Source organism: Papaver somniferum, chromosome 7 (genome assembly GCF_003573695.1).
Source record: "Papaver somniferum cultivar HN1 chromosome 7, ASM357369v1, whole genome shotgun sequence".
NCBI lineage: Eukaryota > Viridiplantae > Streptophyta > Magnoliopsida > Ranunculales > Papaveraceae > Papaver > Papaver somniferum.
In genome coordinates this window covers 268,551,406-268,623,494 of record NC_039364.1, presented here as the reverse complement: position 1 = coordinate 268,623,494, position 72,089 = coordinate 268,551,406, and the positions used below count along the sequence as shown (strand labels likewise).

The 72,089-nt window shown below is 36.7% G+C and overlaps 2 protein-coding genes across 2 annotated transcripts; one reads left to right on the top strand and one right to left on the bottom strand.

Moving 5' to 3' along the window:
• Positions 1-17,337: 17,337 nt before the first annotated feature.
• On the top strand, positions 17,338-23,289 carry LOC113300389 (phosphate transporter PHO1 homolog 8-like). Its single transcript, XM_026549610.1, has 14 exons — positions 17,338-17,568; positions 18,116-18,778; positions 18,959-19,277; positions 19,368-19,416; positions 19,540-19,611; positions 19,870-19,999; positions 20,128-20,248; positions 20,445-20,703; positions 20,804-20,908; positions 20,996-21,040; positions 21,126-21,275; positions 21,690-21,968; positions 22,071-22,207; positions 22,491-23,289. The coding sequence occupies exons 2-14, from the start codon at positions 18,193-18,195 to the stop codon at positions 22,612-22,614; spliced, it is 2,376 nt and encodes a 791-aa protein (XP_026405395.1). The 5' UTR covers positions 17,338-17,568; positions 18,116-18,192; the 3' UTR covers positions 22,615-23,289.
• A 6,380-nt stretch (positions 23,290-29,669) lies between these two features.
• LOC113296590 (nucleoside diphosphate kinase-like) lies at positions 29,670-30,952 on the bottom strand. Its single transcript, XM_026544893.1, has 3 exons — positions 30,750-30,952; positions 29,816-29,912; positions 29,670-29,684 (listed from the first exon to the last, which is right to left on the bottom strand). The coding sequence occupies exons 1-3, from the start codon at positions 30,950-30,952 to the stop codon at positions 29,670-29,672; spliced, it is 315 nt and encodes a 104-aa protein (XP_026400678.1).
• Positions 30,953-72,089: the final 41,137 nt, after the last annotated feature.

The window sequence follows — 72,089 nt, the reverse complement described above, 5'->3', positions numbered from 1 at the left end:
AAAGCATAACATTTCACTTCAACATAAAAGCATAACATTGTAGTTAAACACTGAAACATTATACCGAAAACCAAACACATAACATTTTTTTCTTCAAGTAAAAAACATTGTGCTAAATTCAAACATTACTTAAAAACCAAACCATAAAAACCTAGTGTACTTCAATTTGAACATAATCATTTATTGAGCACGACCGCGTCTTCCACCACCACGACCTTTTTTACCACCACTTCCACTCGCACCTTCACCTTTGTTAATTACTCCATCCCAACAGTTGTACATATATTCTTGTGTTAGATCATAGCTCGGTCGACCTCGCATGCGTTGCTATCTCAAGCATGTTTTTCAGTGTTAGTGATCAAAACTATGAGTCTTGATTTCTAGCCTACATAGCTAAGTCTCGGACTAGGATAGAAAAGTGTAGTTGAGCTCAAGGACTTCATGGAGAATCATCATACAACGACGAAGATATATACAAGGAACCGTGGAACTTCATCAACAAAAAGGTATGTGGAGACTTGAACTTATCTATACTCAAAAGTCTATCTATTCTATCTCCTACTTCTTATGAGACAAAAAACATATGATATATAGACTAGATCATACACATTTGACATTTCGAGTTGAGCATTCATTGCTTATCTTTTATCTCGAAATCGTGTGTTGGTAAAGCGTTTTTCTTTGATCAAGTTTATCTTCACCTAGTGACGAAAGTCATGAAAAGTTTCAATCACTTTCAGAATTGCTCTGACGTGAATCGGTCTGTGAATAACGTCTATATAGTGTCCTCTGAGAATGTCTCAATGATTGAAATGAGAGTTTAGATTACAAAACCTTGTATTCCTTGAACCGAAGTTTGCGAACTATCAAAAGTTCTCGACCGAGAATTTCTATTGGATTTTACAAAACTCGTTTGTGTGCTAAGTCCGCGAACTCAGTCCGCGAACCCAGTCCGAGAACTGGCGGAAGTTCTCTTTCCGAGATTTTCTGCTGAGTTTGGAAAACTCAACCGATTAAATTAAGTCCGCGAACTTGTTTGTGAACTTAAGAGGTTATGATCTAAATATGTGCTCTGAACATGAAACATTAAATTACTAAGGAATGCTTTATGCAAACCGTGGCTATAATGTTCATGAGCCGATTCAATCGAATCGAATCATCTTTGTTTCAATTGTGTCTTGTGTAGTTACATAAGATCTCATAACAATTGAACAACTCTTTAACTAGTTCATTTGAGTCAATTACTAGTTATGGTGAAGAAGAACAAGGTTGATATGAAATGCTCATATGGTTAACCTTTTGGGTTACTATGTTGAACCAACATACACGTACACGTTTGGGCACGGTTTTCACAAACCCGGTAAACGTCTACCCAAGTGTGTGTGACGGGCTAAGTTTTCGATCTAAAGGTTGAGAAATATTAGCTTGAATCTAAATCAGGTTTTCATATAACGGTGAATAACGATTTCTTTGTAACTAAGGCAAAACCCTGATTTGAAGTCTATATAAAGGAGACGTCTAGCTTTGAGCAAAACTAATCCCCACACGTCTGTGTGATACTAGTGCGCTCGCTAGAGTCTATTCTCCTTTAACCTTTGGTTTTCTTCTCTAAAACCAGGTTAACGACTTAAAGACTTCATTGGGATTGTGAAGCCAGACCGATACTACTTTCGATTGATTGGCTTGAGATCGTGAGAGTTCTCCGATAGGAAAGATAAAGACGTCACAAACATCTTCGTCTCACTGTTTGTGATTCCTTGACAAACCGCCTGTGTAGTCAGGAAGGATTGTAGAGAGGTGATTGATTAATCTAGGCTGTTCTTCGGAAATATAAAACCAGATTATTAATTGGTTCATGTTCACCTTGATTTTATATCTTAAGACAGAACAGAACCTAGGGTTTATCTGTGGGAGACAGATTTATCCTTTGATAGAATTTTCTGTGTGAGACAGATCTGTTTATTATTAAGTTTGTGATTTTGGGTTGCAGCAACTCTTGGTTGTGGGTGAGATCATCTAAGGGAATCAAGTGCGTAGTATCCTGCTGGGATCAGAGGCGTAGGAGTACAACTGTACCTTGGATCGGTGGGTTGGGGTTAAACTATAGTCCAGTCCGAAGTTAGCTTGGAGTAGGCTAGTGTCTGTAGCGGCTTAATATAGTGTGTATTCAATCTGGACTAGGTCCCGGGGTTTTTCTGCATTTGTGGTTTCCTCGTTAACAAAATTTCTGGTGTCTGTGTTATTTCTGTTCCGCATTATATTTTATATAATTTAAATAATACAGGTTGTGCGTTTGTGATCATCAATTGGAAATCCAACCCTTGGTTGTTGATTGATATTGATTGATCCTTGGACATTGGTCTTTGGTACCGTACAAGTTATTCCTTGTATTTGATAAAGACTCGCTATTGTTTTTAGCTTGAGTAAAAATCAAATCAAGAGAGAGATATTAACTCCTTGAGATACTTTTATCTAGATTGAGTCTGACTGTCTAGTTGATTCTCTAGCAAAGTATTTTGGAGTTAGTCCATACAGATTGCTAAACGAAATATTGGGTGGTGTTGTTAGACCCCCTCTTTTTCATCTTGCTCTTCCACCGACATATCTGCATTGTAATCAATTTTCTTCTTCATAGTCTTCAACATGTCGTTACCCCCAGCCACCTAATAAAATTTAGTTACAACATATAAGCAACAATATACAAAAATATTGAAAACAACTTCAAAAGTATGCACTCAATATACCATAGTTCGGTAAGACTTCGAAACATCTTCAACCATGCCCTTTGTGTTCTTCCTCGTCTTCGGTTCCACTTTCTTTTGTGTTCGCTTTCCCCTCTTACCATATACCAAAGCTTGACTTTCCCTATTAATGATTAAGGGATGTGAAATTTGGTTATACCAATCTATATAAGCGGGGTCAACTTCACAAGGATATTCATGCAACTCTTCTAAGTCAACCCAACTTAATTTGTTCTCTACCAATTTATCTCAACAATCAGTGGTAGGATCGGGATCATATTCGGCATTCCATGAACTTTCTGTACTCTTTGTTCCCTTAGAACCCTTGGGCAACAACTTGAACTTTGATTCCTATAGCACCGGAATCGTTTGGATAAATCCATATTGACGGAGTACTCGACGGGGATCAAACACTGTAAAGCCTTCGGGATAAAACAACGGACCGTAGTACATCCCCAATGGCATATCTTCATCCTCAACAACTTCATCATCTTCTTCATCCTTTTTGTATGGTTGAAATACAACTTTTCAGCAGTCAAAGAGTCTGACTTTTCTCTCAAAGCTATCAAGATTTCCTTTTTATTCCTCTTCTTATTTTCCTTGAAACTCCATTTGGCCGAGGTAGGGAATGTATCTATCCACTTGTCATCTTCCTTGGCAAAACTCAATTCCGGGAAATGGTCATATATCCATACCTACATCAACAATATTAAAAAAAAATCCCAAAACTTATTTATTAGAATCAGTAGAACCGCACCCCACTAAGGAAACAGAAGCAAGTTCGGCTTATAATCAAAACACAGATAAAAGCCGAACCCACTAGGTTCGGCTTATTAAGTAAAAACCGGAATAGCCGAACCTCTTTAAAAGTAGGTTCGGCATAAAACAAAAGGATAATATTAAGCCGAGTTTTGTCATGAAAATGTGTAAACTTACCTGAAGCATTGTGAAATAACCTCCAATGTTTCTACTTGTTAACCTAGAGGCAGTTCCAAGTTGCTCCAATAGGAAAGAAAGGGTCGCGGTTCCCTAAGAGTACTTGTGGCATCTTTTCAAATCCCTTAAAAATTGAAGGTATTGAGCATTGACCTTGTTTCCACTGTTATCTGGAAATATAACACTTCCTAAAGTATACAACAAATAGGCGGTAGCAGTGCGCCTAGCTGTGACCTCGGCCATAACCAAGTCTCCCTTTGAAATTTTCTCTTTCGTGTCTCCAAAATACTTTTTCATAGAGGTGAACTTGATTTTCTTCAACTTCTTTGTGCTAGAATCCACAAACTTCACCTATTTAGCAACGCAGGCAAACTCCAATTCTGTCTTGTCTTTTAGCCAACCTAGAGTTTCCTCAGCCAGTACATACAACTCATCCCAAGTCATTTCATAAACCGACGAGTTCACATTTTTCCCCTTCATTCTAAGACCACTAATCTTCTGTGCATCATCAGGAGTAATTGACATCTCTCCAAAGGGGATATGAAATGTGTAAGTCTCCAGACAGAGTCTCTCACAAAAGGCTGAGTTTGTAACTGCATCAAATTCCTCTTGTGCATAGAAAATAACAGGCGATAAACTAGAGCCTTGTACTAAAGCCACCACCTCAAGAGCCTCTTTGAAAATATCCCAATGTGCGGCGCTTTGGTGTCTAAGTACGCGGACTGCATCCCTGTGATCCGAAGTCTCGTAAATTCTCTTCGCCCATGACTCCTTGTAGCCAATCAAAACTCTTCCACCATCTTCCGGAAGACCATGGGGCAAACCATCCCTGCGAGGACGTATCATATTATCTGGATGAGGAATGTGCTTACCTGTTTCCCTTGATGTAACAACTTTCTCTTGCTCTTCTTCTTCTTCTTCTTGTTCCTCTTGACCTTCCTAACCAACATCTTCATCATTGTCATCCTCTTGTTCTACAGGAAAAGAGCAAGTTGTTTCAGTTCCCCTTTTCCCTGCATGTCAGTTCTTTGTGCCACCACCTCGAGGTTTTGGAGTTTTTAAGTTTGAAGGAGTCACTTCCATTGTTCTCCTTTTAAGCTTGGCTTTGAATTTTCCCTGATGGGTGCTAATACAAATGATAAACCTTAATTAATTTTCCAAATTAAATAAATATGATTCTACTACACAATGTGATAAGTCACCTATAAGTGGACAAGTTTACAGGAAGCTATTGGCCATACACAGAGTAAAGTTCGGCACATTCGATATTTATCACTGTGATCCGAACAATGTGCCCAACAGTGTAAGATGGATTACTACACATACACAGAGTAAAGTTCGGCACATTCGATATTTATCAAAACGAGCCGAACAATGTAACCAACAATGTTAGATCGATTATTAAATAAAGGTATCCAAGTTCGGCTGATTATCATACAAAAAATTATAAGCCGAACACAAAGGTTCGGCGCATTCGATTTTGAAAACATTACTTTTTTTCAGCCGAACTGTTCTTCGTCTGTAGAAAAAAAATTAAGTTCGGCTGATAAATTTCAGCCAAACACTACTCTGGAACTTCCAAAACCTAAAGGAATCATCGATAACATGTCACAAATCAACGAAATAGGAAAAACCGAGCAATGGGTTTGTGGGAAATACCTTGCTATGTGCAATTTTATGGAATCAGGGTCTATTTCTCGCTCTCCAACACCAATCAATCCACTATCCTCTTCATCACCATCTTTTCCAAAAATCCTAGATTGAGATGCTACAGAAGCAACACTAGGATTCGACATCGTATTTCTATGGCATCGCTTTACAAGAGGTGTCATTAATGTGCTTAATCGAGAACTTAATCGAACAAAGAAATTTTCAGAATTTTATTTGTGTTTTTGGAGAAGAAGATGAGAAGAAGAGTGAGAGAGAAGGGTTTTTGATTTTAAAAAATTTTAAAGTTTTTTTTTTGTTTAAGTAAAGGTTGTTAGTGGGTTAATTAGTGGGTGGGTAGTTAATTAGGGGATGGGTTAATTAGTGGGAGAGTTTTAGGATTAGAATTTAATTTAGTGGAAGGGTATTAATATAATTTAAACTATGCAGGGGTATTATAGTAACTTAAGAATAATTAGGACACCCCTTATAATGAACGCGAAATTGGGGGATAAAAAAACTAATTGGGGGATAGAGGAAAAAGACAAAAACTGGATCCAAATAACAAATCAGGGTCACCCCTTATCTAAGTATTTTTTAAAATCCTAATCTACCCATCACTAATCAGGTTTAGTGGTTAATAATAATTAGTAAAAATCTTAAGTATTTGTTAAATGATTAGTGTGTATTTGTATTTGGGTGAATGAGATGAGAGTAGAAAGATGGAATTTTTTTTTGAGAGGGAACTTTTTTTGGTGAAAGTGGAGGACGATTGTGAAGAGAGAATTGCTGCTAAGAGGTTGAAAATTTAATTTTTTTTCTTTGAATCCACCATTGTTGCAGCTGAAATAGCTCGGTGCCGGCATTGTATTCAACCGAAAAAACCATGCTGGCATTTGTTGGATATTTTCATAAATATTTGCCACTACAAAATTTTCTGGTTTTGATTTTCAAAACCTAAATTTTTTGGTTTTAATCAGTCCACTTCCGGCACAGTCAGTTAATTCTCGAGCATGCCGGTATCTATACCGGCATAGTATGTTGCTTAAATTTCTATGCCGGCACAGGATGAAAAGTATCCAGGAAACTTCAAAAAAATTTCACTTGACTACCGGCATTGATAAATTTCTATCGAGCATGCTGGCACTCAATTCCGTCATTGAATGTTAGTTACCAAGTATGCCGACACCATTTTCCGGCGCGGTCTTCATCAATTCCGGCATAATATTCATCACTTCCGGCGATATAATTTTTTTTTATTTCCGACATGGTCTTCAATCACTACCGGCATGCTCTGCATCTATGCCGGCATGGTCTTCATCACTACCGGCATGGTCTTCATCTATGCCGGCATTGGTCTTCATCACTTCCATCATGTCTCCATCACTTCCGACATGGTCTTCATCACTTCCGACATGGTCTTCATCACTTCCGGCATGGTCTTTATCAATGCCGACATGGTATTCATCACTACCGGCATGGTCCTCATCGCTTCCGAATGATAAAAAAAAATCGTTTTCAAGGGAGTGGGTGTAGGATCAAAATCTCGCAACGACAATGTTTCAGCGAAATAATCAATGACACAGCATAACAGCATCGCAGAACAGTTTCAGAAATGATAGAATAAATGACCTCATTTAAGATCACGAGAAAGATGTGATAGTCTTGCGAAGATTAGAGAGTTTGCGAAATAAACAATTATAAGGTTGCGAGAATATCGCAGATCATATCCGAAAATAAAGGACAAATTAGCTGTCATCCACTATGTATTTTCTTATAAATAGTCGTTCGAATTGTAAAGAAAAAGGGAGATCTTTTTTGAGTAAGAAACAAGTAAATAGGAGAGAGAAAGTTCAAAGCAGAGATCATTCTTAATTTCTTTATCTTTTCTTGTAAGAACATTCGAAGATTAATCAATAAAATTAAGAGTGTAAACCTAAAAATGAGTTGATGAACAATGAAATCATATGAGGGGTGTAGTGTAGGATTTCCTGCAACTGCATAATGGCGCTAGAAACAGGGAGGAGTTGAAGATTATTCTAGAAAAAGCTAAAGATTGATATTGAGATTTGTGAAAATTTAAAGTGATTGATTAAGAATTTTTCATAATTTCTTGCAATACTGTTAACATTGAAGAAATGGCTAGAAGAAGAAATTCATCCGAACAACCGACTACTATTAGAAGAAGCAAAAGAATTGCTGGAAGAGAAAGAAGTGAAATGGGAGAATCTACTAGAATAAGAAATAATAGAGAAAATCAAATTCAACCGCCAATTCAACAAACACTAGTTCAAGAGAGGGTGAGCATACACACTTGGCGATCAAATTCATCAGAAGAAATAGAAGAAGAGCAACAAAACAAAAATTATAGACAGGAAGAGAGAAATCAAGAAGCAGATGAAGGAATAATTCATGGAGGTGAGAAAATTGGAGCGTTAGAAACATTGAGACGAAGAATACATGAAGAAAGAAGAGCTGAGGCAGAAGAACGTGCGAATTAACAAGGAAAAATCACGAATTAAGGATGGAGAATATAAGACTACAGAATAGAAGATCGAGAAGTATTACAAAATCATATTCAAGATCGACTAGAAGAGAAATGAGGCGAAATTCACCCACAATCAATGCTGGAAACACTATTCAAGAAGAAATATCAAATCCTAATGAAGAATATCGCGAAAATAGAGAAAGAAATGATGATCGTTACATTCCACAAAATGAAACTTTTGATGATGGGAAAATTGGAGGAAATCAAGAGAATGGACAAAATCAGGGACAAAATAACTAAGATGGCGAAGGAAATCAAGAGGAAGGAAGAAGAATTTTACATGTGAGAGAAACTCAAAGAAATCAACAGACAATTGAAGAAGAAATTGAAAGACATTATGCTGAACAAGCACGTTTAATCTGCCAACGTGAAAGATTGAGAGAGGAAATGGAAGAACAAGAGCTTCAGGAGACAATTCGCCAGAACAATCATGACAATCGAGAAAGAAGGCGTACACAAAAACGGAATAACGAAAATCTCAATGAGGAGTATGATAGAGTAAAGAGAATGGATGAAAGACAGCGAATTAAATTGATAAGAAATGAACAAAATTATGGAGGAGAAAATGAAAGACATCATCATTTGCGAATTCAAGATAGAAATGAGGAAGAGAATCGCAAAAGAAGACGAGATGAGGATAATGAAGAAGAGATGCAAAATTTCGCGAGAGAAGATAGACGTGAACGCAGAAGAAGAGAAGCAAAATTAAAGAGACCAATGGATCAAGATTCAGGTGTAAACAAACAAATCTTGAAAGAATTAGAAGAAATGAAAGGAATGCTAAATAACAGAGGAGAAGTAGGTAGAAGACAATTAGATGAAGCAATAGAAGAAGCTGCGAAAACTCCATTTACAAGGGAAGTACAATTAGGAGGAATACCACCGAAATGCAATTTGCCCTCATTAACCAGCATTTTTGATGGAACAACTTGTGCAATTCAGCACATTAAACCCTATGTGAGGTGCATGTTACAATGGGAAAATCATGATGCGGTATTGTGCAAATATTTCGCATCCAGCTTAACAGGAAAAGCGTTAAAATGGTTTGAAGGTTTACCAAAGAATACAATAAACTCCTTCAATCATTTGCATACTACATTCTTGGGGTCATATATAAGTAATAATTCCTCACGACCTGATATAGAAGATGTGTTTGGATTAAAACAAAGGGTTGGCGAAAGTTTGAAACACTTGACTAAAATATGGAGAACTATGTGTAGCGAAATGGCTGGCCGTGTAGATGAGAGATATCTCATATTATCATTTAACAATGATATGTTTGCAACAAACCTATTGTATGTCCAAATTTTCAGAGTCAAGAATACGACTACAATGACTGAATTGCGAGAACTTCAAGAAGAATACATTGCTCTAGAGGAAAGGCAAAATGAAATGGAATCATATCCATTTGCGAAAACCAGCTCACAAACAACGAATGCAAGCTTATTACCCAAGCTAATAAACACAGTGGCGAATACTTCGCAAGTACAACAAGAGAATGTGACAAGTAACAATCAACAAAAATTAGTAGTTATGGGAAGCCGAGATCAAAAAGAGTATGAAAGAGAAAGAAATTTCTACAATCGTGGAGGAAATAACAAGATTCAAAAGCTCGATCAACCGTAAGAAACTTATGGAGGTCAAAGGAAAAACTATAATAAAGGACAAGGAAGTCACAAGGTAATATGGGAAGAAATCAAGATGCCACCTCTAAATGCAAGTGTGGATAAGATATGAGAAGCTATAATTTTGATGGAAAATATACCAACACCGTGGAACATGGGAACGGAACCACCTCCAAACCACATAAGTCATGAATTTTGGTCTTATCATCATTTTCATGGACATACCACAAACGATTGCAGGAATGTCAAAATAATTATTTTGAGAATGATAGATCAAGGAAAACTAAACGACTTTCTGGTAGGGCATCCGCAATCTCAACCATTACCACCACCACCAGAACATCACAAAGTGAATACAATGAAAAAGAAAGAAACATTCTTCATAGAAGTTGGTGCAAAAGCAAAAAATCTATTATGTCACTCTATCGTACACTCATATAATACAATTGAAGATTTTCATGATAATGTTTTGAGTAGAGTGTTCGCAAGAGATAATGACGGAAGAGAAATTATGAATATTGCGAAAATCTCTCCACTAGAGGAATGGCAGAAACAGATCATTTCTTTTACTGCAGAAGAAATTCCCGAAGGAGAAGAGGTGCATGACAATCCATTGGTAATAAAATTAGAAATTAATCCAAAACCAAAAGAAGATGAGGATGATGAAGCTGAAGATTCATGGGCAATCAATAGAATTCTAGTCGATACTGGAAGCTCTGTGAACATCTTATTTTATCATACTTATAAAACCATGGGTGGAAGAGATGATGATCTTATACCATCAACATATAAGATATATGGTTTTTATGGTACTGCTAACAATCCTAAAGGGGAGGTTACTATGCAAATTCCATTGATGGGAATATCTTCTGAAATCTCATTCTGTGTCGTTGATGTAGAATCACCTTACAATGCGTTAATTGGTCGACCTTGGCTACATGGGATTCTAGGTGTAGCTTCAACTTTCCACCAATGCATCAAATTCCCTCACCCCAATGGTGTAGGAATCATAAAGGGAGATTGGGTCGAAGGAAAGATATGTTACGAAACTGAGATAGAATCTTGCGAAGGAATAGCAAACAAGAAGGAAAACTGGCGACACAAAATCAAAGATGTACAAAGAAGTGAGAGGTTGATGGTGGATACAATCGAAAGGAAAGGAGAAGAGATGTTGCGAAATTAATGCTAGCTCAGAATAAAAATGATGAACATACCACTACCAAGGAAGCAGTAGCAGAAAATAATAAAGAAGCAGAGGATGGCAAAGGTAATAAAAACAAGAAATGTATGAATGATTAAGTTGTTGCGATAATCTCGCAATAAGTAAAATTCTCAAAAATACATTTGATTGAACAACAAAATTGAGATTGCGAAATTCAGATACAATAATGATTTGCGAGACTCTCGCAGAGATAATGAATTTTACAGAAAATAATCAGAAGAATGACAAAAGAGAAAGAGGCGAACCTTTATGGCGTACACCCTAGTTCGCGAATACAATTTCGCAAGAGGAAATGTAAGACCTAAAGTACGTCATATAAGGGGGTACCTATTGCATGACTCAGGGAAAGGCTACACCGCCACGGAACCTGAGTCATGGAGATTTGGGGTCAATGAAGCCCATCCGGGAGAGGCACCTTGGATTCTCAACTTAAGCATATGACTTAGGTTGGGCGACTAAGGTAATAAGGACTCTCCCAAGGAGTGCAGATCTGATCAAGGAGCCGAGGTACACGGTTGTCAAGAGTGCCAGGGACGTTTGAAGCGTACCTTTCCATTCTTGAAAGTCTTGGCTTATACTGCACTCGGCCTGAAGAAAACCCCACTTAGGGTGCAGTCTCGTAACCATAAGCCTATAGGTAAAAGGGATAAGAGGCTGCGAAAACAACTGGTTGTTGTTAAGACTGGATGGGAGGAGCTAACCTTGTATGGTAGAAGTACGCCTCCTTGAAGGGGCAACCAGGGGGAGATAAGGGCGGCACCCTCCATTAGGGAGCTGATAAGTGTCTTAAGACGCAAATGTCATGAGGCTTTTTATTCGCAAGGATATTAAGGCTTGTCATATTTGTGCAACAATCCTGAAGAGGCAATAATACAAAAGAAAAGATAAGACGAGATCAATGGGTTTTCGCATGAAAGTGCGAAGACGTCCTGCGATTTCGTCGCAAGACGGCAATGTCATGGGGCTTTATTTTCGCAAGAATATTTAGGCCTGTCATATTGTCGCAACATTCCTGAAGAGGCCATAATACAAAAGAAAAAGTTAAGGCAAGATCAATGGGTTTTTGCATGAAAGTGCAAGGACGTCCTGCGATTTTGTCGCAATGACAAGAGGTGGCATAATAAGACCTTTAATTAGGAAGGCAAAATAAGACCACACAGGAATGAGATTTTGAAAAGAAACAAAATTCACTTCGCAAGTTGCGAAGTTATACAATAAGAATTTTTTATGAAATCTCTCATTTGGATTCAAATAACAGAGGCAAGTATGGGAATGTATGAAATTAGAAAATGTTATTTGCTCCATATGATAGATTTACTCAAAGATTCAAGAATTAATGATTATATTGATTAACTGTATTGCAAAGAAGAATTGTTTTAATGCAGGTCAAAATGAAAGAAACACAAATATACAGAAAGAAGAATAAATGTACAAGTATTACAAAGAATCAAAGAAAGAAAGAAATAAAGACTTTCTTGGTTAATCCTTCATTATCTTCATAGACTTATTCCTTCTTCGTCTGCGTCAGAATCTTCATCACCATCAGAACTTCCATCACTATCAGATTCTTCATCGTCAGCTTCGCTATCAGAGATAATCAAACTGGGAGTATTTGTGGGATTTCTTCAAAAGACAAGGATAATCAGAATGTGGGATATTATGATCACAAACCATTTGGATAGTTTGATTGCGAAAATGCATAGCATCTTAAAATTCGCAACAGTGATCTTGATTTGATTCTTTAATCTAGAATACTTGTCGTTGCGAGAAGAAAGATTCTTTGCGAGTTCCTCCTTTTCAGCTTCGAGTTCTTCAATCTTTTCACGATATCTATTTTCAGAATCTGCGAGCAAAAGACAATCAATTATTAACTTGATGAGAATTCATAAGAAGCAAAAATTAGTAAAGAAGAGCAGTTAGTAACCTTCTCTGTCAGAAATCATATCTCTAATCAAGGTGTATGCTCAACTTGGAGACTAACATTTACACCTAATCTTTTCTAGCATCATCTAAGATTTTCGCAGCCCAAACAAATTCATCCTCACTACTTATAAGAAGACGAGAACGAATTTGATTTTCCCTTTCGCAGAGTTCGATATTCTTGCGGTTAGCTTCATCTCGTTCAAGTTGAACTTCAAAGAGCCTCTTGGAATTTCGCCAAGCCTTGGCACCTTGATCAGAGATGCGATCCTTATCATCTATGAGACCACTAATTTTGGTTCTTAACTCATTGGTTTTCTCTTTAGAATCAAGAAGGAGACGCTTAAATGTTGGCTAAGCCTAAACTAGATCTATGATCAATTTCTAAGAGGCGAAATTTAGATCTAAGCTCATTTAGAGAAAGAGAAATTCTATCATTTGAGAAGCTATTTAAGGAATTGTTAAGACGCTCAAGAAGGGTATCATTATCCAAGGCATTAGGAAATGAACGAAGAAGGGTAGCTTCATCAGAAAGACCATAAATGTCTGCAAAAAGGATTTAAATAAGATAAAACAACAGGATGAATGAATAAAGAAAAGAGAAAAGTAACATACCGTAAAGCTGATTATTAGCTTGCTGAAGACTAGAAATTTTGTTCTTATACGAGGAAGAATCAATTTCTAATTGTCTATTTTTCTCGCGAAGACCTTTAACTTCAGCTTCCAATTCTTCATTCTTTTTGCGAAATTGAAGATTCTTCTTTTCAAGATTTTCACGTCTTCTCTCTAGATCTGAGGCAACACAAAAGAAGCTTTTCCAGCCTGCGAAAAAATATAAAAAATATTAATATAGAAAGAAATTTTGATTATAACAATGAAGAAGTAAAAGGATAAAAATATACCAGACTATTGAGAGAATGCAAAAAATCGGGAGTCACTGATCTAGAAACTCCACGAAGAGAGCTATCACCATCCAGTAAAGGAACATCGCAAAGGGTAGCGAGAGCTTTGCAGGTATTGCGAATTGGCTATCTCCCATTTTGTAGAGAATCAGAAAAGAGGCCAGATAACTTAGCCATAGAAGATTCAGGTGGAGAATCTTCACTTGCAGCATCATCGTTGTCCTCATCACCCTTATCACTTTCAGAATTTTCGTGAGGAGGAATATTTGAAGGGGAAGAAGAACGAACTTTCCTTTTCTTTGGAGGAGGACCAGTTGATTTTTCCTGCGAAGAGCACCTTTACCTTTATCACCAATCTTCGCAACATCAGATTCTTCTACTTCAGCAATAATCTTCACACACAGATAGAAATAAGAAATGGAAGCATGGAAGTAACAGTACTATTTAAAATCATAAGAGAAAATTTCTTACCTCATCTGTGTATGAGCGAAGAGCTAACAGAGTACTAGATTTCCCAGTCCTGTTATAACTATCTTCAGTTTTTGGATCTGCGGAATGTCGCAAGAGTTAGCGAACAGAATAGTAAAAAATCAATAAAGAAATATAAAATGAGTTAAAGGGGAGAAACATACCTCTTTCTCCTTCTCGGGCCAAGAGAAAACCCAAGGTTGATAAGCAGCGAGATTCGCAGGAAGAAGATTTGACCCAGCAATGTAGGGTCCTTTTAGCATTAAAGGAAAAACACACCATTTATCATCTTTGGATTGGCGAGGAGTTGTGTTTTTACCAGAATGCCAATCAATATCTTGGATAAGAATTTTGGCTTCATCAATATTATCTTTCCTTTTTAAGCGAATACCCCATCGAGTATTCTCTTTCTTCATGGAGATAAGTTCATAGTTCTCAAAGAAATTCGCCACTGTATATTTCTAAGCAACTATCTCTAGGTTTGCGAATTTAGGATCCATAAGTTCTTTGGAGTACAGAGATCCTCTACCAGCACCACGATTAGTGAACTCTAGCATCAGACGGATGCAGTCCCCACTCAGTTGGAAGATGGCTCGCGAAAATCCCGAATGAGCGAGAATTTCATAAAATAAAGGAAGATCTGGGTTATAAAGAGGAATGGGAGTACCTGCGAGAATCTGACCTAGCGAAATTATGATTGATTGATCATCACAATATTGATCAGAGAAAAGCTTGTAGAAAGAATTGATTTGGCATTCTCACCAGGAATGGTGGAGAGTATGAAACCTTTATCAGCAAGATCTTTTTGGACATCTTGCAAATTCCTCTCATATCTGTGACCACTTGGAGCCATGTTTGAATATAGAGTATGGGAACGTATAGAAAGTAAAAGGATTGAAGGAAGAAAAAATTACAGCAGCAGAATTTGCAGAAGAATAATAGAGTTGCAGAGATGAGAGAATAAAAATAAAAGAGAAAGTAAAAAGAAAAATAGAAAGAAGAGTAAGATGAATATATAAAGGAGATTTTTTTTTTACTCGAAGAAATAAACACCATTAAGACGAAGAGACGTGAGCGGTTGAAAAATTGCGGTTACAGAAGACGTGTCAAGAAACAAATGGACGAAAGAATACGTGTGATAAATGCAGAATATGAAAAGATGAGTAACCGCGGCATTTCTCACATCATTCTCTACTTTGCATAGAAGATATGAGAAGAGACAAGATGTAGGATCAGAATCTCGCAATGACAATGTTTCAGCGAAATTATCAATGACACAGCATAACAGCGTCGCAGAACAGTTTCAGAAATGATAGAATAAATGACGTCATTTAAGATCACGAGAAAGATGTGATAGTCTTGCGAAGATTAGAGAGTTTGCGAAATTAACAATTATAAGGTTGCGAGAATATCGCAGATCATATCCGAAAATAAAGGACAGATTAGCTGTCATCCACTATGTATTTTCTTATAAATAGTCGTTCGAATTGTAAAGAAAAAGGGAGATCTTTTTTGAGTAAGAAACAAGTAAATAGGAGAGAGAAATTTCAAAACAGAGATCATTCTTAATTTCTTTATCTTTTTTTGTAAGAACATTCGAAGATTAATCAATAAAATTAAGAGTGTAAACCTAAAAATGAGTTGATGAACAATGAAATCATATGAAGGGTGTAGTGTAAGATTTCCTGCAACTACAGTGGGGAAATGGGAAAAATTTAAAAGGGAAGAGAATTTGAAAGGGAGTGGGGAAAATTTAGAGTTTGAAAGGGAGTGGGATAAATGGGGGATATGATTTTGTTTTTTGATTTTTATTTTGAGCAAAGGGTATTTTAGTATTTTCATACCCAAAACTTACCCCTTAGCACATACCATGGGTATCCCCCAATTTCGCGTTCCTTATAATCTATCATTGGAGGGCATGGATGACATGATAAGTCTGTATGCCCCAAAACTATCGTGTGTGCCCCAAATGAATTGATTTTTTTTCTTAAAAATACTTCAATTAAAATAGTGTGTTGTGAATAAAAAAATATTAAAAAATTAAAATTTTAAAGACTAAATATTTTTAAAAAAGTACAAAAAGAATTATTTAAAAAATTACAAAAAATATTAAATTTAATATTTTTTAAAATAAAATATATAAATAAGGTTAATCTTTTTTAGGTATGCATAAAACATGGTTCCCAGCCAATCATTCAACTTGTACATGCTATTCTTGATTTGCATTCAAGAAAAATACGTGCATGGTACTAGGAATGTGAACAATTAATCATAGAGGATAGAGGGGTGAAATGGGGGTAAAATTTTGTGGTTTTTATAGTGCTGTAGTGAGATACTCCCACTTTCTGTTGCATCTTACAAGCTTAGTGAAGCATAAGAATCACATCGTGTTGTTTGGAAAATTCTCCTTTTGTTGGTGAACTACATATAGTGGTGTTTGGGTAATATAAGCAGTAGTCAATTCCAGAAATTAGATTGCAATTTTTTTTGTTTATTTCTCTACCAGATTGTAGAGAAATAAATGTAAATGCTGGGCTTGGGCCTGTGCTTTGCTATATGTTCTGGCAAAGAAATGACTTGTCATGCTAGTGTGGTGGAAACACGTCGGAGGGTAATACACACATACACCAAGATGGAAAATTCTAACCACCAATTCCCACCGAAATCGCGTGATTTGATTTCAGCAACAGAAAAAATAAATAAAAAAATAACGGGACACAGCTGACTAGGGACTAGGGTAAGCATCCATTAATGCTGTTTGGTCCACCACTTTCTGTTGGGATTCTCACTCAAGTCACTGTATGACCAACGACCATGGAGTTTGACTTTGAAGCCGATTTATTATTGTATCATTTCCCCCGGTCGTATGTCTTCTCATTACTCCAAGAAACCACTTGCCGGGTGGTAGTGCAGTGGATTAGAAAAAGAAATTGCAACAGGGCATGCGTTGATTATTGTAGAGGTGAGATTGGGGAAGGATAGACCTTAGTAAGTAAAGTGGCGTGTTCTCGCAGTAAGTAATCGTATCTATGATTCTATTCAAGTATCCCCTTTCTTAATTACCATCACTATAGTAGTATTCATTGTGTTGAATATTAGGTAAGCAAGCAAATGAAATAAACTAGCTATTTATAGTAATCCGGTAGTTTATAAATGGCAAAATGTGTGTTTCATCCATTTTTGTTGTTTTGTTTTGACTTTCTCGTGTAAATACAAAAGGCGGTGGTGGTGGGCAGGTAGAGAAGTATGTGTCTTTTGTTTGTTGTAATTATGAATAAATATAATATATCACGCGCCCCCTCCCTCCCTCGGGATGTAACAGCACAGCACTGATCAGAATGTTCTGATGATAACAAGGAGGACGTCGCAGCAGCAAAGAGTGTGATTTTTTAGAGTAGAGAGAAGGCTGAAAATAGTCTGCTTTTTTTTTTTCTTTTGTATACAAAAAAAAAAAAAAAAAAAAAGGAAGGAGCTTAAAGCTGTGATTTCAGTATACTCTCACTGCTGAGCTCAAACCAATTTTCCGGCGAAAGAAGAAACCGGAAGATGATGATATGAGGCATGTCTTTCTTTTTTTTTTCCTTTTTTTTGTGCATAATTTAAGTAGTAATGCTTAGTTTGATTTTAATGTGTTTGAGTGTTTCCATAAGAAGGATTTGTTGAAGTTTTCTTGTATTAATGATGTTGATTAAATTCCTACCTGCTACTGCTATTAGTGGAAGTTGATTTTTGGATTATGGTTTTTGTTTCCAATCTATTACAGTATATTTCTTGATTCTCTTGAATTCTGATTTTGTTTTAAGTGAGGATTATGATTTCGATTAAATTCCTGGTTCTATTAATGGAAGTAATAATGTAAGTGATTTTTTCGGATGTTTTTATTTTTACATAATTCTGTTAACTCTGTGTTGAGGATTATGATTAATTTTCCCTTTTTTCCAACCAGTTTAGTTCTTGATTATCTTGAAATATGATTAATTAATCTCTACTTAACCAGTTTTCAGTTCTCATTACTACCTCTAGCCGATTCCATTTCATTCTTATCTGGATTTTTTAGATTTTTACAAGCCTTTTTCCTTATTCTTTAATTTCTTGTTTTTTCTCAGTGCTTAAGTGGAAATTCCATTAAGAAACCACCATTTCATGAGCAATTGAAGCTGAATTGAACTCGTAATTAGTGAAGATGAAGTTTGGAAAGGAGTATTCGTCACAGATGTTGCCTGAGTGGAAGGAAGCATACCTAGACTATAGATATCTCAAGACATTGTTGAAAGACATACTCAGGTTCAAACGCAAGGAGGAGGAGGAGAAAGGACAAACGCAACAGAAAGCGTTGGTTCGGGATTTGACGTTGTACAGGTCTTTCAGTGGATTACACAAACGAAACAGCGATTTCAAAAATCCTAATGGAGTAGGAGATATTGAGGATCAATTTATAGTGGTCAAGGAAGTGAAGGGAGCAAACTCGAATGTGAAATACGAGACCAAGTTCGTTATACCGTCTGAAGATGCAAGTGAGCAAGAAGTAGTTTTCTTTGATAGACTTGATTATGAATTCAGCAAGGTTGATAAGTTCTACAAGGACAAGGTTGAGGAGGTTATGAACGAAGTCGCCGTGCTTAATAAACAAATGGATGCGCTAATTGCGCTACGGATCAAGGTCGAAAATCCAAGTCTTGATATGTCTGGCGCAGTAAGAGATCTCGTGGCTGATGTTGCTAGCTTGGCTACTTCAACTGTTTCTAACCCAAGCACCCCAAGAATGCCAAGTAAGTGTCATCGGAGCATCAATAGAATTGATGCGGCTGTTTTACTTTGCTATGTGCCACCTATAATGTCTCAGCGATTCTACATGGGTTAATCTGGAGATTTTTTCTTTAACTTTGTAATGTTCTTGCTACCTAGTTGCGAAGTTACACTTCCATATTTAAATGGTTCTAAAATTGCAGGAAAAGAGCAAATGTTGGTGATACAAGAAACGGGGACAGCAAATGAAAAAGATCTCGAGGACTCTAATAAAGGTGTCGATGTTGATAAAATTGATGGTGCCAATGACAACTTTAAACCAGCTCCCCTAGAAATTCTTGAACATGTTAAAATCAACAACGAACCAGAAACTCCAAAGTCAACTATAAAAGCCATGCTGCACAAGGATTCCAAAGATACGAAGTTGAAATTTAACAGGAAGCAGTTGAAAAATGCCGAAGAGCAACTCAAGCAGGTTTTTATTGAATTCCACTGGAAGCTTCGCCAACTAAAACATTATGGGTACGTAACAAGCAGTAGTTGGCTTTCAGAATTTTCCTATATATAACTTTGTGTTACTTAACATATCATTTTTACTGCTTCATGCACCAGCTTTATGAATTTGTTGGCGCTGTCGAAAGTGATGAAGAAATATGACAAGGTCAGTACCTTTCATCAGTATATCAACGCTTTCATTATTGAAGGAAAATTGTGGCAAGGATATGTACTGTCTGGATAAGGCCTGTGTTTTACTTCTAATCCAATATGCATCGTATTGATGTAGATTACATTGAGGGGTGCATCAAAATCGTACCTAAGAGCAGTGGACAACTCTTACATTGGCAGCTCTGATGAGGTTCGTTCAAATGTTTTCATTAATCATGGATAAGCAGCGCAATTTGGTCAGTCTTTATTATTTATCAATAGAATTAAATGCTTTATAAAGAAAATCCCTCTAAAAACATTGAAATTAATCATTCTAAATACAAAATTGAAGAACTCCATGGCTTGGCTGTTTGACAAATCTCTGTTCTGTATAGTTTGTAACTGTCACAGATTCAGTTTTTATAATGGCTTTAGGCGCAGTATCTTATGTGCTAGTGTCACTTCACAGATTACGACGATCTTGGAGAGAGTGGAGGCCACATTTGTTAAGCACTTTTGTAACTCAGACCGCAGAAAAGGCATGAAATCCTTAAGGCCAACAGCAAAAAAAGGAAAGCACAAAACCACGTTCTTACTAGGTAAATTGAACCTGTTCATCATGAATTAAACTTTCAAAAACAAGTTGATTTTAATTTAACATCTTAATGAGGCTAAAGTAAATAATATTGTTGTATTTCTCAGGCATTAACTAATATACTTTATTCAGGATATTTTGCTGGCGGTACGACAGCTCTTTTAGTGGCTCTTGTTTTGGTTATAAATGCGAGGAAGCTTGTGAATAAGGAAGGAAGAACTCAGTACATGGAAAACATATTTCCGCTTTATAGGCAAGTGAAGACATCAGTGACTTTTTTTCTTTCTCCTTCTCCTTCATTTCTTTTGAGTATTCAGTCTATTCTGTATTGTCGCTGACTGTATAAGCGCATTTCCTTGTTTAACTGAATTCTTTCTTTTGAGTATCTTTTCTTACGGTAGAAGCACATTTCCTTGTTTAACTGAGTTCTGCCTATCATTTTATTTCAGTTTATTTGCATATATCATCCTGCATATGCTCATGTATGCTGTGAACATATACTTCTGGAGATGTTACCGAGTCAACTATCCGTTTATATTCGGCTTCAAGCAAGGGACTGAATTGGGATATCGAGAAGTCTTTCTCCTCAGTGCTGGTCTGACATTACTTTCACTGGCTGGTGTCCTTGCAAACCTGGACATGGAGATGGAACCAGGCACTCAAAAATATCAGACAATCACCGAGTTAGTTCCTTTGGGATTAGTTACTGTAAGATTTTGAAAGCAGAAGACTCCTCTTGAAGTGAGAATTAGCTAGGAATTTGAAATACATGACTTAACCACACTTTTTCTTTGTGTTTTGTTTGCAGCTCGTACTTGCCATTGCATTTTGCCCCTTCAACATTGTATATCGTTCTGGTCGTTTTTTCTTCATCAAATCAATATGGCGCTGTATTTGTGCTCCTTTCTACAAGGTATGTCTGTATTCCATTAAAATAAAAAACTGCAGACTAAACCGATAGCTTAGATGATTTACAGTTTCTAAATCTTTGCATTCACAGGTTACGCTCATTGACTTTTTCTTGGCAGACCAACTTACTAGCCAGGTATTTATCATGCAAATCTTTGTTGCTTGATAACAAAAATAAGTATCTCTTATAAATTAACTGGTGTGCATCAATTACGTTTCAGGTCCAGGCCTTTAGGAGTCTTGAGTTCTATATTTGCTACTACGGTTGGGGAGAGTTCACCCAGAGACAGAACAGTTGCCGCCAGAGTGCCGTCTACAATTCTTTCTATTTCATTGTAGCAGTTCTCCCATACTGGTCTCGGTTGCTCCAGGTATTACCGTAATCTCATCTTGTTTTGTACTTTCTTTTGAACGATATACAAGTGTAAGACCATATGCAAGTCTGTTATAGTTATTAAAGGCACCGATTCTTAACTGTTAGCCTATAGGACCACCACATTGGCACCAAACTTTTTAAATGTCTTTTTCAGAAAAACAACTTTTTCGGGAGTTGTTGCGAATTGAACTGTGCATCAATCTTTAGTATGAAAACATAAAAAACTATGATACGGAGCGACAAAAACAATACTATACTATGGTGTGAACTCATTCAAGATGCAAAGCATACAAATCTATGGTGTGCTTAGCTTCACAGCATCAATCTTGTGTTCCTTTACGTGTGTTGTTTAGCTTCCCCAATGTGCCCATCAAACTATTAACCTTGTTAGTATGTGGTTTTATTATAGTGTCTCCGTCGGTGGGTGGAAGAGAAAGATGTGTCTCAGGCATTCAATGGTTTAAAATACCTCCTGACAATAATTGCAGTCCTAATGAGGACAGCGTTCGATTTAAAGAAGGGAACGAGTTGGAGAGTAGTGGCTGGAGTGAGCTCTGCCGTTGCAGCAATCATGAATACTTATTGGGACATTGTCAAGGATTGGGGGCTTCTTCAACGGCATTCAAAGAACCCTTGGCTGAGAGACAAACTTGTCATCTCACACAATAGCGTCTACTTCATAGCCATGGTATGTATGTATGCTATAGTCCTATCATCAGGCCATGACATTGCATCATGTTTTTAAGTTCGAAATTCTCAAATACTCAAAAATTTCTTTATTATGATGCAGGTGCTTGATGTCATTCTAAGACTTGCTTGGCTGCAATCCGTTTTGAACTTCCATGTGACATTCTTGCATCGAACAGCCTTAACCACCATAGTAGCATGTCTGGAGATTCTCCGTCGAGGGATGTGGAATTTTTTCAGGTATGTATGTTACTATTGTCTCATTGACCACGTAATGCTGAACCTCAGGATGAGAATATGGGTTGGTGTGGTCCATATATTTTTCATTTCTTAAATGAGACACAAATTACGAGATTATTTGACATGGCATGAGGACATCAGTTGCCACATCCATGCCATGTGACCTGATAAAATGTTGCATACAGACACTTACCCTGTCTGTTCTTATATTTTTTCTGATACAAGTTTTATTATTATTTTAAAGTTTTAACCAAACTGGAACTGGGTACTGTGAATGAATCAGGTTGGAGAACGAGCACTTGAACAATGTTGGAAAGTTCCGTGCATTCAAGTCAGTCCCACTCCCTTTCAGTTACTATGATGAAGAGAGTAGTGGCAAGGATGAAGATAGTAGCAAGGATGACTAGAAAACTAACAGTTGAAATGTTACACCACTTGAAAGCCTAAGAGACAACTGAATGACACACCCCCAGCTATTCAAATTTCTGGGGACTTGTAAATCTATCGAGCAAACTGTGTAGGCTTCCTGATGATTCGAGTAAGACGATCTAGTGTCAGTATTCAAAGTTCTTGCCAATTTCCATCAAGGTTGAAGAGGTAACTGGTAAAAGCTCTGTCAGATATCGTTACCAGAATGACTGCCCAGCTCTTGTTTTTACGTCTAACAACATCCAGAAATGATTTGCTAGTCTGGTTGTTCAGCTAAGCACAAAGCTAAAGATCACATGGATGGATATCATACTCTCATGCCATAGTTTCTGTTTCATTTTTTTCCTCCCTTCAAGCCAATCATTCAACTTGTAAATATATACATTACTTTAATTGTATCTAAAAAAAATGCGAACAATCAATCATCGGTTTGGAATTGATTAGAGATATAAACCAAAATTATCACTGTAAAAAATACTACTTTGATTATGCTCTTACTTCCTTAAAGTAAACAAAAACTCGAACATAGAGACCAGAACATTGCCAGCAGTTAAATGAAATCACCAAGGATCGTCGAGCCCTCTTTGAAACTCTGCTGGACGTGGCTTTCAGAGTTTCAATTTCTCTTTCAAATTACAAGGACTTTCTTTAGTTCAAGAAGTCGTTTTTCAAGAGCTAATTTCTTCCCTTCGAGACTCAGACCCATGGTTTCTCGCGCTGCTTGAAATTTTTTACCAACAGGAAGCTTGTTGAACTGACAGAGACCCATGGCAAGCACCAATGAAGACAACAAATAGTCACCTTCACTAATTGAAATGAAATAGCAACCTACGAGTCAGGTAGTTTATGATCCGCTCCTGTGCATCCGCATCCACCAAGGTAACTTTGGTTTCCTTTGCGGATAGAATTGACCAAAATTTAGAGGAAAGACCCTGAGAGTAAAAAGTAAAAACCAAAAAAATTCTGACAGATTGAGCGGTATTTCGATCTGCAGTGAAATCCAATCAAATTGTCTCTCTCATTTTGGATTTCAGTGCATCTTAGACAAAATCCCAAGTGTTAGTTACATAGAAGAAGGATTCTTTGGGTGCCTAGTGAACGAATCATTCTTTTAGAACCGCGGAAATGGAAGCTTACTTTGCTTGCAACTTCCAAACAGGAAAACACATAACCTGTAACTTATTCCTCCCAATCTAGACCAATTAAGGTCGGCTCGAACATCTTGCCAAAAATGTACTGGTTTTTACCATCGGTGTAAATGGTCATACCGTAAGGAAAAAATACTTCTATATCACGCCACATTTCATCCGGCTTGCTTTGGTACACGTAATTACTGTACAAACAAATAAACAATTTTTAAGTCTTGCAAGCAACACAGCAAACCCAAGTGATGCCATTGCAGTAATCTGTGAATAACCAGAGAATAAATGAAGCTTTGACATGATACACAAAAGAAACTATTTCAATGATGCAACAACTCATATTTACCTGCCAACTAGATATACTTCTGACTTTAAATCAATATACTTGAGATCTGGTGCTTTGTCACGTAATTCGAACTTTGGTTCAAGAAAAATAACAACCATAGCAATACCATACTCATCATCGCCATGAGTTTTACTCGATGCAGAAGAATCCCCCCATACAATGCTGTCAGGATACTCAGACTTTCTCACGAGCTTTAACCCTACAAGAAAAGTTCACCCGGAAAGTGTAACCAGACCGAAGGATAGGATATCAGCATTAAGCACATAAAAAATATGAAATCTAAGATGCAGGGGTACTCACCTCTCACTACGTAACTGCTATACTCAACAGCACTCAGAATTTCACCAACACAGCGCGTACTAAAAGCTTTAGGCTTGATCACCAGAAAGGTCATGCGCTCCTTCAAAAAACAGTCATGAAGATCCCTGTTGCCATTATTGCAAAGAGTGAATAACCAAAATAACAGGAGGCTGGTTATCAATACAATAGGTCTGATTCGAAATCCTACATGCTGGTATGGTACAAGCGGAAGCGATTAAGAGACAAGGAGAATCCACTCCTTAATAGCGAGCCGCAGCTGATTACAATGATAAACCAAATGGCTATTTATAGCCATGGATCCGACCTGAACTGAACTGTGTGGTCTATCCTAACAACCTAAACTCCTAGATATCCTGCCGATAACAATACCATCACTTATCCTATTTGACTCCTGCAACTAACTAGCACACTCAAAGTAAATCCTAACTGAACAGATTAAAAGACTAAAGACTAAGCAATGGACCTGTACTTGACTAACAAGACTCGCCTAATAAAAGGGCTTCAAATACGTCCTGTATCAGGCTCCCCTACTGCGACGAAACTCGTCTCGAGTTTATACTGGAAATGACAAATTGACGAAATAGTTTTGGTATTCCCACATCCTGTAAAGCAGCTTGACCTCGAGTTGTGCAGTGGAATCATCAAGTGTTCACAAAACAAACTAGGATTCAGGTAAGAACTTGACTTGTGTTTCCCGTATAGCTTTGTTTTTCGTCTGGGGTGTGTAAACTCCAATAACAACTTCTGAACACCAGCGTAAAAACACCCATAAGAGACTGGTTGCACTTCAAATGGACCCACATAATCATAGGGAACAAAATAACCAGCATCCACTCTACTGACTTTAACTATCATTAACTCATAAGCTTTAACTAACACGCCTCCCTTGTCTGCAACACCAATCTCTACTGACTTTGGGACCAACATACAACCAAATGAATTCCTTTGTAAATCCCTATTAACCATTGCCTCATTTTCGCTGTTTGTCTGCTCTTGCAAGCCCAATTTATCAACTGTTAGGCAGAAAGTCTTCAACTGTACATCTTCTTCTCCTTTACAAGGTCGAAGAGTTGGTATAAGAATCATCTTAATCTCCCCCCACATGAACTCATAAGCATTGTCTCGGCTTTTACGAACTGCGCCAACATCAAACAACCATGGTCTTCCCAACACGATGTCGCATACATCCATGTCAACGATTTCATGAAAATGTGAATTAGAATAATGCTTACCGAATGACAATGGAAATCTACAACCACCCATCCGCATGATTGCTCCTCCTGTATTAGACCACTCAATGCAATCTGGTCGAGCGTACCAATCTACTTCGAGACCCATCAACTGTACTGCTTTAATTGACACCAAGTTCTCTTCACAACTCTCATCGATTACAAAATGGTATTTTTTTTCCATTAACAATTCCAGAAAATTTAGATAACCTAATTTTCCGATCATGTGTAGCACAAATATTGTCCATAGAGCTGCTCTACGTTTTCCTTTGGGAACTTGGTCATACACGGAACCCAAACGTCCAGTGATTTGGAAATTGGCCGACTACTTAATAGAAAATGGGTTTCTGCTGGGCTTTATTGAAGGAAGTTATAATCATTAAAAAAGAGTGGCCGAGATGTAATTTTTTTTTACCTTAGCCAAACAAGACTTAGTTCGGAGTTCTGGCTCTTTCTTTCACCCTTCGTAAGCGACGTAAACCCTAGAGTTTCACAAACACAGCAAGGAGAAAAACAAGAAATAACACAGCAAACCAACAAATGATGAGCGAGATAGTTACCCAGCGCAGTGGTGCGGAATGATAAACAAGAAAGAGATCTTCAACTGCTCCTTTCTCTTTCTGAAAATTTTCTTTTGCAGTTGTTTTTTTTTTTTTGGGTAAAAACCTAGAGATCACAGGAATTTTCGACTGATTCTTCTAGGCGGCCTCGCAGACGAACAGCGCATGAAACACATGCTCTGATTACCATTTGGTATGGCACAAGCGGAAGCAATTAAGAGACAAGGAGAATCCACTCCTTAATGGTGATGGTAGAACACTCCAATCCAGGAGTAAAATACTCTAATCCAAGAGTTAAAGAGAACAACAATCAATGGTATTAACCAACAACTTCATAGTTTTCATTAAACGGTAATAGCGAGCCGCAGCTGATTACAATGATAAACCAAATGGCTATTTATAGCCATGTGTAGATGGTGGATTTTCGACAAAGGTCAAAATCGTAAACCCATAATTATACGAACTCCTGATCCAGCAATCAGATGTGAGTATTGAGACACAGGTCTCTCATCGAATCCTCTGACTGAGAATACTTTCTCTCGGAGTACATGCAGATATGTAGTCTCTCGTCTGGACAACAACATATCTCATGAATACTGAACATTTCAGTAATTATTTATATATAGAATCACGAGATTAACGGCTCCTCGACAGCTTGCTCTGCTAGTATAGAGCGATAACGTCTTCAGGATACAAACAACAGTTTTCCTTGACTATATAAAGGATATGAAGCTCCAGCAAGCTCATGTCAGAATAATTAATGCTCATAGACAGCTTGCTCTGCTAGTATAGAGCCATAAGTTAATTATTCCTAAATTCTTGGATTCATCCACTGAATTTCCGAAAATATTCAAATATTTTCGCAATATTTCGTTACTTCAATCTATGATTCTTCCCAGCAGAATTCCATGGGTTAGTAATTAATATTCAACGCACGGGCGTCTGATCTACCTCCGAGTAAGCCCCAACTCAAATGGTGTAAGTGTACTCAACGATGATGCATTAATAATCACCGCATGAACGAGTATTTCAAAATACGACGAAACGATGAACCTATGCAAAATAGGAAGGAAAATAATAAATAATTAAATATTGACCAAGGTGCTGAGAGATTGGGCTCACTGGCCGGCCGTGCCGTGGCCAATCCCACTCCAGTTTTATATTTTATCATATTTTTTGTTATTTTCCTTGATCTTATGAAAATCCTTTCATTCGAACAAGTATCCTTCGTTTTGAGGAAACTCCTCAGTTTCATGGTGTTTCCTTCGCACCAAGGAAATAATGTAAAATTGGGAAAAACATTGTGGGGCCGTGATTATTGGCCAACCGGCCATGCCTTGATCCCGGACGGCCCCGCACCTCATGGTTCCTCATTATTTTCCTAATTTCATGAAAACTCCTTAATCTCATGGTATTTTCATAAATCCATGAAAAATATAATATAAAATTACGGAAACCCGTGGGTCCGGACCCAAGCCGGCCGGCCATGCCCATGGAAACTCTTTCACTTCAAGGAAACTCCTTAATTTAAACAAATTCCTTAATTTCATGATATTTTCATAAATTCATGAAAAATAATATAAAATTAGGAAAAGCACCACGGGACGTGGTCACTGGCCGGCAGACCATGGATTGGCCTTAGGGGTCTCACGCTTCATCATTCCTTTATTTTATAATTATTTTCCTTCATCTCATGAAGTTTCATCAGTTTCAGCAAAACCCTGATTTTGTCATATTTTCTCGAATGGTTGCTCAAACGCACGCCAAAAAATATCAAAATTCTCAGGACTGAGACACGGACGTGTTGGCGACGTGAGCATGTTACCTTGACCGACCATGGTTGCCTCTTTGGCTTGTAAGAAGCCGGTCCCACGTATTTTCACGATTTGACCTAATTTGCGCAATTGCACGTATTAGGTCCAAAACTCTTCCAAATAATTTTGGAATTTCATGGAGTGATCGTCAGTCGATCCCGTGATGACCCAGGGCCGGTTTCATGACCCCTTGGTCGGTCCCTCACCTTTTCAGAATTAATTAGGTTTTATCACCTAAGGCTCAGAGGAGCATTTTTCGAATAAATGATTAAACCAGCATTTAATCATTCTTTCATCAACAAATCACCAACTCTTCAAGAGACCTTGGTATTTTCTCACATGAGCATATGGGCACTACATGGTCGATCCATGATCCCATGTAGCCGATCCCTCCTTCATTCCATGGTTGATTTTGAAATAAACCATCAATTGGTCATTAATTGATAAGATTAGGGTTTCTGAGTCCAAGGATCATAATTCCAGATTCGAACACTAATAACTTTGCGATGATCTCATGATCAATATTCTTATTAATTATGATCGGTTCAACTACCAGTATTCTAATTAATTATTTTGGTCACGCTACCAGTAATTCATCAGACGAGCAACACTTGCTCAGATAAGAAATATTTGCTCAAATCAAGGAATTCTGGTTCAACTATTAATATTCAACAATTCATCGAATGAGCAATACTTGATCGCCTCAACTATCAACGTGAGAATTATACCTCTGTCTCAACAGACACGTTCAATTCATGAGTTTCAGAACATTTTGCAAAATCGTGTTCAACTCAGAAAATACATGGACTCATCGTCCCATAAAGTCATGAAGTCAATAACTGACTAATTAACCACGAGATGTCAATCGTGTCACGTGGGGGCATATTAACTAGGGTTTTGGTATGGCGGTCTACGGCACGTGTGTTCATACACACGATGGAATGTGAGAAAGTCGTGCAATCAGTTGAAGGAGTTAACAAAGTAGTGGATGGAAAATTAACCAAGTCTCCGCACGATGAGGAACTGGTTTCAAACACGATTTTCATTTCCCCACTCTTTGATTCCATCAACTGTCACACTTCATGGGATCATGATGTCTACAATTCCAGCAATATAAATAAGTCTCTGAAATCATGATTGAAGATACAAGAATCTCACGTCTCACATACAACACGAGATCAACACCTCATCAATTGAGCAATTACTATCAACTGAGCAATTTCAATCATTCGGAACTTATCTTATTCAGAATACATAACACACCCATAATCTTTGATTACCATTGATTCCACACATTTCTCAGCTTCCCTCCTACAGATCAACCCATTCTCTCTTGTGACCGAATTTACACCATGGATCCGACCTGAACTGTGTATTATATCCTAACAACTTAAACTCCTAGATATCCTGCCGATAGCAATACCATCACTTATCTTATTTGACTCCTACAACTAACTAGCACACTCAAAGTAAATCCTAACTGAACATATTAAAAGACTAAAGACTAAGCAATGGACCTGTACTTGACTAACAAGACTCGCCTAATAAAAGGGCTTCAAATACGTCCCGTATCACATGCTGCAAATTATATACTGCCCAACATGATGACATGGTTACCGCTTCATTTTAGATTAATCTGATACATCATTTGGAATTCTGAATCAGAAACTTACAATTCATTCAATCTTCCATAGTATTGATCATTCTTCATTGTATCATAAAGTCTTTCCACGGGGCCACGTGTTTTCCCCCTGCAAGCAAGTATACCAGATGAGATCTCTCAGTGGCTTTGCTATCTTGGCCGAACCACATCTCAATATCTCGCTTCGCACTGTAAGCTGAGTTGCTGCTGTAAGATGTTTTCCTGTCGAACAAAAATAAAATAAAATGTACTTTACTTAAAGTTGGAATCCTAAAGCAATTCAAATTTAACGGGATATATGTTGGGAAAATTGGTACCCTAGCGCAGTGGAATCACAGGATCACAAAGGGCAATTGACGATTTAAACCAAACATGGGAGAAATAATAAGAAAGAGACAGAAGATAAGAAGCACACAACCACAACACAAGATATACGTGGTTCATCTTTACATGCTACATCCACGGCCAACACCACCAGAAAAACTTCCATTAAACAAAGAACACTACATGCTCTTTTCGCAAACCAAGACAAGGCCAAAGAGTTAACAAGACATACCCGAGAACGCCATTGAAGAAACCATAGAAACCAACTCTCTAACATTCGCCAAACCAGCCTCGTGTCTTCTCTTCTACACCGTATTCCCAGTTGCTAATAACAGAGGAGAAACATGGAAACACTAGAAACCTGGTTTAGGGAAAATCCCCAAACCCTAAACACTAGAACACCAAAATCCTCTCTCTACAAGTGTTTCCCTCACACCCATATTGACCTTCACGGTAGCACACGATCCTCCCTACCAAAGAGACCAAAAACCTAAGCACAAGGTTTTACCACTCTTCTAGGTTGGATTGATTACAACTCTAAAATTCTAACATTATATATAGAGATCACAAGCCTAGACCTCAAGAAAACTTATCTTTAGGAACAAGCTATTTTTCCTAACTTGGACCCTAAGTTCCTAAACTTTTGGAATAAGTTTTCTCAAGATAGAGTTTAACCAAAGTCAAACTCTTGACCGCCGGCAAAACCTACAATATATAGTGAAATGTTAGGCTTACCCGTTAGAACTCCAAAAGAAAGCTTGCTCCCGATCCGATGCAAGTTCATTAACTTTTTGGACAACTTCATGTCCCTCCAGTATCATAGCAACAACAGGACCAGAGGATAAGTAATCCACCCAATAAAGATAAGGACATTCACCATGAGGTTCCGCTCCAACATTTTTGAAGTGCTTTTCGATGAATTTCTTAGTCACATCCATAAGCATCATGCCTTGAGAAGGACAAACCAAATAAGATATATGTTGCCGATTAATTGTAGCATGGAATGAGTACTTTAAAAATAAATCAAATCAAATCGGGTTTACCTTCCAAGTGAAATTTATTTTCCTCAAGGAAGCTCACAAGAGCACTAATATAGGAAGCTTTGAAGAAAACGGAAAATGCCAAGACAAAAGTCTTTTCTCCGTGTTCTTCTATTTTGGTTTCGTCTCCTCCTCCATTCCTTGCCTTCCTAAACCAGGGACAATCACATGAAATTATATTTTCACAAAGAAAAACCCTAAAATCAGTTCGTAGAAAGTTAAATCTAGGAATTACTGGTTAATCCAGTATTAGGAGAACCGGTTACTCTATAGTCCAGCACCGGAAAACAGTTACCCGCTGGTCCAAAAACATGTTTTTGGACTAGAACTTATATTCTCTCATCCAGCACACGTGCGAGTCCTTAATATCATTTTTATTTTTTTCCTAAATTACCCTGCTGCAACGACAACTACTAAGAGAAAATCAAATCAAGTTATGCTTCTTTCTTTTTTGTTCTTCATCTCAGATCTGAATCTCTCTCTGCTCCTGATGTTTTATCTTAAATTTCTAGGGTTTAGCTCATATAGTTTGCTACAATCTCCAGGTATTTTGCTATAATCTCTTTTATTCTCTAATTATTATTTTTTGTTCATTATGATCAACTCGATTTCATAATTTTGACGAATTTTTTTCCGTTGTTCTCTTTCTCGATTAGTAAATAATCGATATTCTATGATGCACATGGTACAATTTCATGATTTAATTCCGTTTCTATTCGTGTTTTAAGCGATTTTGTTGATTTTTTAAAATCAGATTTTGTTATCGACCTATTTTTGTTCATTAAGTCGTCGTTTTGATTTGGTTTTGACAATTTGTTTTAATGGTGCTTCGTTGAGTTAATTTGAACATTATTATGTTTACTTCATAGATCGGTTAGCTAAATTTTTTTTTATATTCTTATTTTGATCAATAGAAGTAAGTTTGATTTTTAGACAGAATATTCGTTGACGCTACACATATTTCTGTAGCGATTTTGCGGTACATATTTGCATGTACTGTTTGTATAAACCTATTGAAGAACAAAATATAAGTGAGTTTGAGGCAGATGAAAAGAGATTTAGAGAAACTTGACTGGACAAGAACAAGTTGCTCGGATTTATGTAAGTAATCATTGATTTTTTTTATATAAATTTGGATATCAAACAAACACAGCTACGCAAGTGTTTTTTGCTTCATTTGGGTGGGAAACTATGCAAATTTTTCTTGCTTCAATTGGTAATTTTTTTATGCTTTTAGTCTTCTTGATGCTTTTCTTTCTTGTGGGGTTATATCTCTCTGATTAACGGATGTTGAAATGCACTGGTACCATTTTGCAGGCTAACTAGTAATAGACTATCTATCTATTTAGTAAGTTATTGATTTTTTATACAAATTTTTTTTTATATTGTCAATTGAGTACATATTTTAATGTATCGGAAAGGAAATGAACTATGCTTTTGATGTACTGTAGAGAAATGATCATCGATACATATACGGGTACATATTATTACTTTTCTTCGTACTGATTTTAGTCGTTTATGCATATCGTATGAGTTATGAAAATCATGTGATTGAGAACTTTATATGTCTATATTCTTACTTTTAAGCAATGTTATTCCTTGAAATTTGAGGAAATAGAGCTATGTGCTTGGTAGAGTGTGAAGTTCTACTGTCTTAGAGACACAATAATGCAGTGTTTCGACTAATTGTTAGAGTATCATAGGTGGGTGTCAATCTACTAGGTTTTCAGTCAGTACATATTGATATCTACTAGATTTTCTCATAGTACATATCAATATTTAATAGGGTTTTTTTTATAAAATTTCAGGTTAATTATTCTTTGGTATGTGGCTTTATACGATGTGGAATGTCCATTTTTGTTTACATGAATTCATGATTTCTATTCTTTTGTATTTTTTGTATGATCCTATATACAATACATATTAATATGTATTATAATATGTTTTTTGTGAGATCTATTTTGTGTACAGTATAACACTTGAATCGTACATATTTGTTAGTGTAGATGTAAAAAAGTCAGAACACTTGTATTGCATTTTGCAGATAATAAGATTTTATTTTCTTTTGGTGTATCCATAAGATGTGTGATACTCCTACAACAGTACATATTATGTTGCTGATATGGGTTGCTATTATTTGGTATATTTGGGATAGAAAGCAGACATTGCTTACATACTATGATGTGTTTTGCTTTTCTAAGAAGCATGATAGTTCAATAGTGTTCTGAATATACATATGAAAGAAGTGAGATGAGTCTGTTGCATTTTATCTGGTAAAATTGATATGTACTATTATTTTCATTTTTTGATTCGCTTTCTTTATTTTCTTTCTTATGTCAGGTCATCCTTGGGTTTTGTGAAAATGGGATTGCTCCATATTTTGCATTAGATCCAGCAGTTTGTTCTCGGCCTAAACATTTTTTTATAATGATTGGTACATATTCTGATTGTGTACCATTGGTTTACGGGGGTCGAGGGGGCAGCGCCCCCTCGTAATCATTTATTTCTCAGTAACTTTAAGATTATTTTGTTTAATAAGTTATCCTCATTTTTTTTTCCTGTTGAATCCTTCTCATATTCGTTGTTAGAATTATACAATAGTGGGTACATATCGATATCCACTATTGGAATCATATACAACAATGGGTACATATCAATTGGTACACATCAATATGTACTGGGTTTTCAGTTCTTGTTTTTTCAATACATATATATAGATGTATTGTTTTTTTCATTTTGAATCTCTTTAGAAATTTCTTGGTTTCCAATTTTTATAATCTGCTATATTGTATGAGATTCCTTCCCTTGTAAAACTTCCGGTCTGTACTTAATACCTTTTCTCATTCGCAAGTATGTAAATTAGTAGTCGCAACTGACTTGTTGTGTGATTCTAGGGACTATGTTACTTTGTCATTCCATTACACTAGAATTTAGAGCAACAATAGTCGTGATACTGAAATTAATTCTTATTTATCAATATGTACTAAGGTTGCAGTCAGTACATAAGATACCTGAAAGTCTTTCCTTCAAGACTTCTGGCGGTAAGTGGCTCAAGTGGAGAAATCAACTTGGGCCACTTATGTACTAAGGTTGCAGTCAGTACATATCATTATGTACCAGGGTTTCATTGAGTGATTAAGTTCTTAATGGGTAAGTTTATAGTTTTTATTATGTCTTTGGTAGCTGACAGTTCTGCGACATGAGTTGGATGAAATGAAACAAGCTACGGAGTCTGAGAAAAATCTCAAATTGAACGAAGAAATAATAGTTGCAGCTATTGCCAACGGAGATGCAGCAGACAAGACATTGAGGTTAGAGGATTTGCGGGAATCAAGAATGAGAGAGAGACTGAAGAAATCAACTTGGAGAGTCTTATATATCTTTGGCAGTTGAAAGCATGAGTTGGTTGAGAATAAGACAAGCTATGGTGGAAAATTCAATAAGGAAATGCTATGGCCGCTAGAGATGCGACATACAGTTCCTTTGAGGTTAGAAGACTTGTAGGCATCAAGGCTGGGAGAGGGATCGACGGAATTATCTCATCAAATTGAAGAGTCTGATTACTCAGTATACATACATATGTACTATGGTTTTACTCAGTAAATATCGATATGTACTGCATTTTTGCTCAGTACATATCAATATGTACTTGGTTCTTGCTCAATATGTACTAAAGTTCGTTAAGTTATATATGTTTCTTGCAAAATTTTCTTATATATACCAGGTTTTTCAGTACTGGCAGATATGTACTGCAAGTATTTAAGGTTCATACTCTTTTCTTAGTCTTTTATACTAAGTCATACGACTAATATGTTGTAGTACTATAAGATGTATTGAAACACATTTAGTTCTTTTTTTTTCAGAACCATTTGTATTGAAAAAATCTCAAGTTTAAGTTCCAATTTTTTTTATATGCGTCAGGTTTTGCAATACAATATGAACCCACAAACGACATGTATATGGAGCCTGCGCTTTAACTAGCTTTTCATTTCAACACAATATGTATTGCAGGATTATACAAGAAAAATCAGTACATGACAATATATATTGCAGGATTATACAAGAAAAATTAGTACATGACATAATGTATTGTAGGATTATACAGGAAAAATCTGTACATGACAATATGTATTGTAAAAATGAGTACATTACAATACGTACAACAGGATTATATTAGAAAAATGAGTACATCACAATACGTACAACATGATAAATTAGTACATTATAATACGTACTATGGGATTGTATTCAACAAATGTTGATACATACATGGTACTCTTAATACAACCTTGACGTACACCTTCTAGAATGCTCGCAACTTGCATATATTTTGGATACAGAGGTGGTGCTCATAGTAATTTGAGAACTTGAAATATGAAGGAAAAAAAAACATAGAATAAAAACAAGGTACCGCATTATTTCAAGCAATAATGACTACATATCAAAATCCATAGTTGATGAGACTTCTTCCTTTGCATCTTCATCACCATTCCTCTTGGGAGCAATGTAAACCCAAACTCTTCTTAAAGAAAATACAGATTATATATACTGAAAATGATGAGAAATATGCACCAACAAGAACCAAAAATATTGTTGGATTAAAGTAACAAAGCACAACAACATTTTTTCTTTCACAAGGTAGTACACATTAGTACATGTCAATATGTACTGGTTTATATCTTTTCTATTTTTTTACATAGCACACATCAATACATATTGTTAGATCATTCATAAAACATTAATCTAACTATCCATTATTGTTATATCATACACAAAACACTAATCTAACTATCCAACAATACATATTGCTATGTAGTGTTTCTTTTATGCTTGAGTAAGCATAATAACATGTACTGCATCTATAAATGATGTACATATTCATAACCTAGGTGGTTTATACAGTACATAATGATATGTACATCATCAAATTTCATGTTTAGTCTAAAACTAGTCTGTATGTTACTCCACCAACAGCACCAAACCAGTAATTCCTAGACTACATATCATATCAATAGTTGTAAATTTGGTATACACAACTACATACCAATATGTAGTGTTAGGATATACGGTCAACATCTGAGATGTGCATACCAATATGTGGACAAATACTAGTCATACATACATACTAATATGTAGTGTTTAATGAACAAAAGTAAATCCATTACAATACTCAGTTCATCATGCATACCAATATGTAGGCATAAAAACAACAAATAAATAAAGATATGTAGTACATGAATAGAGATATGTAGTACATAAGTTTTACCTTTTTTCGGTGTTGCTGGTGGAGTAACAACTTTAGTGATACTCTTTGTTGTTGGTGAATTAGCAGCAGGGTTTTGTTTGGTTTTTGCTGTCGGTGAATCATCAACAATTTCTCATTTTTACAATCTGTTAGATAGGAAAATTGTGTCCAACAAATGTTAGATGCTGCACCATTTATAGCATTCACCAGAGCTTGGTTGTCAGAAACGACAATGATACGCTGCAGTTGTTTTTGCTGATATGTGCATACCAATATGTAGACATTCAAAAATTCAGTCACTCAGTCAGTACATATCTGTATGTATTATAGGAGCACACAGCTTTTCACAGTACATATTATAGTACATTCAAATATGTATCGGCAGTTCACAGTGTCAAAAACCATCCAATTTCGTCAGTACAACCAAATATGTACTGCAATTTTTACTAGTACATATTCAAATTTAGGCATAACATTCAAATGCCAAACCTTAAGCCATTGTTGTTGCTCTTGCTGTAAAAAAACTATCCAGTTTCGTCAGTACATCCAAATATGTACTGCAGTATATTCATATGCATACTAATATGTACTCCTACATATCAATCAATCACTTTTTTCTTGAATACATACGAATATATTGTCGGATCAATATAACCTATTGATATTCGTACCAGTACATATCAATACTATTACAGGATCATACAGAACAAAAAGGTTCATACAAAAATCAATGAATTCTTCAAATACATAATAATGTGTATTGTAGGATCAGTACATAAATAAATAAAAAATGGAAATGTTAGAAATAAAGAAGTACAAATATTGTTGTTACAGAAATACATAACCATAGTTTCTCCAACGCCACCATCACCACCATGCCAAAACCACTCCTTGTTTGATAAATCGCCGCCGCCATCGAAAATTTCATTCAAATACCAGTGAATTATTTCAACTGTTTTCGTTTTTACTCTTTCTCCATGGTTTTCTCTCCAGATTTGTTTTCGGTTTTTCTCTTTAGCTTATCCTTCTAGCTTTCCGATGAATTTGGTTTCTATTGCTGATGATGATGAGTTTTGAGAGATGGTTAAGCATGGGTTTAGGGTTGAATTAGTTGTTGGTGTTGTTGATTGAGAAGAAGAAACACGAACAGTTTTCTTCAGAAAAAGTAGATGAAGTTTTCGTCTGAAAAATAAAAAAGAAAAAAGAGATATACGGTCCACACGTGAGTAGTGAGGGTAGGCTAGTAATTTTAGGTATTTTTAAACCTTTTTGGATTACCGGATAATTTTTCTATCCCGCTGGATTACACACTAATCCCGGGTCGGGTTTTTGGAATAAACAGGAAATTTCTCAAGTTAAATAGAGGAAGGCAAGTCCAAACCGATCCCACAAAACCAGCCCCCTCTCAATCTTGTGGTGGTGGGCCCAGGCGGGTCCCACTCACATGCTATACAGGCCGTCAAAATAGTCACTTCATTTTCGTTTCGCTAATTGAAAACGCATCGGCATCTCCCTATGCTGGGTTGTTATGATCCGCACCTGAGCATCCAATAGTCTTTAACTTTTTTGTCACAAACTTTATTGAACGCCATCTTTTCACCATTTCTTTTTCTTTCTCTCTTCGTGAAACTCTTTTCTGAGTTGTAGCTTATGCACTTGGCATCTCTTTGGAGATGATCTTGTGATCTACAAAAATGTTAATTGAAAACTCGATTTTTAAGCACATCTCAACTATTATTTATTTATTATGAAAAACATACACTTATATTACGCCAATATACGAAGCCTTCAACTATGTAATTTATAGCAAGAAGAAGAAAATGGGAAGTACAAGACACTTTCAGGTTCTGCAAACTATACACAATTCTTATAAGGATTCTTCAACATGGGAATATTGAGAATGAGAAGCTGCAGGAAGAGCTGCTCCGATTCGAGATCCATCGTTTGCATGTTCAATAACAACGGTGTGTGCAACTTCATCCCCGAGTAGCTCACTGAGGGTACTCTTTAAGCAGGATCTGAATTCGGTGTAGTGCTCAAATAACCCTCCATCAATGGCTATAACAGTCCTCTGCTTCTCTCCCTCCTTCACTGTGTCTTTGCCAATCTTTTTCAAAATACCCAAGATCCCTGCGGCAGAAAGACGGGCACCACGTGTGGCAACAATGTTGCAGAGCTTCACAACAAGTCTTCTTGTTTCAAGGGAAGTACCAGATATTCCAAAAATGTCCTTCAATTTTTTTTCAACCACTATCAAATCTGTGGATGTGTCATGATGCATGGAAAAATGAATCAAGTCTTAAGTTTTGGGGAACGTTATCACAACAAAAAAAAAATCCTCTTCAGCCATTTTACAGAGGACTCGACGTACAATATCTCTCAAATACATCCCAAAAATAATCTTCTCGAAATCTGCTCACCGGCGTTAATACTGTCCTGGTTCAAAGCATGATCATATTTAGTCACAGGGAGGTGTGATGACCAGAAGTTACCCCACTCCATGTTGATTACCATTTCTCCCGATTTTGGAATGTCGTGCGCACGCTCAAAGGAAGAGAGACTGATAAATTTTCTGATGATGTCAATTCGGTTCCTGAGAGACCCTATTTTATGCCTAGAGCCCCATTTCCACAGCTATTAGTACCAACAAAGAGTGAATCCAACTTTAATGACATAATGGAGGTTTTTAGGAAAGTTACCATAAACCTTCCATTACTAGAAGCAATTAGGCAACTTCCAGCTTATGGCAAGTTTCTTAAGGATATGTGTACGCGAAAGCGAAAGCTTAGTGTCCCTAAAAAAGCCTTTTTAGCTAGTCATGTAAGTTCGATCATTCAGAACCACACAACTCCTAAATATAAAGACCCAGGTGCGCCTACCATTGCTTGTACGATAGGAAAACACAGGGTACACAAAGCTTTACTTGACTTAGGAGCCAGTGTGAACTTACTCCCATACCATGTGTACTTAAAGCTAGGGCTCGGTGAATTGAAACCTACCAAGATAACATTGCAGTTAGCTGATAGGTCTGTCAAGATTCCTCGTGGTGTGATAGAAGATGTTCTTATTGAGGTCGACAAGTTTATTTATCTTGTGGATTTCGTGGTCTTAGATAACCAACCTGTCCCTGACCCAGAGAACCAGATACCTGTGATTTTAGGTCGCCCATTTTTAGCTACGTCTAATGCGATCATAAATTGTCGAAATGGTATTATGAATCTATCTTTTGGTAATATGACTATTGAGTTGAATATTTTTAATGTCAATAAGCTACATTCTGAGCTAGATGACACGTGCATTGAAGAGGTGAACATGATAGGAACCTTAATTCAGGAGTCATTACCAAACCTCATATTGGAAGATCCATTAGAGAGTTGTCTAGCCCACTTTAACATGGATTTCGACGAAGATAGCAACATTGAACAAGTGAATGCTATGTTTGATTCTATTCCTATGTTAGATACTGATAAATGGAAAGCTAGGTTCGAACCATTACTAGCTTTTGAGTCTACCTTAATCCCTTGTTTAGAAGAGCCTCCTAAGTTGGACCCTAAATCTGCATTCTTAGGGACATCTAAGACTTTGGTTTTGATGACCCACAGTTATTTCGACTACTGATATATGATTTGAAAGGTAACTAGCCATTCTATGAAACTTGATGTCTGGCTGAAGACTTTAAACTTAGCACTTATTGGGAGGTAACCCAATCTCATGCAACACGGTAATATCTTTCCTTAACTCTTTTGCTTCAATGGTAACAGTTTCTCCTTGTTCATTCTTTTAATTTCATCTTTAGAACATTGAGGACAATGTTAGATTTAAGTTTGGGGGTATGGGAGAAACTTTTTAGTTGCATTAATAAACTCCAGAGCATAGAAATTTATGTTTATTAAGGATCGTACTAACTAATCTAAGTGGATGGAAGCATTTTGGTTGTAGGAGTTGAGAAACCAATATGATTAGATGGCAACATCTAAAGAGTCTATTCATAAAAGCACAGAGCTCAGTTGTTAGGAATAACATGATAGTATCACCATATCTCGTTGAGTCCTTTTCACTTCTGTTTTTATTTTTCTTTTTAAATATGTTTCTAAGTGATTTGGTGGGGCTCACGATTCAAGTTGTTACCAATGCTAGGGTGAATTAGAGTGATTGAGATACCATGAAAAAAAAAGTTGAAAAAAAAAGATGAAAGAAAAAGTTGAAAAAAAAAGTTGAAGAAAAAAAAAAAAAAAAGGAAAACAAGAAACTGAGACTAGACCATTTGACCAAAAGGAATAAATTCAATAAAGTCGACCACTGGTACCCTTGTATATGCCAGTGTGTTGATATTAGTCAGACTAGTACCTCAATCCATTAGGATAGGTTCATTTTGGCGGAGGCCTTCAGACAGATATGGGAAACGCCATTCACTTAGTAAACATCAAAACCATCTATGTTTTTCTCTATATCCATCTTCTTGATCTATCCATGTGATTAGTTTTGACTCCGGAAATTGATGTCCATAGTGCGACTATCTGAGTAGAGCTCTGTCACTTTATATGAAATTTAGTATGCTTGAGTGCAAACTCGTGTACAACAATTGGAATTTCGCATCAGGGTACTTCCTTCTGTAGTCAATAAGTATGCCAACCAAGGAGATTCTTTAGTGCTTTCTAAGGTTCTGCGTAGATACCTAGGGTCTGGAGTATAAAGGTTTTGTGGGTATAGCTCTGGTAAGCCCTCCCGAGACTATAACTCGGACACTAGGGCCACCTAGGGGTTTAAAGGCTAATTGCATACGCTAAATGCAATCGACGATGCCTGCGACACTGAGTTAGGATTTTATTTTCTATTTTAGATTTGCTCAAGGACTAGCAAATAATAAGTTTGGGAGTATTTGATAGGACATTTTTGTGTCTTATATAATCTCAATTGTATATATTATTAGTGCTCGATTTTATATTTATTATGGCTTTCTATGTCCCTGTAGGTATTTTTGGAGAAATAAGCTTTTGCGGCGAAATTGGCTAAAAAAAATGGTTTTTGCGCTCGTGGGAGAAAATTACTATACGGACTCTCACTTTGAATAAGGGGTAACCTAATTACTAAAGGGTGACCCATTTCCAGGTATCTGCTAAAGGGAGACCATCCACAGATAAGGGGGAGGTCACTTTCTTCCCAAATTCAAATAAAAAAATTGGCGGGAAAATTTTGTTCACGTCTTCGATCGAGTTCCAGAGCGATTCAATGGCTGAAATTGATTGGGTTTACTCCCTAGGCCTAAACAGGCCTGGTGAAGTCTTTTGTTTGAACCCAAATTGGCTAGAATAGCCGGAAAAAGAAATAGAAGTCAAGTTATACACGGTTTGTTGTTGGACTTATTTTTGGAATTCCAGGAAGACTAAAGGCAAGAAACTCTTCCCAAAGATACATATCTATCTAAGGAAGAGTTTGAGATAAGTTGGAAAGCTCGGAAACGCGTGAAACAATTTTGGGATGAGATTATTTCCGTAACTGCCAAGGAAGGAAAGAAGAGATTTCGAGGAGTTTTTGGGAGATTAAATCGCTTTGTTGGCTATATATAAGTTGTTGGAGGTCAAGGAAGGGTGTCGAACAGTTTGGGGTAAGAAACGGAGGTTACAGAGGCAGAGAAGAGAAGAAATCAGAGCTGCAGGAAGTCGGGTTCTGCTGGTGTAGAAGAAAGAACACGAAGAACATACTACTCCCAGAGACAGTCATTTCTTCTACAGCAGTTTTCATATATCGTTTCTGTAACAGCTGTTTGTAACGCTTATACACCGTTGCAAACTGTCTGCTTAACTAGTTTTATCTTGTTTTTCACCCTTTTGAGCTATGAAAACCTATTTTGAGTATGTGAATAATATGAGGAGCTAAACCCCTTAGCCGAGGTAACGTAGGAAGCCATTGTTCCATGAAAAGTGGTATATTTCTATTTTAATTAATTCTTGCAATTTCTTTTATGATTATTTGCATGGAACTAATATTGGAAAATTGATTTTTATTGAATGATTGTGATCCGTTTTGATGGAGCATGCTTAGTTTAAGACTTTTGATGTTTCATGCTTGATGTATACAATTGTTACTTCAAAAATCTACTAGAGGCAATAAATTAGAATCACTTTAAACACAAAGAATTACATGAATATTGATTAGATTAAATCACTTAATTGGTCAATGGTGGAATCCTGAGTCTTGGTGCTTTTTATAATCTTGATAACAACAACTTCTAAGTTTTCTATTGAGTTTGAATCTAAAATCGAATCTTCACAAGTCCGAGTGAACGATACTTTACTACCACTTTCTACAACAACATAAAAACCACATCAATAAGGCAGTAAACAAGGTCAATTTCAGCAAAACCCATAAAGAAGAAAAAGGAAAACTAACCTTGATGAATCCATGGAAAATATTAGCAGGAAGATTACTTCAAAGAAAATTACGAATGATGAAGATCTGCAGAAGAATTAGTATGAAGATGAAGAAGAACTTAAAAAGATTAAAGAAGAAAGAAGAAAAGTTGCAATAACGGAATTTGCAGAAGAACGATGAAGTTGCAGAGAAAATAAAAAGAAAGAAAAAGAGAGTGAGAAAGAATATATATAGATGGAATTTTTCCTCGAGAAGATAAACACGATTAATACGGAAAGATATAAGCGGTTAAAAAGCAACGGTTACAAAAGACGTGTCAAGAAACATATGGAAGAAAGAATACGTGTGATAAATGCAGAATATGAAGAGAGGAACAACTGCGGCGTTTCTCACATCATTCTCTGCTTCGCAGAAAAGATATGACAAGAGGCAAGATGTAGGATCAGAATCTCGCAACAATAATATCTTAGCGAAATTATCAAAACACAACACAACAGTGTCGCAGAACAATTTCAGAAATGATATAATAAACAACGTCAGCTAAAGTCATGAGAAAGATGTGAGGGTCCTGCGAAAATTAGAGAGTTTGCGAGATTAAGATTTGTAAGATTGCGAGAATGTCGCAAGTCTTATCCGAAAATAAAGGACAGATTAGCTGTCATCCACTATGTATTTCCCTATAAATAGTCGTTTCAGTTGTAAAGGAAAGGGAGAGATCTTTTTTGAGTAAGAAACAAGTAAATAGGAGAGAGAAAGCCTAGAGCAGAGGTCATTCTTGATTCCTTTATCTTTTCTTGTAAGAATATTCAAAGATTAATCAATAAAATTAAGAGTGTAAATCTAAAAATGAGTTGAGCAATAATGAAATCATATGAGGGGTGTAGTGTAGGATTTCCTGCAACTACAGGACAGACGAATGCGGATTAGGGGTCACCCGCGTCCAATCCGTCAAAGTTGCGGATTTGGAAAATCCAACCGTGTCCAGCCCAATCATCCGCGGATTTGGCATCCACAGTTTAGCGGATGATACGGGCGGATGCGGATTAACCGCGGATTTAGTCATTAAAAAAATAATAGAACTTTCTTGTTTAGTCCAGTAAACCCGACCCGGATTAATGGCTAGTCCAGCGGGAAAACATATTTACTCGCTAGTCCAAAAAAGTTTGGAAAAGAGTAAAATTACTCTACTAACCTTAACATATAATATTATGTATATTAATACATATATATGTTACTACATATGTAGTATGTAATAACTAGTAGTAATATGTAGTAACTAGTATACTAGTAGTAATATGTAGTATACTAGTAGTATAGTAGTAACTAGTATACTAGTAATACAGTAGTAACTAGTATACTAGTAGTAATATGTAGTATACTAGTAGTATAGTAGTAACTAGTATACTAGTAGTAATATGTAGTATACTAGTAGTAATATGTAGTAACTAGTATACTAGTAGTAATATGTAGTATACTACTAGTAACTAGTACTAGTAGTAATATGTTATATATTGATACTACATATTAATATTGATACTACATATTAATATGTAGTACGTTATTAATATGTAGTATCAATATGTTATGTTCAATACTGTTACGTTATGTATTGATACTACATATTGATATGTAGTATGTTATATATTGATACTACATATCGATATGTAGTATGTTATATATTGATATGTAGTATGTTTGATATGTAGTATGTTATATGTTTATACTACATATTGATATGTAGTATGTTATATATTGATATGTAGTATGTTATGTATTGATACTACATATCAAATAATTGTTATGTATTGATACTACATGTTACTACTAGTACTAGTTACTAGTTTACTAGTAGATAGTATACTACTAGTATATACTAGTATAGTAGTAGTAACTAGTATACTAGTTATTACTGGTATAATAAATAGTAGTAACTAGTATAGTAAATTAGTTATACATATTCTGCCTGAGCATGACCAAAAGTTATACATATTCTGCAACACAGTGGTTTCCAAGATTACTCGACCATAACATCTACCTTCTCAAACTGTCAAACACAAGTAGAATTGTGTCAAGGAACTCGTAATCCGTATCAACTTCTATGCAAATTCTCGCAAAACTCATGCGAATGCGATTTAAAGTAGCATCATCCATTAACAACTGCGCCCCTAAACATCTAGCAATCATTACTAATCACTTGCGAATATGTGTTCAATGTTACTGTCACCATCAAGCTCATTAAACTACTCACTGTACGTCTCTACCAACGGTAGGTAAATGGAATACCCGTTGTGCTCATTCATTCATGTCGGAATGTAAATGGAAACCTGAATTATCCAGCCAAGTTACCAATTTCATAAATATATTTATTAATTTTTCTTATTGCTCTACGGTGCGGGTGAATCCGCGGATTCCAAAGTCCAACCGCAACCATACCACTAAAAAGTGCGTGTTTGAGAATCCCACCGTGTCCTTACCATAGATCTCGTGGATTGGGTTTCACCCGTATTTTTACAGACGGATACGGATGAAATCCGCGGTTGCGGAATTTTTGCTCACCCCTACTCAACAGTTAACAGCGGATTCTCAAGAACAACATCGGCTTTCATGCTTCGTTTTCTTTTTATCCAGCGTCTCTATCATTCTCATGTTCATCGTCAACACCACCGGTGGTACCAGCTGCCATTACCTTAATGGAAACTGCAAGATGAAACTTAGCTTATATAAAGACAACTCTCTTTATTAATGTTTAGAAAATATCTCAAAACTAAACACAATCTCTAATCTTGCTCATATGATCAACCACAACTTTGGTGATCATATATATATAGAACTATGAATTCCTTTTCCTAGTCCTATTACCTTATTACATGTCTTTTCTTTTCTTAGAATTAGATGACTTCTAATTCCCTTAGGATTACATCAATTTCTTAATCTTGTCCTAACCAGCTTGTTAGTGACTTCTATGTTGAAGTTTAACCAACATTCTCCCCGTTAAGCTTCAACCTTACCCGTGACATATCTTGTACTCCAATCAGTTGTCTCATTTCTTCAAACTTGATCCGAGCTAATGCCTTTGTCAATATATCTGCTTTCTGCTCAGTTCCAGGTATGTGTTCTACGTTAATGACCTCCTTCTCGATGCATTCTCGTATGAAATGATACCTTTTGTGAATGTGTTTCGTCTTCCCATGAAACACTGGATTTTTAGTGAGTGCAATTGCAGACTTATTATCAATCTTGATGAGAACTTTTTCAGGTTCTGTTCCTTTGATTTCACCCAACAGTTATTGAATCCATATTGATTGTTTAGTTGCTTCTGTTGCAGCCATAAACTCAGCTTCACGGGATGAGAGGGCAACAATGTCTTGCTTCTGTGAACACCATGTAATAGGTGTTTCTCCTAAATAAAATATATGACCATTTGTACCTTTTCCATCATCTTGGTCAATATTATGACTGCTGTCACTATACCCAACAATTCCTCTTGATCCTCCTCGACCATACTTCAATCCACAACTGATTGTTCCTCTTAGATATCTCAATATCTGCTTTATTACATCACCATGAGACTTGCGTGGACTCTGCATATAACGGCTTGCTACTCCCACAGAGAAATCCAAGTCTGGTCTTGTGTGTAACAAGTATCTAAGGCATCCAACATTTCTTCTATAACTCGTTGGATCAATCTCAGCTTTTTCTTGTGCCTTTGAAACTTTAAGTCCAAACTCCATTGGTATCTTAGTTGGATTACAAGTTTCAAGTCCTTCTTCTTTCAGAATTCTCCTTGCATAAGCTTCTTGTTTAATCTGAATCCCATCTACTCCTTGATGGACTTCTATGCCAAGGTAATAAGTGAGTTTTCCGAGGTCTGACATCTCAAACTTTGATGACATTTCTCTCTTGAACTCATTGATCACCTTAAGGGAGTTTCCAGTAAAAAATAGATCATCTACATAGACTGCAATCACAAGAAGCGTTCCCTTTTCTTCTCTTCTGTATACTGATGTTTCTTTAGAGCACTTAACAAATCTGATTTCTCTTAAGATTTCATCTAACTTTGTATTCCAGGCTCGAGGATCTTGTCTTAGACCATATAGAGCTTTTGATAACTTATAAACCTTATGCTCTTGTCCTTTTCCTTCAAAACCTTCTGGTTGTTCAACATACACATATTCTCGCAATTCACCATGTAAGAATGTTGTCTTAACGTCTACGTGGTGAATTTCCCATGAGTTTGATGCTGCTTCTGCTATTAAGAGACGAATTGTCTCTAGTCTAGCAACTGGTGCGAAAACTTCATCAAAGTCTATGCCTGATTCTTGAACGTATCCCTTAGCTACAAGTCTTGCCTTATATTTGTTGACAGTACCATCAGCATTCCATTTTATTTTGAAGATCCACTTAAGACCAATCACTTTTACCACACCTGGCTTATCAACTAGAAACCAAGTCTTGTTTCTGTTGATTGAAATAATTTCTTCTCTACATGCTTGTGTCCATTTAGTCGAGACCTTTGCTTCCTGAAAATTCCTTGGTTCATCATTAACAGAAAGTAGCATAATCTCACATTCTTCTGCAGCTTGAAGAACATAATCCTCCAGATACTATGGTTTTTGTATCTGTCTTGTTGATTTTTGCAGTGGAATGGGTTGAGTTATTTCATCGACCTCCTCTTCTTCTTCTTCTTCGATATTCTCAGTGTTTTCATTATTCTCTTTTTCTTCTTGATTAACATCATTGTTTCCATTGGTATTGATGATTATGGGTCCTTCGCCTTCATCAATTACTTGACCCCATCTCATGTGAAACATTCCTGGATCCCTACTTGGTCCATCATGAGTTTCTTTCCAGTTCCAGTTTTCTTTTTCATCGAATACCGCATCTCGACTCACTATCACTCTTTTCGTTGTTGGATTGAATAATCTGTAAGCTTTGGATCCAGGCTCAATTCCTAGATTCACAAGAGTCTGAGATCGATCATCCAGTTTCTTAAGAGTTGCAGAATCAACTTTTGCGTATGCTTTGCAACCAAACACTCTTAAATGATTTATGTTTGGTTTTCTCTTTCGCAAACTTTCATATGGAGTCATGTCTTTCAGAGCTTTCGTAGGTATCCTGTTTATTAGGTATGTGGAGTGTCGTACAGCTTCTCCCCATAGATAATTAAGTACCTGCATAGCCTTTAAAGAACTTCTTGTCATCTCCATTAGAGTCCTGTTTCTCCTCTCCACCACTCCGTTTTGTTGTGGTGTATATGGTGCTGTGAGTTTCCTTTTGATTCCATTTGACTCACAGAACTTGTTGAACTCTACGGAAGTGAACTCTCATCCTTTATCAGTTCTAAGCATTTTGACCTCCTCTTTTAGCTCTTTTTCTATCAGATTTCTGAAAGCTTTGAATCTGTCAAATGCTTCACTCTTTTCTTTCGTAAGAATAGACCACATATATCTTGAGAAGTCATCTATAATAACAAATATGTATTTGTTATTTGCAAGGGTTTGTGGTGTAATAGGACCACATAAATCAGCATGAAGAAGCTCTAATGGCTTTGAGGCTCTGAATGTTGTTGCTTTTGGGAAACCTTGACGAGTTTGTTTCCCAACTAAACATGATTCACAGATTTTTGCTTCATCATTTATCTGTGGTAGTCCTCGAACCATCTTGTTCTGAGACATTGCCTTTAAAGTTCTAAAGCTTATGTGTCCTAACCTTGCGTGCCACTTCCATGTCTGATCTTCCAATCTCATATTCAGACATAATGGCCTTCCAATCATGAGACTTATCTTGTAGAGTCTATTCTGTGAGCGTGAGACTCTAACTAAAAGTCTTCCACTTGGGTCATGAACTGTTAGATAATCTTGTCGCATTCTAACATCACATCCAACTTCTGTAGCTTGTCCTAAACTTAGAATGTTTCTTTGTAAGTTTGGGATGAAGTAGATGTTTGTGACAAGCTTCTGTTCTCCGGTCTTGCTATGAAATAGAATTGATCCTTTCCCTTCAATTTCTACAGAAGATCCATCCCCAAACTTCACTTGTCCTTTGATTTTCTCATTGAGTTCAGAAAAGTAGTGTCTCTTACCAGTCATGTGATTGCTGGCTCCATTATCTGAATACCAGATTCCTTCTTCTCCATCCTTTGATTCGTAGTTATTTGGTATTAGTTTCCCTTCATTTAAGAATACAACTTCGTGGATGAAAAGAGCTGTATCTGCTTCCCTTGTTTCATTCTTGTTTGTTTCTTCCATCTTTTGTATTCTTTCAGGGCATACAGAGGAGAAGTGTCCTGGTTTATCACATCTGGAACAAATAATGTTTGATATATCCTTCTTTTATTTCCCTTGGTTTTGATCGTTCCGACTTGTTGTTCTATCTTGTGAGTTAAACCTTCCTCCCTTCCTCGGCCTCTGTTTCCTCGACCACCTCTTCCACGACCTCTTCCTCTTGTCGCAGAGTTTTGTTGGTAAGAGTTTGTGTACAAGAGTTTTCCTTGATTTTCTCCATTGTTTTCTTCATTAAGGATTCTCTCTTCATATGCTTTCAATCTTCCAATTATATCTTCATAGCTAGTCTTATTTAAATCTAAGACTTGTTCGAGAGAAGCTATGATATGAATATACTTGGATCTTGGTAAACTATTGAGAAACTTCTTTACCAGTTTATCTTCATCAATGGATTGTCCAAGTGACGCAGCTTTTGAGGCTATCTCTGATAGCTTTCCTGCTAAGCTATCAATAGTATCAGGTGGTATTTTTCAGTTAAAACATTATATGATAAATTGATTTGTGACGATGGAATGGATAATTTCCCTTACAACTTTGTTTGGATGTCTGGCACTCCACCAAAAATCAACTTCCTTTTATGGTGTGATGTTCATGGTAAGTTAAACTCACAGGATATGATGCAATATAAAGGGATCGACATATATAGTTCATGCATTCTCTGTGGTGATTGTAACGAGTCTCAAGATCACATTTTTATTCACTGCAAAGTTGCTTTCAAGATTTGGTCTTCCATTACGCCTGATCAGTAGGCACGGGTGTTCCCTGAATCTATGATTGGTCTTGCAATGGTCCGACAGTCATTTATCTCCTAGTGGTAAGGTGGTTTGGAACATTATTCCAGCAGCTGTTGTTTGGGTCTTATGGAAGGAACAGAATTGTCGCACATTTCAATAGAAGTACAACTATAAAACTGATAAAGAGTTCTGCACAGAGGCTAAATCTCCAGTTCTCACTTGGGATGCAAGTTTTGGCAATAGAGTTCATGTAAATTACTCATATACTATACGTAATTGGAGTATTGTTTTTGCTTAATTTTTGTTTCTTCTTTTCTTCTATACTACCTCTTGTAGTTCTTTGTAAATTCTTTTTCCTTGAACAAATCTATATCTTCCAATCAAATAAAAAAAAAAAGTGGCTGAAAAGATGTTGCACCCACTTAACACGTACCAAGTATGATTTTCTTTGAACGTTATCCGTTTTCATGATATGTTTATGCTATCTGCCCTACACTTCCAAGGGAAGTGTTAACGTTAGAAAAAGAATAACTTATCCTTTAATCTAATTTGATTTAACGGGAGTTTTAAGAAAATATCCATACAGGGAAATGTATTTAAAAAATAATCTCATTTTTTTCAATACCATATATTAACTCCACGTACCGTTCGCCAATGTATTTTGATGTTTAAGAAACGATGTGTATGTTAAACCGTGAAGCGTGGATTCATGGTTGAAGTTTGAAACGGGTATTTATTTTTTTTATAAATAACAATAGTGGTTATTAGTAATATACTGTGAAAATTTTGAAAAGATAATATTTATATAAATTTAATATAAATCCGTCATTATCAAAAACATAACGTGGCACAGTGGTTTAACCTTTATGAGCCACACAAACAATGTTTCGGTTGAATATTAATTATGGTTGTATTTCAAAGCAACTTAGCTTTCGGTGGTCAAATTTGGTCGAATTTTGATGAAGAGGACGACTTGCTGGACTCGGAAATGACTCAGTGTTCCAAGTTATATAAGCCCTGGTCGGATGATTTAGGGGGTTAAATCTATTGTTAGGGCTAATTCAGTGCCACATATGCCCTCTTGGTGGTTAGCTGTTTTTTCAAAAAAAAAGTGGAAACGGTCAAAAATATGGGTATTTAATATACAATGAAAAAAGCGTAGGCATTTTCTTAATTGCATTTTTCCGCATGGACATTTTATTTGCAAGGGTTTGTGGTGTAATAGGACCACATAAATCAGCATGAAGAAGCTCTAATGGCTTTGAGGCTCTGAATGTTGTTGCTTTCGGGAAACCTTGACGAGTTTGTTTCCCAACTAAACATGATTCACAGATTTTTGCTTCATCATTTATCTGTGGTAGTCCTCGAACCATCTTGTTCTGAGACATTGCCTTTAAAGTTCTAAAGCTTATGTGTCCTAACCTTGCGTGCCACTTCCATGTCTGATCTTCCACTCTCATATTCAGACATAATGGCCTTCCAATCATGAGACTTATCTTGTAGAGTCTATTCTGTGAGCGTGAGACTCTAACTAAAAGTCTTCCACTTGGGTCATGAACTGTTAGATAATCTTGTCGCATTCTAACATCACATCCAACTTCTGTAGCTTGTCCTAAACTTAGAATGTTGCTTTGTAAGTTTGGGATGAAATAGATGTTTGTGACAAGATTCTGTTCTCCGGTCTTGCTCTGAAATAGAATTGATCCTTTTCCTTCAATTTCTACAGAAGATCCATCCCCAAACTTCACTTGTCCTTTGATTTTCTCATTGAGTTCAGAAAATTAGTGTCTCTTACCAGTCATGTGATTGCTGGCTCCATTATCTAAATACCAGATTCCTTCTTCTCCATCCTTTGATTCGTAGTTCTTTGGTATTAGGTTCCCTTCGTTTAAGAATACAACTTCGTGCATGAAAAGAGCTGTATGTGCTTCCCTTGTTTCATTCTTGTTTGTTTCTTCCATCTTTTGTATTCTTTCAGGGCATACAAAGGAGAAGTGTCCTGGTTTATCACATCTGTAACAAATAATGTTTGATCTATCCTTCTTTTCTTTCCCTTGGTTTTGATCATTCTGACTTGTTGTTCTATCTTGTGAGTTAAACCTTCCTCCCCTTCCTCGGCCTCTGTTTCCTCTACCACCTCTTCCACGACCTCTTCCTCTTGTCGCAGAGTTTTGTTGGTAAGAGTTTGTGTACAAGAGTTTTCCTTGAGTTTCTCCATTGTTTTCTTCATCAAGGATTCTTTCTTCATATGCTTTCAATCTTCCAATTATATCTTCATAGCTAGTCTTCTTTAAATCTAAGACTTGTTCGAGAGAAGCTATGATATGAATATACTTGGATCTTGGTAAACTATTGAGAAACTTCTTTACCAGTTTCTCTTCATCAATGGATTGTCCAAGTGACGCAGCTTTTGAGGCTATCAATAGTATCAGTGTCTTTCATCTTCACTCTTTCAAATGCAGACGGGCTTCTTTAACTCGATCAGCTCCGAGATTACGTGCCTTTATTGCATCCCAAATTTTCTTTGAAGTTTCCTGTTCACCAACTTGTAGAACAAGACATTCTGGTATTGCTTGAAAGAGTAATCCAATGGCAACATTGTTTTTGTCTGGGTCCAATGTACCAGGATCAATTGTTTCCCAAACTTTGTTGATTTTCATCATTACCTTCATTCTCATGGCCCATACTGTGTAGTTTGTGGCGTTGAGGATTGAATTTGTATTGATGGTGGCGTGAACTGTTTTGCACCCACAATGGTGGTTTCGTTTTCCATGGCTCAGAAACACGCTCTGATACCAATTAATGACAACTGCAAGATAAAACTTAGCTTATATAAAGACAACTCTCTTTATTGATGTTTAGAAAATCTCTCAAAACTAAACACAAGCTCTAATCTTGCTCATATGATCAACCACAACTTTGGTGATCATATATATATATAGAACTATGAATTCCTTTTCCTAGTCCTATTACCTTATTACATGTCTTTCCTTTTCTTAGAATTAGATGACTTCTAATTCCCTTAGGATTACATCAATTTCCTAATCTTGTCCTAACCAGCTTGTTAGTGACTTCTATGTTGAAGTTTAACCAACATACCTGGTCTATCAATTGCAGTAGTGGATTTCATTCTTCAAGCAATTCGAGAGGAGTTTCCATCGTTGCTTGTATTCAATCTGAATTCTCAGTAAGAATTGGAGTTTTACATGAAGCGTGAAGGCCATGATATGCACGTCACCTGTTCTTAAAAACTCCACAGAGAACTCTCTCCAATTCATCACCTTCTTATGTGAACCCCAACACCTCGTTCACGACCATAACCATCACCATGCATCGCGTCAACCATCCAAAGTTCACGGCGCCATCAGTACAGACCACCACTACACCTTCACCAGTTCAATCAATATTTACCAGTCCAACGGGCTATTACACCATTGCAACATGCTAGCAGGCAGCAAACTCCGTCATGACTGTTTAGCTGTCACCAGGCCATAGAGCCAATGTCACCAGTTTCCACATCATACCATCTAGTACTAGTCGGCACCATTGTTGCTATACAGAAGAGTCTATATAGCCACTCCGTCACGAAGAAGTAGCGGGAAAAAAAATTTTGCCATTGCTATTCGAAATTGTCGAGGAGAAATAAAAAATGAACTAAAAAGGTCCTGGGATTAAGTTCGCACCAGGCCCTAACACGCACAGGATCGGCTCTGGTAGAAACCCTCTTTTTATTCTCGTAATATAATTGCAAACATACTCCTCAAATTCAAAAGATGCAAATATCATCAAAAGTTGGGACAAATAAATATTCTCTTATTACATGGACGAATCAGAAAAGGGAAAACCAAACATGGATACTAAGAAGAAAGTAATAATAAGTTTGGAATGATTAAATAAATAAGCCTCCGAAAATCTTGCCCTTCGTCTCATTCAGGAAGCGGAGGATGATGCACATGAACACTGATGACGGGGTTGCACTGGAAAGTGATAGCGACAAGTTGGGCAGCGACTCTTTGCATCAAGGGAACGTATGATGCATCTGGTGTGGAAGACATGAGTACATGGCAGCTCCGCGAGACTAATATCATCTCCGTCTTTCTTCTCGTCATACTCTTGCAAACATATCGAGCATTCACCCGAGTCGCCGGCTCCGTCCAACTTTTTCATCTTTAATAAATTAAATAGCGATGCGTAATCACGCGATAAAAATTGCTCCATCTCAGGGGTTCGAAGGTATTTGCCATCGATATAATCATGAGAATGAACTTCTTCAACGTCATCGTAGTGATCAAAAGTTTCTAATACTTTAACGACTTGTATAGGTATGACAATCGACAACAAACTAGGCTTCCCTTCTCCGTCAGACCGCAAGGAAGGGTAACTCATGAAGAACGATTTAATATTTTTGTCGCAGTCATCGAAAACAGATGTGCTGAAGGTCGACCGAGGGACAAAATCTTGAATGACAGACACGAGTGAGTTAAGATCGCAGTTACCAAAAATATTCGAAGATAACAAATCATCATATTTGACAGGAATCAGTTTCACGACCGTAGGTAATTCTTCACGTGAGAAAGCAACTCCATCAGGAACTGAGGCAGCGGTTGTGGGGATGGTGGCAGCAACACTACTGGCTTTGTCTCTTTCGCCATTGCTCTGATTACTTGAATTTATATTACCACCTGAGTTTGATTGATGGAATTCTTATTATGGTTACTACAATGAACACTGGGTTTTGCCATATTCACCCAGGATCTGCTGTAATCGGTGCAAGTCCACATTGGGTGCGACATAGTGTGTTTGGCACAGAGGATCACATGAACAACAACAAAAAAAAAATCGATCAAAATACTTATTCTATTCTTAAACCTGAAAACCCCTTTTTTTCTTGGTGTCTAGTTTTGCTGGGCGACACCGTACTTATTTATAGAGAGGGATAAAAGTGATTTATGGTTAACAGTATGATTTCCGAATCGGAAAGGAATTTCTAGTTTCTCTGTAGTATTATTTCAGACTCAAAACGGAAACCCTTAACCCACCAGATATTTTTTTCATATGCTCCAAATGGCAATAGAATGTCGTTATGTTGTTTGGAAGGCTGAGATAAGTTCCGAGATAAAGGCGTTGAGCTAGAATCATGCACATAATGAAGTGTGACCAAATTTCTGTTGCAAACTGACAATGTAACAAAACATGGTTCTCGGTTTCGGAGTTTCCTTAGCTTAGAGCTTCTCCAATGAGATGTGTGTGAAGAAAAAAGTCTTCATCCACGTAGGATTCACATTCATTTTCCCTAAATTTTTTCTCCAACCCTAACCTCTTTAACTAGTAAGCAAATGACATGGCATAAATTTTGATAGACATCTTCTTGGTCAACCTCTTGTTTCAGTGGTTCACCAAGAGGATTTGTTACCATCCTAGTCAGTTTTTTTTTGAATTAAAAATAGATTTAATACATTATAAATGATTTATAATTTTGCATAGAATTTTACTGAATCAAAATTTAAAAATTTCCCCTCGATAGTTTTTCTTTCGCTGTTATTTTTCGTTTTCTGAACAAAATCTCTTTTTTCTTCTTTTTTTCTTCTATCGAGAGCCATTAAATCTTACTCTCCAAATATCAATCATATATACTCAACGATACATCATCTTCGATTGGGTGACTTATTTCTCCTTCTATTAGCTTCCATTGACAGACTAAGTTAACATCGTAATGTAAACGTATGGCGGGATCAGGAGTAGTTAATAAGTTTTTATTTGGGTTCATGGGTTTATAATTTACAAACTATCTCTCATCACTTCCCATTGCTACACTTTTGATCTCACTTTGTCCAGTCCTTATTGATAATTTTGAATACTTAATTCTAGTCGGTGGGTGCAGAAGAACACATAAATTAATTTTTTTTTGAAGCTTACACATAAATTAATTGTTGTGGGTATTGTTCATTGATTCCGTACAATCACGATGAACAGTAGTTTGAATCTTGACCTTCACTTGGACAATGAAGATTTCAGTACTCTTTTTCTTTGATGCATCGGTCGCAGTACTTTATTCAAGTTGTTATGTCAATGGCTTAAAGATATTTTCTCAAGGAACTTTTTCACAGAAGTTGTTTGCTTCTCGCAATTTTTCCTCTCAATCTATTTCAAAGATGATAATTTCTATTTTTTTTATCAAATAAAATCTTTAATCAATACGTAAATGAGATTACATCTAGGCCAAGAAGTGGTTAAAATGCAAGGGATTGGAGAAGAATTTCTTTTACTCCTCATATTTAGGAAAATTGGTTGCAAAATAGGATAAAGGATGTCTTGCCATATTGCCACATATGAAGCTGTCCAAGTGACCATTGGAGAGCTCTTATCAATGTGACACTACGATAAAATAAGACTGGTGGACTGGTCTCCTCCTTTCACACAAAACACATTAATTGGGCCAGTATTTAGTGGGCTGAAAAGCTTCAACAAATTTTTTGGGAAAGTTTTTTGGACCCAATAAACCACATGAGAGGAAAGTTTTTTTTTTTTTGAGAAGAACTTGATAATTATTGCAGAACGTGGAATATGCCATGGTGCTTGGGTGGTGATTTCAATACAATCTCCATATGAGCTGACAAGAAAGGATGCACTAAGATTTCTATGAGTATGAAGAGCTTCAACAAATTTATCTCAACCCATGATCTTATAAACCTTCCTCTGAAAGGTGTTAGATTCACCTGGTCTAATGGTCAGGCAAATCCTATCATGTCCAGACTTGACAGATTTTTACTCTCACCTTCCCTTGAAGCCCACTACCCTTTTGTCTCTCAGTTATCCAAAGCTATACCTACCTCAGATCACATTCTCATCCTTCTAGACATTTCTGATCCTTCCTGGGGACCTAGCCTTTTTAGATTTGAAATTATGTGGTTCTTGGAGAATGGATTCATTAACATATTAGAGGAGCGATTGTCTTCTTTTTGTTTTGCAGGTAGTCCAAGCACAATTTTATGGTGCAAGCTAAAGGAACTTAAAGACAAGCTTAAGGAGTGGAATAGAGAAAACTTTGGGAATACTACTTATAAGTTAAAGCATCTTCTCTCTGAGATTCAATCTTTAGATTCCATGGCTGAAGAATATGATTTGACCACTGAGCAACTGAATGAGAAGTTTCTTCACACAGTTGAATTTGAGAAAATTACTCAAATGGAAGAAGTGGCTTGGAAAATTAAATCAAACACATTATGGCTAAAAGAGGGAGATAGAAACACTCACCTTTTTTTATGAGCAAATCTACAGCAAAGAGAAGACATAACAGGATTAGGCAGTTGTATATTGATGGCAAGCTGAAAGATGACAGGGTTAAGTTACAAGAACACATTATGGATTTCTATAAGAACCTTTTCAAGGAAGAAGAAATTATGAGTCCAGAGTTGGAGGATATTGATTTTGATAGTATTAATACTATGGAATTAGATATTCTTGATGCTATCATTACTGAAGAAGAAGTTTTGCAATCTATCAAGAATTTAGGCCAGGATAAAGCTCCAGGACCTGATGGTTATCCTCTCATGTTCTTCTCAAAGTGTTGGAGTTTCTTAAAATATGGCATCATGAGTACAATTCAGGAATTCTGTGAAACATGTAGTATTTATACAAAACACAACTCTATTTTTATTGCTCTAGTCCCTAAAAAAAATCATGTTGAGTCTATTAGGGATTGCATACCAATTTGCTTACTTACAAGCACATATAAGATAGTGGATAAAGTTTTGGCTACAAGATTAAAACTTGTTATGTCGAAACTTATCTCCCCTGCACAATGTGCTCACATAGAAGGGAGACAGATCTTTGATGGTACTTTGATTGCAAATGAGCTAGTAAATTATAGACTAAAATCTAGTAAGTCTGGAATTGTCTGCAAAATTGACCTTGAGAAAACTTTTGATAGAGTGGGTTGGAGTTATCTGGAGTTTGTAATGAGAAAGATGGGTTTTAGCAAAAAATGGTGCAAATGGATAAGATTTTGCTATTCAACTGCATCATTTTCTGTGTTAATAAATGGTTATGCATTTGGATTATTTAACATCACAAAAGGAGTCAGGCATGGTCGTCCTATTTCTCCATTACTTTTTAACATTGCAATGGAAGGGTTTTCAAGGTATCTGGACAGAGCTGCAGGTTTAGGATTGTTCAATGGATTCTCAGTTGTGAATGATGGTCTGGTGGTGAATCATCTACACGATGTTGATGATACTATCCTGTTTCTTGATCATAAACAAGAGAAACTTACCAATTTATTCTCTACTCATCATTGCTTTCAATTCATTGCAGGCCTAAAGGTAAACACCTCCAAAACAAGGATTATTGCAATTGGGGAGGTTCCTGAATTAAATGCTTGGGCAGATGAATTTGGTTGCAAGACAAATACATTGTCTTTCTTGTATCTAGGAATGCCTCTATGAGCTAAACCTAACAGCAAAACTATATGGAATCCTACACTTGAAAGGTTTGATGCAATACTCTCTTTCTGGAATCAAATATCTCTATCAAAAGGTGGTAAACTAGCTCTTCTCAAAAATATTCTCAGTTCACTACCAATGTATTATTTTTCTCTCCTCAAAGCTCTTATTTCCGTTATTAAAATTTTGGAAAAGAAGATGAGAATCTTTCTTTGGGAACACAATAACTCGGGAAGAAAATGTTCTCACTTAATTAACTGGAAAATGGTTATGGATAAAAAAGAAAGAGGGGGAGTTAGAATTCTAAATCTTAGGTTGATGAACCAACCTTTATCAGCAAAATGATGTTGGAGATTTGGGGTTGAGAAATCTCACCTTTGGTATAAACTCATAGAGGAGAAGTATGGTTCCAATTTTTCTTTCTAGACTCCAGGTACGGTCGGATCTCCCCATGGGGTCTCATGTTGGAAACCTATTGTTGAGTGTAGTACTCTGGTTACTTCAAATTATTCTATCAGCATCCATTCTTGTGCAAATACTTCCTTCTGACATGACAGATGGAGGGGGGAATCTTCTTTCATGAACTCTTTCAAAGATCTGTACAAGCTTCAAAACGCCAGTATTGCTTATCACATAACTACAGAAGGGTCTTGGAAGTTTGATTTTAAATGGGTTCTTACTAATGCAGAATCAAACTCTTTATCTGCTTATTTACATCTTATTGGTTTTTGATCCTCCGGCTCTGGATGTTTTGCCTGATACAAGAAGATGGCCTTTGCACTCAGGTGGTATTTTTCAGTTAAAACATTATATGATAAATTGATTTGTGACGATGGAATGGATAATTTCCCTTACAACTTTGTTTGGATGTCTGGCACTCCACCAAAAATCAACTTCCTTTTATGGTGTGATATTCATGGTAAGTTAAACTCACAGGATATGATGCAATATAAAGGGATCGACATATATAATTCATGCATTCTCTGTGGTGATTGTAACGAGTCTCAAGATCACATTTTTATTCACTGCAAAGTTGCTTTCAAGATTTGGTCTTCCATTACGCCTGATCAGTAGGCACGGGTGTTCCCTGAATCTATGATTGGTCTTGCAATGGTCCGACAGTCATTTATCTCCTAGTGGTAAGGTGGTTTGGAACATTATTCCAGCAGCTGTTGTTTGGGTCTTATGGAAGGAACAGAATTGTCGCACATTTCAATAGAAGTACAACTATAAAACTGATAAAGAGTTCTGCACAGAGGCTAAATCTCCAGTTCTCACTTGGGATGCAAGTTTTGGCAATAGAGTTCATGTAAATTACTCATATACTATACGTAATTGGAGTATTGTTTTTGCTTAATTTTTGTTTCTTCTTTTCTTCTATACTACCTCTTGTAGTTCTTTGTAAATTCTTTTTCCTTGAACAAATCTATCTCTTCCAATCAAATAAAAAAAAAAAGTGGCTGAAAAGCTGTTGCACCCACTTAACACGTACCAAGTATGATTTTCTTTGAACGTTATCCGTTTTCATGATATGTTTATGCTATCTGCCCTACACTTCCAAGGGAAGTGTTAACGTTAGGAAAAGAATAACTTATCCTTTAATCTAATTTGATTTAACGGGAGTTTTAAGAAAATATCCATACAGGGAAATGTATTTAAAAAATAATCTCATTTTTTTCAATACCATATATTAACTCCACGTACCGTTCGCCAATGTATTTTGATGTTTAAGAAACGATGTGTATGTTAAACCGTGAAGCGTGGATTCATGGTTGAAGTTTGAAACGGGTATTTATTTATTTTATAAATAACAATAGTGGTTATTAGTAATATACTGTGAAAATTTTGAAAAGATAATATTTATATAAATTTAATATAAATCCGTCATTATCAAAAACATAACGTGGCACAGTGGTTTAACCTTTATGAGCCACACAAACAATGTTTCGGTTGAATATTAATTATGGTTGTATTTCAAAGCAACTTAGCTTTGGGTGGTCAAATTTGGTCGAATTTTGATGAAGAGGACGACTTGCTGGACTCGGAAATGACTCAGTGTTCCAAGTTATATAAGCCCTGGTCGGACGATTTAGGGGGTTAAATCTATTGTTAGGGCTAATTCAGTGCCACATATGCCCTCTTGGTGGTTAGCTGTTTTTTCAAAAAAAAAGTGGAAACGGTCAAAAATATGGGTATTTAATATACAATGAAAAAAGCGTAGGCATTTTCTTAATTGCATTTTTCCGCATGGACATTTTATTAAAAACCCTTTTAATTTAGAAAACCTCACCACAATAAAGGCGAACCCGAGGACTCAAATATCTGAGATGAGTATTAGTGACGAGCGTTAACAAAGTATTTGAAAAGAACTTTATCAGTTTTCGAGATATCTACTTTCTTTACGACATGATGACGCGCGTAAATTTCTGAGAGGGTGTAGGATCAGAATCTCGCAGCAATAATGCCTCAGCGAAATTATCAACAACACAACACAACACAACAGTGTCGCAGAACAATTTCAGAAATGACATAATAAACGACGAGAAAAATGTGATGGTCCTGCGAAAACTAGAGAGTTTGCGAGATTAACATTTATAAGGTTGCGAGAATGTCGCAAGCCATATCCGAAAATAAAGGACAGCTTAGCTGTCATCCACTATGTAATTCCCTATAAATAGACGTTCAGTTGTAAAGGAAAAGAGAGAGATCTTTTCTGAGTGAGAAGCAAGTAAATAGGAGAGAGAAAATCTAGAGCAGTAGTTATTCTTGATTCCTTTATCTTTTCTTGTAAGATTGTTCAAAGATTCATCAATAAAATTAAGATTGTTAATCTAAAATGAGTTGAATGTTAATGAAATCTTGTGAGGGGTGTAGTGTAGGATTTCCTGCAACTACAATGGCGCTAGAAACAGGGAGGTTGAAGATTGAAAGTTGAAGATTGTTGTTGAGATTGTTCAAATCAAGAAAGTGATTAAACAAATCAGTGAACCAGTTAAAAGAAAAATGATTAGAGGAAGGATACGTAAACGAGATTTTGAAGGAAGGATGGTTATGGCGGTAGAAAAGACATCACCCTTGAAAGATTGGGAAAAGCAAAAAATCACATTCATGGCGGCAGAAATACCAAAAGAAAATTTGAACCACACATCTCCATTGGATATTACAGTGCCTATTACGCGAAAAGAGAAGGGGACAACAACAAAATCCACGGAAGAATGGACATTGAACAGAACTTTAGTCGATACAGGAAGTTCAGTGGATATAATATTTTATCATGCGTTCAGGGGAATGGGATTTAAAGATGAAGAAATGTCCAGTTCAACATATCTTGTTCATGGCTTTGGAAAATCCACAACAAAACCTAAAGGAGAAATAGTGGTACGAATTCCACTAGGAGAGATCGAAACACACGTGACACTATGCGTGGTGGATATGGAATCGCCATATAATATGTTGCTAGGAAGACCATGGATACATGCGATAAAAATGTAGTATCAACGTTGCATCAATGTATTAAATTCCCCACACCAAATGGAATAGGTGAAATCAGAGGAGATGTTGACAATGCGAAATTATGTCATCAAATTGAAGTAAAGCATTATGAAGGACGAGCAAAAAAGAAACAATTTCGCAGAAAGTTGGCAAAGGAGGCAAAGAAAGAAGAAGAATTTAGAGTGTACACGATAAGGGCAAAAGAAGGCAGGGGAATACCCAGCGAAATTTCGGAAGAAGGAGAAGGACCTGTGAAAACAATAAAAGAACCAACACCAATGGGAGAACCCAAGTCCAGTTACACTGCCGCAGAACCAACAAAAAAGAAGTAAACGTTGGGACTATAGAAGAACCTCTAATATTGAGAATTGGAACCAAGATGGATGTAGAAGAAGAAGAAAGAACTGTTAACCTTTTGCGAGAATATAAAGACATTTTCGCAGGGAGCATGGATGAGATACGGGAATAGATCCATCAATTGCATGTCACAAGTTGGAGATTAACAAGAATGTGAGACCATTTAAACAAGAATAAGAAAAATCGCAACAGCTACCATTCCCAAATAGAAGAAGAACTACAGAAAATGCTTGATGCAGGAATTAAGAGAAGCTAAATACCCAGAGTGGATAGCGAACATGGTCATTGTTCCAAAAAAAACAAAGGAATAAGGATTTGCATAGATTTCACTGATTTAAACAAAGCTGCCCTAAAGATAGCTTTCCGTTACCAGATATTCCTCAAATGGTGGAATCAGCAGCGGGAAATGATAGGGTATCGTCTTTAGATGGGTACAAAGGATATAACCAGATCCCTCTCGCTGAAGAAGATCAAGAGCATACTGCTTTTCGCCCCTAGAGGTTTATATTGTTACACGAAAATGCCATTTGGTTTGCGAAATGCGGGAGAGCAACATACCAAAGAATGGTAGAGAAGGTGTTCGCGAAATGGATACACAAAACATTAGAAGTATACGTGGAACATGTTAGTAAAGAGTAAAGAAGCCAAAGACCATGTACAGGACCTGAGGGAGATTTTTGAACAAATGCGGCAGTATGACATTAAACTGAATCCTGAGAAGTGTACATTGGAGTTGCATCGGGAAAATTTTAGGCTACATTGTATCAAAGGAAGGAATACAGGTTGATCCAGAAAAAGTGCAAGCAGTTCGTGACATGCCAACACCAGCAACAATAAAAGATGTACAGAAGTTGAATGGACTTTTAGCTTCTAGGGAGATTCATTTCGCGATCATCAGACAAATGCAATATTTTTTCGATATACTCAAGAAGGGTGCGAAATTCAAATGGACTGATGAATGCGAAAAAGCTTTTCAAGGGATCAAAGAACATCTTATGAATACATCTATTTTACAAAAAGCAGAATCAGGAGAAGAATTATTAATCTATCTTGCGACGACGTCGCATGCATTAAGTGTCGTGTTATTGCGAATAGACGCAGGAGTGGAGAAACCCATCTATTACATTAGCAAAACTTTTAATACTGCCGAGAAGAATTACTCAAAGATTGAGAAGCTAATCTTAGCATTAGTTTATGCATCATTTAAGCTCCGCATATATTTTCAAGCGCAAAATAAAGGTATTAACAAAAGTACCAATTGAATCAGTGATGAAGAATTCAAAAAGATCAGGAAGAGTGGAGAGATGGAATGCACAAGTAGGCCACTTTGATATTAAATATGAAATTTTGTCTTCACCAAAATCACAAGTTGTTGCAGATTTCTTGGCAGAATTTCCTTTAGAAGAAGATGAAGCGGTAGAAGAAATGATGGATATAGAAGAAGAACACGGAGATCCAAAAGACTTATTAACAGAACCAAATAGATGGGAGATATTGGTAGATGGATCATCAAATGGGAAGGGTTGGAATTGTTTTAATTTCGCCAGAAGGAGAAGATGGCTTTTTCATTCAGATTGGAATTCGCATCCACTAATAACGAAACGGAATATGAAGCTTGTATTCGCAATAGAAATGAAACTAGAAAATGCCAGGATCACTAGTGATTCGCAGCTAGTTATTCGCCAAATAAAGGGAGAGTACACTACAAATGAACCATCCTTGAAGAAATACAAGAAGCTCGTTGAAGAATTGTCAGCGAAAATCCCAAAAATAAAATGGAGGCACATTTCAAGGAAGGATAACAGACTCGCAGACGCTTTTGCTTTCATCTCAAGCATGATGACAGATCCAACTGCGAGATGCATAAAAATACAACACTTCTGTCACCATCAATCAATAAAGAAGAAGAAGAAGTGACGTGATGATAATAGACGGTGAAGAAGAAGAACAAACGAACAATATCGCAGATTGGAGAACAGAACTTCATGCATATTTGGCGAAAGGAGAAACACCAAGAAATAGATTGGAAGCACACAAGTTAAAAAGCCGCGCAACAAATTATGAATTAAGAGATGGGCTGCTATACCGAAAATCCTTTAATGGACCATCACTCAGATGTTTGACACGAGAGAAGAAGGAGAAAAGTGCTAAAAATGTTACATAGTGGGGATGCTGGCAATCATAGCGGGGGAAGATCTTTGGCACATAGAGCAAAAATGCAAGGCTATTACTGGCCATACATGCACGAAGATGCAAAACAAATATCAAGACGTTGCGAAGATTGTCAGCGGCATGGAAAGAAAATACATGCACCTGGAGCACCATTGTCATCTTCAACCAGTGTGTGGCCTTTTGGAAAGTGGGGCTTAGATATTGTGGGGCCATTTTTACCAGGATCTGGACAAAGAAGATACTTAATAGTCGCAACAGATTATTTCACAAAATGGACAGAAGTGAAGGCAGTACAACATATTCGCGACAAAGATATCTTTACATTCATATTCAATATCATTTGCAGATTCGGAATTCCTGCGCATTTGGTATCTGATAATGGGAAACAGTTTGAAGGACATAACATAGAAATGTTACTTAATGCATTTAAGATAAAATGTGGAAAGTCTACTCCTTTGTATTCACAAGCTAATGGGCAGGTAGAGGCAACAAATAAAAAAATTGCAGACATATTAAAGAATAAATTGGAAGGACATCATAGAGCATGGTGCGAACAAGTACATAATGCAGTATGGGCTTATAATACAACTAGAAGAGAAGCTACTGGAATGTCACCTTTTTGTTCAACATACGGAGTTGAAGCGGTGTTACCAACAGAAGTTGTTATTTCGACAACAAAGAGAGAAGCTTGGGAAAAAATCTTAGTGCGGGTTTGATCTTAACAAACTTGATGAATTAGAAGAAAAAAGAGAAAGAGATTTACAACATATGGATAATTATCAGCGAAGATTAGCCCGAGAATATAATAAACGTGTCAAAGTAGGCGAATTCCAACCAGGAGATTTAATTCTGCGAGAGACACCAATATATCAGCGAGAAAATGGTGGAAAATTAGCGAAAAAATGGGATGGACCTTACATCATTAAGGAGATAGTTGGAACATGAGCTTATAAATTAATGGATCCAGAAGGTAGAGATGTTGGTCATAGACTTGACAGACCATGGAACAGATTGTACTTAAAAAGATATTATCCGTAAGAAGCTTTGAGAAGTTATGGATTCTGAAAGAATAGTTGCGAGATTATTCATATCAAAACAAGATCATGATGTGCGAAACTTTCGCAGAGATAATCAGAACAATGACATAAAAGAAAGGGGCGAACCTTTATGGCGTACACCCTAGTTCGCGAATAAAATTTCGCAAGAGGCAAATGTAAGACCTAAAGTACGTCATATAAGGGGGTACCTGTTGCATGGCTCAGGGAAAGGCTACACCGCCACCGGAACCTGAGTCATGGAGATTTGGGGTCAATAAAGCCCATCCGGGAGAGGCACCTTGGATTCTCAGCTTAAGCATATGACTTAGGTTGGGCGACTAAGGTAATAAGGACTCTCCCAAGGAGTGCAGAATCTGATCAAGGCGCCGAGGTACACGGTTGAGTCAAGAGTGCCAGGGGCTTGGAGCGTACCTTGCCATTCTTGACAAGTCTTGGCTTATACTGCACTCGGCCCGAAGAAAACCCCACTTAGGGTGCAGTCTCGTAACCATAAACCTATAGGTAAAAGGATAAGAGGCTGCGAAAAAACTGGTTGTTGTTAAGACTGGATGGGAGGAGCTAACCTTGTATGGTAGAAGTACGCCTCCTTGAAGGGGCAACCAGGGGGGAGATAAGGGCGGCACCCTCCATTAGGGGAGCTGATAAGTGTTCAAATGTCATGAGGATTTTTACTCGCAAGGGTATTAAGGCTTGTCATATTTGTGCAACAATCCTGAAGAGGCAATAATACTAGAGAAAAAGATAAGACGAGATCAATGGGTTTTCGCATGAAAGTGCGAAGACGTCCTGCGATTTCGTCGCAAGACGGCAATGTAATGGGGCTTTATTTTCGCAAGAATATTTAGGCTCATATTGTCGCAACATTCCTGAAGAGGCAATAATACAAAAGAAAAAGTTAAGGCAAGATCAATGGGTTTTTGCATGAAAGTGCAAGGACGTCCTGCGATTTTGTCGCAATGACAAGAGGTGGCATAATAAGACCTTTAATTAGGAAGGAAAATAAGACCACATGACAAAAAAAATATTTATAAGTATTCATAACAGATCATTTCTCGCAAGAAAGATAATGAGAGGCAAGTATGGGAATCAGTAAACAAGAGGCATTATCTTTCTCGCCAGCAAAATACTAAAAGAAAAATTAATTCCAAAGTTGGTTGAAGAATATTATTCGCAAGAAATAATAAAGATGAGAAACAATTCAAGAAGATAGAACTAGATAAGAAGCTCATGCTTCAGTATTAATTCCAGTAGAAGGAGATAATGGACGCTCTTCGCCAATGTTCTCATTATCGCCAACCTCTTCTTCATTTCGATTCTGATCTTCACCAACAATAATTCCTTTGAGAGGGACTTTTTTTGCCGCCACCTTGATTATCGCCAGCAATTACTTCTTTAGAAGAGATTTTTTTTCGTTTTCATCTTGATTAGCACCAGCAGTTGCTTCCTTAGAAGGGATCTCTTCTCCATCTTCCAAAAGACTATTCTCTCCACCACTTTCATAATCATAATCACTGTCAGCAGGACGAGGAATTTCATCATCATCTACTTCCAAAGGTTCGATTGATGTAGGAGGAAGAGATTTGGACAATAAAATATCATTTACAAGGACTTCAGCCCGGAGATGAACTTGACGAAGAAGTGCTCTCTGATGATTCCTATCTTGAATATCCTTAAAGTAAGCAAGATAATCAAGTCTTCTTTCTGCTCGGTCGCGAGAACCAGTAAGGACAGAGACGAGTAGTGCATTTTCTTTGCGAATTTTGGCATATTTAGCCTCCAAAACAATGGAGGAATGAAGATTTTTCTCAGACTCTGCTAAAAGTAGAATACAAAATTTCAGTAAGATAAAGAACTCAAGAAGATTTGACAAAGAAAAGATAGTTAAGGCAGTCAAACTATTATGACTACCTTCCTTTTGCGAAATAATGTGTGGAATCAAGGTCAGGCAACTATTCTCCTAACGGTACATCGCATCATCAAATTTATCTACAACTAAACCTTTAAGTAGAGACTGAAGATTTTTCTCTTTAGAAATAAGAAAGGCATTTTTCTTCGCAAGAGAAGAATAAGATTCTTCTAATTTGGAATATTGTTCTTTAAGTTGATTCGCCTTTACACTTAAAGTTATTATACCTTGAATGAGTGTATCTCTTTCAGCGAATGATGACTCTGTTACTTTTTTAAGTTCATTTCTCAAAGAGCAAAGAGATTGTTCTTGGTCATCACATACTTTCTGGAGGATGCTAAGTTATTGCGAAGATATCACCATCTTATTTAAACAAATTTGCTTCTCTTGAGATAGAGTTTTATTCTCATCTGCTAAAGATTCCATCCCAAGATTATCTTTAGTTAAAGAATAAGAGAGGCAAGATATTTCATTACTTAACAAATCTTGCCTCCGAACTAATTGGGTATTTTCATTGGTAAGATTATTTATATGATCAACAGAGTATGAATAGAGGTTATCTAATTGGTTATATTGATCCATCAAAATCTCTTTATCAACACGGGCATCTTCAACATCAGATTCAAATTGATATCTCTCCATTATTCGTTTCTAGTTTAAGGCTTAACATGTGAAAGAGGGATTTCAAGGATAACTAAATATGGAAAGGATAAAATCATTAGAAAGGAAAATTGAAGACACAGATAAGGAAATCATACCTCTCAGTTCATCATTCTTCTTGCGAAGATTGTCGCGATCCAGCGAAACATTCTTGAGCTTTTGATTTTCGAGACGAAGAGCATTACACTCTTTTTCAAAAGTTGTTTGTGAAGCAGCTCTGTCAGAGCTAAAATACTTACTCAGAATTTCGCAAATACCAGACTTGACAGGATCAATGGGAGACTTCTTGCCATCATCCAGGACCTCAGAAAAAACTTTGAAAGCAATATATATTACTTCCACGGTTTCTTTCGAAAAAAGAAGATACTCAGGTAGAGAACTGGCAATGATAGAAGGTTGAGAAACATTATCAATATGAGGAGAAGAAGTTTCATTCACAAAAGGATTAATAAGGGGGGTTTCAATCATTGAAAGGTCAGTTGAAGAAATGAAATCTGAGGAAGCCTTTTCGCGAATTGGAGATAATGGTTTAACTTGCGAAGATGTCGCAGGAGATTTAGAAGAGATAAGTAAGTGGAATGGAACAGAGGTTTCAACGGTTTTAAGGTGGCGAGATTTCTTGAGAGGTTTGTTGGCATCCTTATCACCCTGCGAATTACAATCCAGATAAGAAACAGAGGCAACAATATTGTTATTAGAAAAGACTAATGTTTCTTACTACCTTCTGATTCGCAGACTTTCTTTTGTTTACAACAATCTTATGCTGCGATTTGGGAATATTAAGGTTCTGAACCGTAAATTTGGTTTTAGAGGCGTTTTTGCTGAAATAACAACAGTATGGGAATCACATAAGCAGCATCATCAAATAAAGCAGTAAGCAAGATCAATTTCAGCAAAACCCATAAGAAAGAAAAAAGAAAACTAACCTCGATGAATCCATGGAAAACACCACCAGGAAGATTAATTCGTAAAAATTAAAAAGGAAGAAAGTTACGAACAGTGAAGATCTACAGAGGGAACAGTATGGAGATGAAGAAGAAATTAAAAAGATTAAAAGAAGAAAAAAGAAGAAAAAGTTGCAATGGCAGAATGTATGGAAGAACAATAGAGTTGCAGAGATGAGAGAATAAAAAGAGAGGAGAAAGTAAAAAGAAAATGGAAAGAAGAGTAAGAAGAATATATAGAGAAGATTTTTTTTACTCGAAGAAATAAACACCATTAATACGAAAAGACGTGAGCGGTTGAAAAGCAGCGGTTACAGAAGACGTGTCAAGAAATAGATGGAAGAAAGGATACGTGTGATAAATGCAGAATATGAAAAGATGGACAGCTGCGGCATTTCTCACATCGTTCTCTACTTCGCATAGAAGATATGAGAAGAGGCAAGATGTAGGATCAGAATCTCGCAGCAATAATGCCTCAGCAAAATTATCAACAACACAACACAACAGTGTCGCAGAACAATTTCAGAAATGACATAATAAACGACGAGAAAAATGTGATGGTCCTGCGAAAATTAGAGAGTTTGCGAGATTAACATTTATAAGGTTGCGAGAATGTCGCAAGCCATATCCGAAAATAAAGGACAGATTAGCTGACATCCACTATGTGATTCCCTATAAATAGACGTTCAGTTGTAAAGGAAAAGAGAGAGATCTTTTCTGAGTGAGAAGCAAGTAAATAGGAGAGAGAAAATCTAGAGCAGTGGTTATTCTTGATTCCTTTATCTTTTCTTGTAAGATTGTTCAAAAATTCATCAATAAAATTAAGATTGTTAATCTAAAATGAGTTGAATATTAATGAAATTTTGTGAGGGGTGTAGTGTAGGATTTCCTGCAACTATAGAGGGATCGATGGTTCAAATTAGATGGGTAGTTAGCATTTAATGAGCGTGCAGAAGGGCCAAATCCATCGTTAAAGATCTGCAATACAATTAACGAAGCATGAATAAGCTGGATTAAAGGTTGTCTTAACTCTTTATGTAACGAAATTCGGGAAAGTGACGAATAAAGAAGAGTTAGTACTGAGCAAAAGGTGATTGGTGACAAAGATAGAGTACTGAACAGGAATACTGTTTTGGGTTCATCGGCAAAGTCGAGAGCATAATGAGCTGGAATCCACAAATAATTTATGCAAAGGGATATTCTTGCCATTAGGAAAAATACATAGAAAAGGGTGTTTCAAACGAGTAACTCTACACAAACCGTGTAAAAAATCCTGCAAACCGCCTACTCACGTGTGGGCGGGCTGACATGGGAATTAATAGTGCCGCTTTTGGGCCCATCATTAAATATTTTGTGAGACAACCGTTTTTACATGATTTTGTCATACTGTCTATCAAGATTTTTTGGTTTCAAATTACTCCTAAATGGCCTAGTAAAGGGTAAAATGGTTCCCCACAAAAATGAAGTGGTGCCTAGACGATCGTTCATGTAACAAATTACAATTGAAACTCTATATACTAATGTTGTAGGGACCATCAAAATCTATTGATCAAGAGAGATATTTTAATTAATGATTCTCTGATAATAAATTTTCCTAATCTTCCCCTTAAAAGACCTTAGACAAAATAAGCTCGCGCGACAGACGATGATGAAACCGGATAATATGGTTTGAAATGCTGAATCAGAAAATATCATGCATTTTGACCTCTAGAAGTCGAAAAGTCAGAAGTTAGTTTGGCTGTCAAATTTCAAAATGATTTTTAAAAGTTAAAAAATTAACATTTCGCGAAGCAAAATATTTTTGCTATTGACTTCAACTTCTGACTTCAATTTCTAGAGAAGCAAAAGTCAGAAACAAATGTGTATCCAAACACAATCTAATCTGTATGGATTTGGTTCATCGACCCAAACCATGTCTATCTTAATTCTTAAGAGCAGTTCCTATGGAATGAACAAACTCGGAGTTTGTTCATTTTTCTCCCACTGTGGAATGAACAAACATGAAAAATGGATGTTCAAATCAACAAAGACGGGCGTCTGTGTTAAAGACGGGCGTCCTCGATACCAACGCTGGTGTCCGAAGAAATAACGCCAGCGTGTGTACTTCCAACGCGCGTTTTTACGGCCGCATCAGTATCAAAAACGCCAGCGTCAGTCCCAATGGTGCCAACGGTTCAATCTGAACGCGTGCAAAAACTTGTGATCCAACGACTACATTTTTTGAAATCTATAAATACTCCTCATTTCAACTCTAAATTCACACATTCTTCCCTCTCAAATCATCTACAAAAATGCCTCCTAGAATTCGTTCTGTTAGATTTACTCAACAAGAGGATTTAGCTATTTGCAGAGCCTACATTTTTGAAACACCAAGATGTTGACGCTGATGTTGCTACCGGTAGGAATGTATCACAGTCGACGTTCTGGCAGAAAGTTTTTGAAATGTTCGATGTTGAAAGATGAACATTAATAGGCGTGATTGTCAGGGATTGGCGCATCGTTTTAGTGTAATTAGTTGTAATGTATCGGAGTTCATCGCTCAACTAATGGAGAATCACAAAAATAAGCTCAACGGTGAAGCCGAACATGAAGTGGAACCCAGAACTCTAGCGATGTGGCCAGCATCTCACTGTGGTCGTCAGTTCGAATTCCATGCTTGTTTCAACATTTTTAGGGTGCTCATCAAATACGATCCCTACATCGCCCTAGAAATTCCACCACCCGCCGAGAACTGACGCCGCCTATGTGGTAGTTGTTTTAATCTGATGTATTTCTTTTATTCTCATGTATAGTGTGGTTGTTCAATGCAGTATGTTTTTATTTATGAAATTGATGGTGCTATGTTTAATCGAGGAAAAATTTTAATTACTTGATATTGATGGTTTTAGATAATCGTAATAACACAAAATAAACAACAAATTAAATAACATAATATCATAGTGAATCGATTTGTCCTACAACTTCAATCAGCCCACTCCACCAAAAAAACACCTGCGACATTTCCAGAAATGCCTTCCGTATATGTCTTCTTCAGAAGAAGTCCGCAAATACATAAAAATCCTGCAACCGAGCTTTGTGATAAGCACACAAATGCGGCACTTTTATACCCACATTTATACTAGTTAGGTCTCGATAGTTCGCTAATAATCTTATTTTGGAGCTTTTGAGGAGATACAAGCAATTTTATTCACCTTGAGAATAAATGGCTAGAATAAGAGTTGAACGGCGTTTGCGAGAAAGATAAACAAAGTCACTCATTGCACCGCCTCCTTGGCTAAGATTTCTTCACGGACCTGGAGTTATAAAGTTTTCCTGTGTAGACGAGCCCGACTCACAAATAGCTGAAGAGAGACGGGAGACGTGGCTTGTT

Coding starts and splice junctions, on each gene's coding strand:
- LOC113300389 (XM_026549610.1), top strand. CDS start 18,193: ATGAAGTTTGGAAAGGAGTATTCGTCACAGATGTTGCCTGAGTGGAAG. Junction 21,276..21,689: donor ACTGGTCTCGGTTGCTCCAG/GTATTACCGTAA, acceptor GTTTTATTATAG/TGTCTCCGTCGGTGGGTGGA. Junction 22,208..22,490: donor GGGATGTGGAATTTTTTCAG/GTATGTATGTTA, acceptor TGAATGAATCAG/GTTGGAGAACGAGCACTTGA.
- LOC113296590 (XM_026544893.1), bottom strand. CDS start 30,952: ATGGATGTGACTAAGAAATTCATCGAAAAGCACTTCAAAAATGTTGGA. Junction 29,913..30,749: donor TTCTTTTGGAGTTCTAACGG/GTAAGCCTAACA, acceptor TTTGTTCGACAG/GAAAACATCTTACAGCAGCA.